The sequence below is a fragment of the Triticum urartu genome, unplaced genomic scaffold, assembly GCF_003073215.2.
Source record: "Triticum urartu cultivar G1812 unplaced genomic scaffold, Tu2.1 TuUngrouped_contig_665, whole genome shotgun sequence".
NCBI lineage: Eukaryota > Viridiplantae > Streptophyta > Magnoliopsida > Poales > Poaceae > Triticum > Triticum urartu.
Window position 1 is genome coordinate 15653 of NW_024117428.1, and position 64477 is coordinate 80129.

The window sequence follows — 64477 nt, forward strand, 5'->3', positions numbered from 1 at the left end:
CGGTCGGGAAGTACAGTCAGTGATCAAGAACAACGAGCAGCTGGGAAACAAATTGCCCAGCTCGGCGAACAAGCGAAGCAATCGTGCCCCCCGCTCAAGGTGCCTAGCGACATCGTATATCCGAGGATGGTGCCCGGTTATTGCAATGTTGACTATTACCTGCCCAACGATGTACATTATGATCCCATGGAGGTGTAGATACACAGATACGAGTACGGGAAGCCTCTCGTCAAAGATGAAAAATCTTTAACAACGATGATGCGAAGATTACATGATTGGTACTTGAAAATCTCTGGGGGGAGGAGTACTTTGTATGCGAGAGTTAAACCGGATCATGACCTCGTTGGAATTGAACTGTTGCCTAATCCATTTGAGGAGTTCTATCAGTTTTTCAATCAATTGGCCCTCGATAAAACAACGGTCACCTGCTACTGTCTGTAAGTACTACTACTTCTGTCATAAGTCTCTCTATATAGCTCATCTCTTTCATTGCATGTATTTATAATTATCCTCACCATATTATGCAGATTGAAGATCGCCGAATTGAAGAAAAGACAAATCGGTGATATTGGGTTCGTTAACACATATCTCATAGATGCAACTGAGGTTGAACATCGTCCCGAAGATACCGAGGCCAACTTGCTACGATCATTCAAAAAAAATGAAAACAAAGATATAATACTCTTTCCTTACAACTTCAAGTGAGTGTTACTGTCTTATGCACATTCGGTTTCCCTTATATATAAGTCCAGGTTATAGTAATGTAATTGATGAGTTATGCATGCGTGCGCAGGTACCACTATATTCTCCTAGAGATTAGGCTTGAGCGGGGAGTAGTAACTGTCTTGGACACTAAACAAAAAGATCCCCAGGAGTATGCGGACATGACTGAAATCCTCAAGAAGTAAGTTAAATCAATCATAATCCACCATATCAGCAACTTTGTTCATTTCCTGATATCAAGTAATTGTTTTCTTTGTCCGGCAGGGTTTGGAGAAAATTCACCAGAAAAGTTCGGAGACTGCCGAAGGAGCTGGAATTTAGACACCCGAAAGTAAGTACCATAGTAGCATGTTCCGCGCATCTCCTAGCTAGTGATTCAAGCGCTAGTTTCATCAATACCATTTAGCATTCTTGCTTATTAGTTTGATTGACCTCTATTTCTTGTAAACTGGTTGTGGCAGGAACAAGGGAATGATTTTTGTGGATACTACGTCTGCGAGTCCATCCGCCACACGACCTGTGAGCGGGGCGGGTACTCTGACGAACAATATGAAGTACGTAAATAACAACATTCACAATTTTATTTTATTACCATCATCTGTGTTGAGTTTCATTCATTCATATATATATATGTATTGACCCCCTTCTTCAAATTAGATGTTTCGGAAGCGGGATGAACTCCTAGCACCAGCTCTCATGCGAGCAATTCAAGAGGAATTGGCGGCATTCTTTCTTGACCACGTGATCGCTGAAGACGGAGAATACTATGTGGACCATGAGTCCGTATGATTATATTTGTAAGAGATAATTATTGTATATATGTAGCCGGTAGTGTCGGATAGATATACGAGAACTTGTTGTTCGACCAATCTCTCGGAGAAGGAGAGGTGGTCGATATCACTTCTCTCTGTATGCATATATGTTCATGACGATCTTTTGTTTCCTTCGTTTGCTTACTAGCTAGCTAGCGTGTCTAGTCCTCTCTATACGTATGTATAGTACGTAGCGTCGACCAAGCACGGACATAAGAGATGACACTTCTCTCTATTAATTATAGCTACCTAACACAATATATGAAACACCTAAATTAACCCCCCAAAACCCCCAAACCCCCCCCCCCCTCCAAAAAAAAACAAAAACCCTAGCCACAGAAATGCTGACGCGTGGATGCCTATTGGTCCCGGTTGGTGCCACCAACTGGGACCAAAGGGTCTCCTGCCTGGGCTCCGCGCACAGGCCACGTGGAGGCCCATCTGTCCCGGTTCTGGATTGAACCGGGACTAAAGGGACAGGGCATTAGTACCGACCCTTTAGTCCCGGTTCCAGAACCGGGACAAAAGGCCCTTACAAACCGGGACTACAGGCCCTTTTTCTACCAGTAGAGATTGTTGTTCACTGAAATGCTAATGCATATAGTATACATCTTTGTTTTCAAATAGTTAAACTTCAATGGTATTAACATATATGGCTTACTGAAATGCTATTCTAAACGTATATGTAACTCTACAAATCCAAAGTAACATAATTATTTTCATGTTTTCATAGTAAGAGTAAATATGATATACACTCCTATAAACGTAGACTAACCAATTTCTACAAGTAACCAAATGTTGCGAAATACATAGAAATATGAAATATTATGACGAATAAAAATAATACAATTTAGCATTAAAAATCGTATAGAAGATAAAGCAAAAATATGCGCTAGCCCGTGCGAATGCACGGGTTGACGACTAGTCATGCTTAATCTCTAAACATTTTCCGTAGCAACGTACTAGGCACATCTACCTTCTCCTAGGGGTACTGTGAGGAGCAAAAGATGGAAAGTTTGTCTCAGCGTCACCTGGCTTCAAGTCCAGCATACATATGGCGCACACCATGCTCGGCGTCACAAGAGCTCCAGGAGCGGCAGCCTTTTTGCACGCGCGGATTAGGGCATATGGCTCGCAATAGACCAAACACTGCCGGACTGATGACATGAGGACGTCAATGTCGAGGCACTGGACGAGCCCCCATGGCCGTCGATCTAGTGGCCGATCACGGCAGTGTAGTACATTGGCGGGTGAGCTAGGTCCCCTGGTTGGCGAGTTGCTGGGGCGAGGTCAAAATCGATGCTCACCGGACCATCGACGAGTATCCCGTGGATGAACTCACGACAAATCTCGTAGTTTCGGAAGACCGTAGTGTGCTCAACCTCGACGCATTATTGGTCAAAGGGCGCCTGGTCATCGTCGAACGAGGCGTGGATGATCCATATCGCTGGTGAGTGTGTCTGGATCCCTATCTGGCACCTCCTGTGCGACACAACCACATAGTCGTCGATGCACAGGAAGGTCGGGAGATCGCTCTGCTGGAGGAGGGGCACGATGCGGAGCAAAACTCTCCCATGGCCGACAATGTGCGTCCTGTGACGACTGCCACGGCTAAGGTGCCAACACCATGGTCTTGGAGCCCGCTCTATCTCCCCAGGAAAACGAAATGACCTCTACTGTTATCTCACGCGCACCATGGTGGACTGTAGAGCTGAAAACCACGGCCGTAAACAGAAGGGATGGTGTTGAGGGCCTCCTACTAGGAACGGGAAGTTTTGCATGATGAGTTTGCATGATGGTGTTGACTGCAAAAACCTCGTACAGAACTGTGTACTTTTATTAACTGCATGAGGGATTCATATACTGACATGCCCATGTTTTCGTTGTGAGATGATGGAGTACTTCAGCTTAGATCAGAGCAAGATTCAGTAAGATGAATATTACATAGATTACTAAGGTGATAAGTTCATAGACCTCCTTGCGGAAGATTTTTACAGAAGTGTTTCCCACATTTTTACAAAGAAACTCAAGTAATTTTGAAAGTGTTGGGTCAATTTTCATAAACGTTTGTGTCATTAGAAAAAAAAATAATTATAAGAAATCCATGTAAGAAAAAACCTGTTTGATAAATTTATAGAAATATGGATGTAATTAAAAAAAGTGTTGAATGTATTTTAAAATATGTTTGAGTTTTCAGAAAGTGTAACCATGTAATAAGTAGTTAATATATTTTAGTAAGATGGTCACGAGATTAAAACGTGTTCAATGGTTTTTAAAATATCCTTCTAATTAAAAAATTTCATGCATTACAAAATCCTGTAATTTGAAAAGCTTGCGACACATTCTTAAAAAAATCATCTAATATCAAATTTACTTGTTATGAAAAAAATTAAAAGTTGAAGGAACTCTAGAAATGCAAAAAACAATGTTAAGACGAATAGAGCAGTAACTTAGGAATTTAAAATGTTTACATTTGAAGTTTATTCTTTCAACTGTGGTGGTTTATGATTCCCAAATATTTATTAGCTCGGAATTTATTCTTTCTTTCATTTTTGCGGGGAAGAAATTTATTCATCTGTTATGTAATCTATCAACATCTTTAGATCCGAGATGTATGAGTCAAGCACCTTCAGCTATCTAATCTCAGAATCTAAAGCAGAAGTAATCCATCTCACCTCACGCCGACAAATTTGGCACTTCGACTCTTGATAGAACCATGCTTTGATGCACGAGATGTGGAAGGCGTTGGTGTGGAGGCACGGCAGCCGGATGATCTCCTTGTCACCAGGCTCCAACTCCAAACGGCGAATCGCGCACACCAGGCCGGCTACTGCCAGAGCTCCTACAACAATGTCCACCTCTTTGCACGCGCGAATTACGGTCTGTGGATGGCCGAAAACCAGACATACCAGTAACGACGGGAGGTGGATGTCGATGTTGAAGGGCGGGACGACACCGTCAAGGCTTTCGATCTTGGGAATGATCTCGTCAGCGAAGTACATTTGCGGGTGATGATGGTCCCTCCCAGTTCTCGGGGATAGGCCCGTCGGCGAGCATCCCGTGCATGAGGTCGCGGCAGGCTTCGCAGTTTCGGAAGATCGCATGGTCATCGTTGAACGAGGCGTGGATGCTCCACCCCGCTGGCGAGTTGGCGTGGGTCCTGATCCTGCGCCTCCTGTGCGAGACAACCACGTTGCCTCAGGTGAAGAACGACGCGCAGGAGAACACTCCCGCAGCCGTAGACGCGGTGTGTGGGCACGGTGGCAGCATCATGCTCCTGGCGCCCGCTCCCTCGAGGGGATAGACGTTGTGGTCCACCATGTTGCGGACCGGGACGGGAATCGCCTCCTTGCCGTTGGACAGGTCCAACGTGATGTAGCTGGGCGGACGGATCTCGGCATCAAACTGGTTGATGAGGTCTCTGGCGGAGCGCCAGATGTTGCTGCCGACCGCTTCCTGGCCTGACAGAAGGACAAGCTTGAACCGGCATACGTCGGGGCCGGACTTGCCAGGGCCGTAGGTGGCAGAGATGACATTGTAGAGGCCTTCCTAGATGTACAACTTCATGAACCTTTGCAACGACTACAGAAAACTAAACCGTATAAAATTCTCAACTAAACGCTCACGTCTATGGTTATGATGTCGATCCCAGACTCAACTCATGCAAATATGGTTCCAGGCTGTAACTTGCTGACTGCAAAGTGCAAACATGGCAAACCAGGCACAAGAAATACAAGCAAACAGTTCAGTTGAAGGTGTCTTAGCGCTGCGTCCATCGAATGATACAATCGATAACAATGACAGAAAGGTTCATGGCAACTGAAAATGAAGGCGAAAAGTTCCTGGCAATTGGAAAAGATGGTAACATACAGGAATCGTTGCCGATCGATCATTGATCGCGCCGTAGTCGATGCTCAGCTCGCTCATCGGCAGGATGGTCTCCATGGCCAAGACCATCAGGTGGGGGCACGACTCGTCTTCGTGGCCACGGACCACGAGCTGGACGAAGGCGTTCGACCCGAACCTGTTGTGGCTGATGTAGGCCGCGCTGTTCTTCCTCTTGGACACGTCAGGCATGTACCTCGGCACCGGGCACTGCGTGAGCTGGAGCGGTTCCTCACCGTTTGTCCGGAAGCGTGGCCGCAGGGGCGTACCCAGACTCAATCCACCTCGGTGGAAACTTCCTTGGCTCGATGAAGCGCGCCCGCTCCTCCGTCGGTGCAACGGTATTGGCATTGGCGTTGGCGCAATGCGGGGGTGTCCGCGGGGAGCACGTCCCCGGTGAACTCGCAAAGGAATGTGCCCGGCTGGATCAGGCCCATCCTCCTCACGCCCCACTTCGTCTCGTTGGACCGGAACACCTCCGGGCGGTGCCTCATTCCGTGCTGGGTCACCTGGTTTGGGAGGAATGCGCTTGGCTGGATCAGGTCCGTCGTCCTCACGCCCCACTTCGTCTCGTTGGAGCGGAACACCTCCAGCCGGTGCCTCGTTCCGTGCTGGGTCACCTGGTTTGGGCAGTTTGCCGTGCACCCGCACGACGCGCTGCACTCTTACACTGTTGGGGATGCCGAGGAGGGAGAAGGAAGACACACATAAACACAAGAGGTAGAAGAAACACACTCAGCTTTGGCACGCACACACCTTATGCCATTTTCGGTAGTTCCCAACACCACACAAAAGAACTCAATTAGAAAGGCTTAAATAGGCACCCAACACAGCTAGCTAACACACAGCCACGCACCCAGTTCCTAGCATGCACACACACACAAACATAGCTAGTCGTGGTCAAGCCACTAACGGCTTGATCCACACCCGTAGCTAGCTACCCACACAACTCGGCCAATGCATGCATGCATGATGCATCCATCCTTATCTTAACTAACTACTCCGGCTACATGCAAGGTTCACGCAACAGCCACACGACTTGGCCATTTTAATTAGGGTACCATGCATGATGCATGTAGCCTCACACGACACATCTGACCACACTAATACATGTGCACATAGGCAACATCTCTCCACGTGCAGTGATCACTTGGTCACCGAAGACACACCTACATGACGACGGCTACTCATCTCCTGGCTTGCCAAATGCTAGCGTGCACTCGCTCTATCTCTATGCTACTGATCCGGCCGCTAAGCTATGTTGCCGAGCATGCGCTTTTCTTTGTACTTGGCTGACTAATGCAACTTTACGTGGTTATTACACCATGCAACAAACTAAACATCACCTAATCTTAAATACTTCACACTAATAACAATATTGTTATGCTTTATTCCTCTCCAGAAGCCCATGGTCGTCGATGTCGTCGGTGCAACACGTAGACGGCCGCCAATGTTATCTTGTCACGCCGATTGCCGCCATTGCCATTGGCTTCGATGAGAGACGCACCTCCTATGCCTTCACCACACCCTTGTCGCCGGCGACACACCTTGTCGATGACTCCGATGTGGACGATGAACTCCTTGTCACCGGTGGTCCAACTTACCGAGCATCATGCCCTCCTTCTATCGTGACGCAACTTGACGTCGACGGAGAACTGGACCTCCACACACGAGGGCCTCGCAGCAGCCGTGCCGCATCGAACACTGCCCATGCCGTATTGGCGAGGTTCAGCCCCTCCGACGAGCCTGTGAGCGTGACGGAGTGCACGATCCTTCTCCGGCCATGGCTCTGAATACCAATTGTTGGGACAAACCCATCGGCAATGAACGCCGAGCAGCCTCCGGCGACACGAACGCCGGACGGAAGAAGACAAACTCGACACGATCTTAAGCACACGAGTGTTTGCCGCGACGTATGCGCACACACGCGGAATCTATACAATAAGGAGATGAACTCAGCACATGAGAGAAGCTAGCAGAATCACACACGCGAACTCACGCGCCGACACTCTCTCCACACCACGACACATACATGGACTACATCTTCAATTGTCTTGTCACCAACGAGGCAAACCGCACCTACTTCAGTTCCCTGGTTGGAGAGCCCTTGCAAATGCTTATGCGATGGAAGCTGGGGAGAGAACCACGTTCTACCTCGAGTATGATCGGGACGAGATCGCGGTCTACTATAGGCCCGTTGGCAGCTTAGCTTCACTTAATCCACACTATGACCCTGAGTTCGCATACCGAAGAGTCTAATTAGTAGGCATCCATGGCAGATCATGTTATTACCACGTCTAGTTGAAGTTGTGTGGTACTTGCCTCTTTTCAGTACTTAGTTGAACTATGTGAATTGGTACATTGTTGATCTTAAATGCTATTATTTGCCACTGTTTTGTAATGTCAGAACTTGATTTAATTACTATTGTTAACCTGGATTATGTTGTTATTTTGGTGGGGATAGCGCATGTGTACTATTATTTCAAATCTGAAAATCAAATTGATGAATATTAGTAGCGGCGAGTTTGACGTGGCGCGCCATAGGTATCTGAAACACTATTAACGTGATCCCCCATGCTAGCATGGCTATTTTTTCACGCCATAGCTAGACTTTTCTGCACTAGTGGCTCCAAGTCCAGCATACATATGGCACACACCACTCTGGGCGTCACAAGAGCTTAAGGAGCAGCAACTTCTTTGAACGCTCGAATTAGGGCATGTGGCTCGCAGTAGACCAAACGTACCGGATGTCGAGGCATTGGACGACACCCCCATAGTTGACGCTTTGGCAGCCGATAACAATGGTGAAGTCCATTAGCAGGTGAGCCAGGTCCCCTAGATGGCCAGTTTCGACGGCAGGGTGGTAATCGGTGCTCATCAGCCCGTCAGCGAGCATCCTGTGGATGAACACATAGCAATCTTCGTAGTTTCAGAGGACCACAGTGTCCACGACATCGACACTATGGTCGAAGGGTGTGTGGTCATCATCGAATTAGGCGAGGATGCTCCACACTACTGGTAATATGGGGCTGGATCCCGATCCCATGCCTCTCGTGCGACACCACCACGTAGTTATGGATGCATAGGGGGATGATGCGGAGGGAAACTCTCCCATGGCCGCCGACGAGAGTCTCTATGACCTCAGCCACAGCCATGGTGGCAACAACATGGTCCCGGCGCCTGCTCTCTCTCTCTCTCTCTCTCTCTCTCTCTCCAACAAAACGAAATGATCTCTGCAACTATCTCATATCTCATACGCAGCATTGTGGACAGTCGGCCACGATTTCTTCTTATAGCCATAGGAAGGAAGGCGTGCACGTAGGCTGTAAAATGAAGTGATGTTGTTCAGGGCCTCGTACTAGGAACGGGAAGTGGGCCAACTACCTCTGACCGTAAGAAGAGTGCTGCATGATGAGTTTGAAAACTTCTGCATTTGCTCCCCAATAAACATCGGTAAAGACCGCAAACACTTGAGAGACAACTGTACTTTGATTTACTTCATGAGGGCTTCATATACTGACATGCCCATTTTATCGTCGTGAGATGATGGAGTACTTCAGCTTATAAGACCAGAGCAAGGTTCAGTAAGATGAATATTAGCTAGATTACAAAGGAGACAAGTTCATAAGCCCCGTTGCTGAAGATGAGCAATTCATAGATAGAAAATGTTCATGTAATTAAAAAGTTTTTTCACATTTTTACAAAGAAATTCAGGTAGTTTAAAAAGTGTTTGGTGAATTTTCAAAAAAATTTGTGTCATTGGAAAAAATTCAATATTAGAAATCCATGTAATCAAAAAATTCTCGATACATTTATAGAAATTTGATGTCATTAAAAAAGTATTGAATGGTTTTCAAAACATGTTCAAGGTATTAGAAAAATGTAACCATGTGTAATAAATTAGTCCATATATTTTTAGTAAGATGGTCATATGATTAAAAAGTGTTCAATGATTTTTTAGATATTCTTGAAATTAAAAAAAATTCATGCATTACAATATCATGTTATGAAAAAAAGTGTGCGGCACATTCTTAAAAAGATCATATAATTTCAGATTTACTTGTTAAGAAAAGAATTAAAAGTTGAATTAATACTAGAAATGCAGAAAACAATGTTTTGACAAACAGTGCAGCATGTTAGGGATAAAAAACTGTTTACATTAGAAGTTTATTCTTTCAACTGTAATGGTTTAGGCATCCCATATATTTATTTTCTCAATATCCTTGGCTCATGGGTAAAGATATATATGCCCGGAGAAGGCAAGATTTGAATGACAAGAATTGATGCAAAATATCATGCTTCATCTTCAAACATTTTCCATAGCAACGTAGTAGGCACATCAACGTTCTCCCTCGGGTTCTGTGAGGAGAAAAATATGCGAAATTTGTGTCAGTGCCACTAGGCTCCAAGTCCAGCATACATATGGTGCACACCTTGCCCGGCGTTGCAATAGCTCCGGGAGCGGCAACCTCTTTGCATGCGCGAATTAGGGATGTGGCTCATTGTAGACCAAACATTCCCGTAGTGACGACAGGAGGATGCCAATGTCGAGGCACTGGACGACGCCCCCATGGTTGTCGAACTGGCGGTCGGTCACGATGGTGAAGTCCATTGGCGGGTGAGCCAGGTCCCTAGTTGGCCAGTTGCTGGGGCATGGTCGTACTCAATGCTCACCGCCCTGTCGGCGACTATCCCGCATATGAACTCATGACAATCCTCGTTGTTTCGGAAGACCGCAGTGTCCACGACTTCGAAGCTATGTTCGATGGGTGCCTGGTCGTCGTCCAACGAGCATGGATGATCCACATCGCTCGTGAGTGGGCTTGGATCCCTATCATGCGCCTCCCGTGTGACACAACCATGTAGTCGTGGACGCACAGGGAGGTCGGGAGATCGCTCGGCTTGAGGAGGGGGTAAGATGCGGAGGAAAAGTCTCCCATAGCTAATGACATGCGTCTCTTTGATCTCCTCCACGGCCACGGTAGCAACACCATGGTCCCGCGCCTGCTCTCTCTCTCTCTCTCCAATGAAACAAAATTAGCTCTGCAGCTATCTCACACACAACATGGTGTAAACCAAACATACCAGCAGTGACGGCACGTGGATGTCGATGTCGAAGCGCAGGGTGACGCCCTAAAGGCTATCAATCTTGTGCCCGATCTCATCGGCGAAGTCCATTTGCGGGTGATCATGGTCCCCCTAGTTCCGGGGCTGAGGTCGTAGTCACCGCTAACCGGCCCGTCTGCGAGCATGACGTGGATGAGGTCACGACAGGCCTCGTAGTTCAGGAAGACGGTAGGGTCTGCAACCTCGACACAGTGGTCGAACGGCGCCCAGCCATCGAACGAGATGTCGATGCTCCACCCTGCCAGCGAGTTCGCATGGGTCCGGACGGCGCTGTAGTCCATGTACCATCAAAATATCAGTCTACACCTTAAGGGGCATTGTAGAATAATTTTTTTCCAAATTTCATTCATAGACATGGTTGTCACATCTATTTGAGCAGGTAGAACAAATTTCGGGTGCTTTGGAGGTGGTTGAAAAATCACCTTTTTACAAAAACTGGCTTAAGTGAGACTAAATGATCTCTCGTGTTTAAGCGTGATTTTTTCGACATCCTCTAAATCACCTATAATTTTGCACACTTGATATGTGGCACAAATATAGCTATGTTTTCAAGGTTTTATAATTTTTTAATTTTTATTGAATCTGTACTGCACTGTAGACTGACTGATCAAAATATCGGTCTACACCTAAAGGGGCATTCTAGGATACTTTTTTTTCCAAATTTCTTTCATAGACATGTTTGGCACATCTATTTGAGAATGTAGAATAAATTTGGGTGATTTCAGGTGGTGGAGAAAATCGCATTTTCTACACAAACTGGCTTAAGTGAGACCAAATGGTCCCTCGTATTTAAGCGTGATTTTTTCTACCTCCTCTAAATCACCTATAATTTTGCACACTTGATATGTCGCACAAACATAACTAGGTTTTCCAGGTTTTATAATTTTTTTAATTTATTCTTCCATGTAGACTGACCGATCAAAACATCAGTCTACACCTTAAGGGGGCATTGTAGGATAGATTTTTTTTCAAATTTCTTTCATAGTCATGTGTGGCACATCTATTTGAGCATGCAGAATAAATTTGGAGTGATTTGGAGGTGGTAGAAAAAAATCGCATTTTCTACAAAATCTGGCTTAAGTGAGACCAAATGCTCTCTCGTGTTTAACCGTAATTTTTTCGACCTCCTCTAAATCAGCTCTTATTTTGCATACTTGATATGTTGCACAAATGCAGATAGGCTTTTAAGGTTTTATAATTTATTTATTTTTTTAATTTATACTGCCATGTAGACTCACTGATCAAAACATCAGTCTACACTTTAAGGGTAATTGTAGGAAACATTTTTTCCAAATTTTCTTTCATAGACATGTTTGGCACATTTATTTGAGCATGCAGAATAAATTTTGGGTGATTTGGAGATGGTGAAAAAAACACATTTTTTACGAAAACTGGCTTGTGTGTATTTTTTTCAATTGGAGAGCATGGATGACTGATGTATTTTTTCGGATTTATCGGTGATATTTTTTCGGGAGTGAAATATAATTCCTCCAGTACATGTATTTCCAAATTTTCTGGTGCATAATAAACAAGCTACACGCTGGCCACGAAGAAACCATGGTTCTTGAGGTTGCACTTTAAAAACTCACATATAAAATGCAAAAAAAATATGCCAAACTCATACTATTACAAGAGAGTGGACCACCAAATAGCTGAGTCATACATTATGAGGAAGTCGCGACTAACTGACAGAATGAAGTTTATTTTAGAGACAAGATCACACAGTACTAGACATAGACAACAATGCAAACGCCAACATGATGTTGATCGTCGACGTACTTGCTGTCCGACCGTGCGCACAATGTTGTAGCTCTCAAAGTTCTGCTTTGTGATCCTACACAGAAGGATATAATTAATGACATGGAATATATTTGGACACATGCAAACATTAAATTACGACATATTAGGTACCTCTATCAATTTGGCGCACGTACGTCGATTGTGAACATTTGCCTCATGACAATAGCTACATCTACCATGTGATCTTGTCTTCTTTATCTTTGCCTATTGCCTTTTCTTCGGAGCACCTCGGCCTGGCACATGCACGTGATCCAGAACCTTATCGAAACCTTCACCATCAAGGTTAGCCGATTGTGGCATCAAGGGGCCAAACCTAATGATGTTACCATGAGCATTAGTTGATCCCTTACTATCAGCTTGTTCACTTGTTGATCCCTTGCAAACATCTTGTCCTTCCAAAACCCTTTTTAGATGCTGAAAAGCCTCATCAGAGTGGCATGCCTTGAAACATGTTGCGTGACTAAAATTCCTTAACTTACGATTCCTTTGTAGGATCGGAGAGTATTCATACATCTTGCTCTTCCTGGTCGGTGTGAATGCACATTTTGCACTCATTGTCCACCTAGTGGGAACACAACACCCGGACAGTGTTTCTTCTTGTAAAATTTATAATATGTAAAATATGTGGGAACATGGTCTGCCTGCGCATTCCAATTTGCGGCAAGAACAACTAATACTGCAAAGCAGACCTTCCTTCGACTCCGTGCGCACTTCGATCTTTTTATCCATTCTTTCCTTCTTAGACACAACATATGTGGTAACTTCTGCTGCATCAAGTACCTCTCTGATCTCACATTTTCTTACAACATTTATGCTCCATAGGACCAACTTAAACACAACAGGAGTGAAAACTTTTGCGGCATGTTTCTCAAGACTTGAATCATTTTCCTCTATGAACGAAACGGACTGCAAGGCCTCGATGTCTTGGAGAGCCTCGTTCAAGCGTCGCGACGCAAGGCAACGCTTATAGTGCTCTAGCATTTGAAACGTCATCTTAGCCTCAAGATGCGTATGTAGCACCGAGTTTAAACTGTCACTCCGCTGATTGCTGCTCAATCCTGAGAAACAACGACCCTCTACATATGGAGCACACCACAGTTTTCTCATCTTATACATCTGATGCAGCTAGGAGTCCTCGCTTGTTACTTTATTCCGTTGTAAGAATTGTAACCATTTTCTCTCATGCTCTTCAATGGAAGATGTATCATATATGAAAGATCTGAATTCCTCCTTTACCGCGTCATCATGCAGATGACGTACAATGTTCTGCTAAATGTTCCATATATAGAGCATATGGTTTGAGTTAGGCCACTCCACCCTGATTGCTCTCTGCATTGCAAGGTCCCCATCCGTGATCACAGATATAGGATGCTTCTGTCCCATAGCATCAGAAAAGGTCCGTAACATCCACTCCTATGCATGGCTTGTTTTAGGTAAAATGATACCACATGCAAAAATAACAGTGTTGTGGTGGTGATTCAACCCGAAAAACGTCACAAATGGCAGATTGTACTTATCGGTTCTATATGTGCTATCAAAAACATTAACGTCTCTGAAAGCCTCATAGTCAAGTCAGATGACCAGCTTCATCAACCAAGTGCCTGAAGAAAAACAATCTGAATCTCGATCTTGTTTGGCCACCATGTGATTGATCACTATTTGAGCATCCCTGGAAGCAATTGATTCCTGCTTGTTAGCATGGAAAAAATTGTAAATGTCCCTCATAATGCATCCAACCTCATCATATCCACCGTATTGCATGCACATAATATCCATAATATGGTGATTTCTGATCCCAGATTTTTCCATGTCTGCAATGTTCGCTTTCTCCTCATCACTAATTCTTCTGTGTGAACGCAAAAGACACGACAGATCGCGTGGGGCTAGAGGATGGTTGTGTTCATCGATGAAATCCTTCACAAACCACTGACATGTTTCCTCCTGTCTTGCAATCACCAATTGAGCTTTACACCCTACATGAGTTATACTCCATGGCCTCCTCTTTCTATCTTGCATCTTCCTCTTCATGTGCTTCTCTTCCCGAACCCCTTCACGACTACACACAAATTTCCTAAAAATCATATGGCAGTTGGATCCATCCAACTCGACATAGCTTCTCTTGACACAAAAACCTTTCTCAAGACCATATTTGTTATAGAATGTATAACCTTCATCCTCACTATTAAACATCTTGTTGGCAATATGATAGTACTCCATCATTGACTCATGACTTACATCCGCCATGTCTTCCTGCATCAGCATTCAGATGAATAAAAATATGAAAGGACAAAAAAAATGCAAAACCCAGTACAAAATCTTGCATGGAATTTTAAACTTTGCTCCTTGTACATATTATGGTAAGCGATCATAAACGTCCATAAAACTGGGTCCCCCATAAACTAGTGAAGTGACCATGGATGATGAAAAATTCTAAATTGAATTGCATGCACTAGGGAAACCTAAATCGATGATGAATAAACAAATCTAAGTAGGAAGTGCAGGTTGTGAATCAAAGTAAGTTGAGATTCGGGTGATTCATACATTAGGATGCAAGTCCGGAAGCGATGGGATCGGCCGGGGGCCAGTTCTATAGCGCCGACGTCGACGACACTGCCGCCGTGGATGTCATGGCTTATTCTTCTTCCTGCCACCGAGCACATCTTTTATAGTGAAAGGGACCGGGAGGAGGAAGAGGACTATGCCGACGACGGTGAATTGGTTCCTCTCGCCGGGCTCGTCGGACAGAAGGAAGGGGACGAGAAGGAGGACTTGACCTACTGGATCTAGACGTGGTTCTGATCGTGGACGTGATCGGTTGAAAGCACAATATTTTACCCTGGACCATTATGCCCTTCTCTGATTAAACTAATTAGGTTTATTCATTTTTAGTCCCCCCACCAGATCGGACGGCTAATAAAAATCAGAGGATTAAGTACTCGAAAGTACTCCCAGTACTGCACCAATCATCGTAAAGGAGCTCTTTTCTAGCATGAGCGGTAGGCTGAATACCACCAGTTTAAGTTCCTACCGCTTATGTGACTGAACATAACTTACACTTCAGTATACATCATTTCTCGTTTATGTCTTTATGATATATCACTTGTAGTAGAACATCTTCAGTGCAGCTAAATCCTCACACAACTTTTTTTTTGAGGGAATAAATCCTCACCCAACTTAATATTGTTGGCATGCTCTTTTATGTTTTAGCGGCATTATGCTATAAATACTTGGTTGATGGTCAATCGGTCATTCAAGTATTGTGCTATGAACACATATAATTGTACTTGCTATTCTGTGTGTTTATTTTATGACTTCTTGGTAAGATTCTATATACATGCCTTCGGGGTACTATATCTCTCCTACAAGCAAAAAAATAATATCAGTGGTCATGTTCCCAAAGTATATGAACTTTATTGTGGTGAATTTCCTGGAAATATCACCAGTTTCTTAGGCATATCAATGCTCATACATAGTTTTACAGTCATCTAGCATGTTGATACTTGCATCATAATGGTATACACTAAGCTACAATTATTGTCAAAATTATTACATTGTTATATTTGGATCACACAATTATATTTATAAACTTGAAAGATGATCGCGTACTTTTAGATAGATATTTTACATTCCACATATAATACATAATGTGAAACTTATTTATTACTGTTGCTTCTGTAGTCTATTTGCCACCTCTGCTTGAAACAGGAGTTATTAAATAATGTTTGTAAGCGGAGGATGGAGGGAGAGCTAGTCGCCAAAGACCATAGGTGGTGCGGGCCTGGACAGGTCCGTGTGTTTTCTTTTCATCAGACGGGCAGGGTAGCCCGTCAGTGTAGATTGCTTAATAGCAGGTCAGTGATATGCTGTTTTGTTGTAGTGTTTGGAATGTCATGCATACAGATACTCCATTCCAAACGAACTATGTAAATACTTGCACCCATATTTGTTTAGTATCTTCTTCTCCTTTTGTTTTTGAGAATAGTTCTTCAGAAGAAGAAATCAGAGTTCCAAATGTAACCCGTCTGAAAGAAAAACACTAGCCTGAACAACCACTTGGAGTTAAACTTTGACTTAGTGTTGAAAATTGTATACTTGGAGACTGAACCACTAACCTTCTACCAAGCTGATAATTAGAAAAAAAAACAATTGATATGCTATCTGAATGCATTGATGATCTCAATGGCAAAATGCAGACTTCAAGTGTCCAGCAGTTGCCTGAGGATAGAATCTATAATAGAAGCAAACTGAATGATTGGCCCGCCCATCAACTGCAGCTACAATTAAGAAACGCCTAAACACATTGTTCTCCGTCAACAAACCGACGGTGCTGCAGTTCTAGATGAAGAAGAAATCATACAAGGTATGGTTAGAACTGATGTTTCAGTAGTTCATCCACTAGCCTATGTTACTTCCAACATCTGTTCTCTGCTTACTGTTGCAGCAGTACAAGGACATTTTGAGCTCCTGATAGCCTACTTCTCTGGTTTGGTGATCAGGTGGACACACACATTGTCTAAATAGGATAAAATCTTTGTAAATGTAGTACAAAAAAGATATAGAATCTACAATACCCTTGTAGAAACAACAACGGCCAACTGCGTGACAAATATTTATAAGCAGGGAACATCTTTAGTTTAGTTCTTTAACAACATTCATGCTAAAGATTGTGTTTCTTTCGTAATGCCCATAAATGCAATGAACAAACTACGTAAAAATGCAACTAGTTCAAGGGACTCAAGCATAGACGTATCAGAGCATTACAAAAATAGATGAAACATTCCTTACATACCCTGTTGTATGCCCAGGACACATTGTACAGCAGCTCGACAAACCGTCGGTAAGCAAATCTAACACCATTTCTTGTACAGGACATGACATTGCAAAGATGATTCCATTGCAGGAGCAAAATCTAGAAGTTGAAAAGGCAAACATTTACTACTGCTAGAAATTAAGCACCACATTGCATTTGCTAGGAAGTAGTAATACAAGAGAAGAACAAGTGGACATATCCAAATAATATAGCATCCATCAAGCACGATATATAATAGATGCCGCATTAGGTTGATTCCAAATAGTACCAATTAAGACATCAAACTGCAGTTCCACTAAAGGTGATCTAACATAGAATCTACTTGTTTCTTACTCTTAACCAGGCAAGGCATAATAACCATAATAACTAAATGAAATACTAGAAGGGAAACAAGAAGAATTACTTAGCAAATGCATAGCCTTCTTGTCGGATGAAATCACTGTCCTTAGGAATTAAATGAAGCTCTGCCGACGCCTTATGGAATCTGTTGCAAGGCCAGTTGAGAATTCGGGTTGTTGATGGTGTAGCTGGCGAGAAGGTGGATCATGGTGTAAGGACGGTCAGTGACCAGGACAAACTTTTTGCCCTGCTTCACGAAATCTGCAGCTTCAGAGATCCTCTCTATTTTGTTATCCTTGATGTTGCACTTGCAGATATGAGCGGATGAACCCAAATGTTGAGTGTAGTACACACAGTCCGGGTTAGTTCCTGGGAACTCATCAACATCGACGGAGAAGAACCTGTGGTCACCGATGAAGATTGCATATCTATCTGTGGTCTTCAGACACCAGAGGTTACCTGTCTCGGTGTCAAATTGGAAAGAAAAGAGAGCCAAGACTCCCTGTGGATTCAAGATCTTCATGATGATTATATGCTCATGCAAATCCACTAGGAAACACCGCATTTCGTACCCATGTCCAGGAAGATCAAGGGAGAAAACCTCGGTCATAGGAGAAAGATTAACTGGAAGAAATTTGCCTAAGCAAATAATCATCTCACGAGCTACGGATGCTTCAGAAAAGCATGCGTAAACACCACCCACGACCGCCTTCTGGAAGAAATCGTAAGCTGCTGGCTGCTTATGGTTGTATCTGACGAAACTTTCAATGTGAGGAGCTTCCGAGTAAGCCTTGCGAGATGAGTCGGAGAACACGGTGAGCCGAAGCAAAGATCTGTGGGGGAAAAGGACATCAGCGATTCCCACAGCGGGGGGCACGGGCGCCGCGAAACGGATCACGACGCCAGTAAGAGGGTTGAGGACGCGAGCGGCGTGAGGAGCGGTCTTTTCCGCCAGAACAAAGTAGTCATCGAGAATGGTAGCCACGACATGGTAATCGCCGAGCTGCGGAAGATTCTTGCTGAGGAAGCGACAGTGTCGGTGTTCAACACGAGAAGATTCCCTTGGCTCTGGAGGACCTCATCGAGGATGATCCACCGGCTCGGGCGAAAGTGGGGGTCAGAGGCGTCGCTCCTTGGATCGTCGGTGGCGGCGCGCCAGCCGGTGCAGACAGCGCGGTACTCCATGTACCAGTCGAGGTCGTTGTCGTCGAGGAAGGAGTCGGTGATGCGGCAGCCGAGGTCGCCCGGAAGCGTGGATCAGGGTGGACTCGGTCCGGTCCGGTCCAGGCTTTGACCGAGCCAGCCATTGGAGCGGCCGTGGCCGGTCCGGTCCAGACCGGACCGAGGTGGCTACCGAGCCTATTTTCCAGGACCGGACCGAGAGGAGCAAAGCTCGGTCAGCCCGAATGGACCGAGATACAGACAACCCTAGTTGATAGATGAGCTATTCGAGCATGCAAAACAAAATTTCATTTGAAGGTTTAGAGTTTGGCACATACAAATTTACTTGGAACGGCAGGTAGATACCGCATATATAGGAAGGTATAGTGGACTCATATGGAATAACTTTGGGGTTTAAGGGATTTGATGCACAAGCAGTATTCCCGCTTAGTACAAGTGAAGGATAGAAAAAGACTGGGGAGCGACCAACTAGAGAGCGACAACGGTCATGAATATGAATTATAATTAATAAACATTGAGTGAAAGCATGAGTAGGATATAATCCACCATGAACATAAATATCGTGAAGGCTATGTTGATTTGTTTCAACTACATGTGTGAACATGTGCCAAGTCAAGTCACATGAATCATTCAAAGGAGGATACCACCCTATCATACCACATCACAACCATTTTGATAGCATGTTGGCACGCAAGGTAAACCATTATAAGCTCCTAGCTAATTAAGCATGGCATAGGCAACTATACTCTCCAATTGTCATTGCAAACATGTTTATTCATAATATGCTGAATCATGAACGATGAACTAATCATATTTATAGAAACAAGAGAGGTCGAGTTCATACCAACTTTGCTTATCTCAATCATTCCATCATATATCGTCATTATTGCCTTTCACTTGCACGACCGAACGATGTGAATAATAATAATAGTGCACGTGCATTGGACTAAGCTGGAATCTGCGGGCATTCAATAAACAGGAGAAGACAAGGCAATATGGGCTCTTGGTTAAATCAACAATAATGCATATAAGAGCCACTTCAACATTTTCATTATGATCTTCTCCTCTCGACCCCCAAGGAAAAGAAAAGAAATAAATTTATTTACACGGGAAAGCTCCCAACAAGTAAAAAGAAGAATGAGAAATCTTTTTGGGTTTGCTTTTAATTATTACTACTACAAGCAAGGAAAGTAAACAAGCTAAGAGCTACAACTAATTTTTTTCTTAAGGATTAATAAACACACAAGAAGAAAGCGAGAAAAAGAACATAATCTAGCATGGATAGTACAATGAAAAAGTATGAGCACCGACAACTAGCATGAGTGTGTGAATATGAATGTAATGTTGGTGAGAAATACGTACTCCCCCAAGCTTAGGCTTTTGTCCTAAGTTGGTGTACTGCCATGGCTGGCCTGGCGGATATCCAAAGTTGTAGTTGGGGTCGTACTGAGATGCAGCGGCTATTGCATCGTGGGCTGCAGCTTGGAAGCGAGCTGTCTCAGTCCTCCTTTCGTACTTGTTCGCCTCCTCCCTGGTTATAACATGTCTCCCTTTTGCCTGAAAGTCAAAGAAAGTATGAGCAGGGAGAGCGACGTGATAGGTGTGTCATCCGTCAAAGATTAGTTGGTACTGGAGGAACTGATCATTCCTCTGAACAAACTGATGACGAACCATAGCCTCTTAATCTAAATAAAAAGGAGGCAACTCAATATCATACTCACGTATGGGTATATCAAGAAAATTAGCTAGACAGGTTGCATAAATTCCACCAAAGAAATCTCCATTAATTCTATTATTATGAAACCTACGTGCAACGATGGCTCCCAAATTATAATGTTTATCTCCTAATATAGCACTCCTGAGAACACTGAAGTCAGGGACACACACGTGACATGCTTCATCCTTACCATTTATGCACCTACCTATGAAGAGAGCAAAATAATGTATAGCAGGGAAATGAATGCTCCCTATGGTAGCTTGTCTTATATCTCTATACTCCCCCACAGTTATACTAGCAAGAAAATCTCTAAACTCAGATTTGCGAGGCTCACTAGGGCTACCCCATTGTGGAAGTTTGCAATCAGTATTAAAATCTTCTAAGTCCATATTATAAGAATTTTCATAAAGATCAAACATGATAGTTTGGGAATTGCGTGATGATGAAAATTCAAACCTTCTCACAAAGTAATCAGTGAGATAGTGGTACTAACGGCAGTTATCTGCCTTGAAGCTCTCAAGATCAGCGTTACACACATATGCGTCAATTCCTCCGTGATTCCTGCTCGAACCATAAAGTCCTCTGACGGCCATTCACAAGCCCGCACTTGAGCTTCCCTCGGTGGTTCATCGTCCGCATCGCGTATTGCGACCTTGGCTCCTTGCTTCCTTGAAGGACCACCTTGGTACATCTTCCTAAACATATTTCTTCCTCTGAAAAATTTCTGAAAATTTTAGTAACTCAAAATAAAAATGGACCAAACTCAACTAAATTGATAGCAACTACTCTCACAAGTGCCTAGAGACTATATCATGCATTAGAACTACTTGGGACCTTATAAATTTGACATGCAAGCTCAAGAACAGGGTCACCTAAGCATCAAAAGTTTGCAATGAATAAATCACTAGAACAAAAACTAATTGGACCATTGGAGGAGTCACATACCGAAGAACAATCCCCCAAAGTAGTTTTGTGAGTGGAGCTTTGAGCAAGGAGATCGAAAATCGCAGCAAAATGAGCTAGAACTCGTGCTTCAGCTGGTTGGTGATTTTTTTGGAGGAAGGAGTGTGTGGTTGCTGGAATAAATGGAGGGGATCCACCATGGCCCCACGAGGCAGGGGGGCTGCTACCTCTTGAGCACTGCGTTGGATTTCCCCGAAGAGGAGAGGATGATGTAGCAAAGTAGCATAAGTATTTCCATCTGTTTTTGAGAACCAAGGTATCAATCCAGTACGAGGCTACACGCAAGTCCCTTGTACCTACACAAAACAATAGCTCAAGGCAACCAACGCGATTAGGGGTTGTCAATCCCTTCACGATCACTTACGGGAGTGAGATCTGATAGAAATGATAGATAATATTTTTGGTATTTTTGGTATAGAGATGCAAAGTGAAATGTAAAAAGCAAAGTAAAGAGCAAGGCAATAATAAAGTGATGGAGATTGATATGATGAGAATAGACCCGGGGGCCATAGGTTTCACTAGTGGCTTCTCTCAAGAGCATACGTATTCTACGGTGGGTGAACAAATTATTGTTGAGCAATTGACAAAATTGAGCATAGTTATGAGAATATCTAGGTATGATCATGTATATAGGCATCACGTCTGAGACAAGTAGACTGACTCCTGCCTGCATCTACTACTATTACTCCACTCATCGACCGCTATCCAGCATGCATCTAGAGTATTAAGTTAAAAACAGAGTAACACCTTAAGCAAGATGACATGATGTAGAGGGATAGTTTCATGCAATATGATAAAAACCCCATTTTTTTATCCTCGATGGCAACAACACAATACGTGCCTTGCTGCCCCTTCTGTCACTGGGAAAGGACACCGCAAGATTGAACCCAAAGCTAAGAACTTCTCCCATGGCAAGGAAAACCAATCTAGTAGGCCAAACCAAACTGATAATCGAAGAGACTTGGAAAGATAACCAATCATACATAAAAGAATTCAGAGAAGATTCAAATATTATTCATAGATAGACTTGATCATAAACCCACAATTCATCGGTCTCAACAAACACACATCAAAAAGAAGATTACATCGAATAGATCTCCACGAGAGAGGGGGAGAACATTGTATTGAGATCCAAAAAGAGAGAAGAAGCCATCTAGCTAATAACTATGGACCCGAAGGTCTGAGGTAAACTACTCACACTTCATTGGAGAGGGTAGGATGATGTAGAAGCCCTCCGTGATGATGGCCCACTCCGGCGGAGCTCCGAACAGGCCCCAAGATGGGATCTCGTGGGTATTGAAGGTTGTGGCGGTGGAATTAGGTTTTTGGCTCCTGTTCTGTTTGTTTGGGGGTACGTAGGTATATATAGGAGGAAGGAGTACGTCGGTGGAGCTCCGAGGGGCCCACAAGGCAGGGGGCGCGCCCTAGGGGGGCGCCCCACCCTCATGACTGCCTATTTTGTTCCTTGGAGTAGGGTCCAAGTCTCCTGGATCACGTTTCTTGAGAAAATCACGTTCCCGAAGGTTTCATTCCGTTTGGACTCCGTTTGATATTCTGCTTCTCCGAAACATTGAAATAGGCAAAAAAACAACAATTCTGGGCTGGGCCTCCGGTTAATAGGTTAGTCCCAAAAATAATATAAAAGTGGAAAATAAAGCCCAATATAGTCCAAAATAGTAGATAATATAGCATGGAGAAATAGAATACCCCTTTTCTTCGGAGTTGGCTTAGGAGTTGGTTCAGGAAATGTCCAATTATTTTCGTTAGTCAACATATTATTCAATAGAATTTAAGCTTGATCAGCAGTTCTTTCCTTGAAAACACAACCAGCAGAACTATCTAGGTGGTCTCTGGAAGCATTGGTTAGTCCATTATAAAAGATATCAAGTATTTCATTTTTCTTGAGAGGACGAGCAGGAAAAGCATTAAGTAATTGGAGAAGCCTCCCCCAAGCTTCTGGGAGAGTCTCTTCTTCAATTTGCACAATATTATATATTTCACTTAAAGCAGCTTGTTTCTTATGAGCGGGGAAATATTTAGCAGAGAAGTAATAAATCATATCCTGGGGACTACGCACACAACCAGGATCAAGAGAATTAAACCATATCTTAGCATCACCCTTTAATGAGAACGGTAATAATTTAATGATATAATAGTAGCGAGTTTTCTCATCATTAGTGAACAGGGTGGCTATATCATTAAATTTAGTAAGATGTGCCACAACAGTTTCAGATTCATAGCCATAAAAAGGATCAGATTCAAACAAAGTGATTATATCAGGATCAACAGAGAAATCATAATTCTTATCAGTAACAAAAATAGATGAAGTAGCTTAAGCAGGATCATATTTCATTCTAGCATTCAGAGTTTTTTCTTTAAGCTTAGCTAATAATTTTTTAAGATCACCTCTATCATTGCAAGTAAGAAAGTCTCTAGCAGTTTCTTCATCCATAACATAACCCTCAGGCACAACAGGCAATTCATATCCAAGGGGAGAATCTTCATCATCACTTTCATCAATATTATCAGTTTCAATAATTTCATTCTCTCTAGCCCTAGCAAGTTGTTCAGCAAGAAATTCACCAAGTGGCACAATAGTATCAAGCATAGAAGTAGTTTCATCATAAGTATCATGCATAGCAGAAGTGGCCTCATCAATAACACGCGACATATCAAAATTAATAGCAGAAGCAGGTTTAGGTAGCAAGCTTACTCAAAACAGAAGGTGAATGAAGTGCAGAGCTAGATGGCAGTTCCTTACCTCCCCTCGTAGTTGAGGGATAAATTTTGGTTTTCTCGTCTTTCAAGTTCCTCATAGTGACCAGCAGATATAAATCCCAAGTAACTCAAAGAATAGAGCTATGCTCCCCGGCAATGGCGCCAGAAAATAGTCTTGATAACCCACAAGTATAGGGGATCACAACAGTTTTTGAGGGTAGAGTATTCAACCCAAATTTATTGATTCGACACAAGGGCAGCCAAAGAATATTCTCAAGTATTAGCAGTTGAGTTGTCAATTCAACCACACCTGGATAACTTAATATCTGCAGCAAAGTATTTAGTAGCAAAGTAGTATGGAAGTAACGGTAACGGTGGCAAAAGTAACAGTAGCAGTTTTGTAGTGATTGTAACAGTGGCAACGGTAAAGTAACTAAGCGAAGAACAATATGTGAAAAGCTCATAGGCATTGGATCTGTGATGGAGAATTATGCCGGATGCGATTATTCATGCAATAGTTATAACATAGGGTGACACAGAACTAGCTCCAATTCATCAATATAATGTAGGCATGTATTCCGAATATAGTCATTGATAACCCACAAGTATAGGGGATCAATTGTAGCCTCTTTCGACAAGTAAGAGTGTCAAACCCAACGAGGAGCTAAAGGTAGAACAAATATTCCCTCAAGTTCTATCAACCACCGATACAACTCTACGCACGCTTGACGTTCGCTTTACCTAGAACAAGTATAAAACTAGAAGTACTTTGTAGGTGTTTCCGAATAGGTTTGCAAGATAATAAAGAGCACGTAAATAAAAACTAGGGGTTGTTTAGACAAAGACACAATAAAGTAAATATAGCGAGTGTGGAAAAGTGGTGGTAGGAGTTGCGAAATTGTCCCTAAGCAATTGACTACTTTACTAGACTGATAGCAAGTTTTATGTGGGAGATGCCACTACTATCATGTCATTCCTGACTTAGAATTCTATGCACTTATGATTGGAACTATTAGCAAGCATCCGCAACTACTAACATTCATTAAGGTAAAACCCGACCATAGCATTAAGATATATTGGTCTCCCTTCAATCCCGTATGCATCAATTTCTATGCTAGGTAGAACCTTCTGTCACTCTTGCCCTCCAATACATAGTCCTATGAACATACAACTAACCCTATGGTGTGATCCACATGCGCGCTCATATGATGGGCACCAAAGGACAACAACATAACCTCAAGCAAATTAAATCAATCATAGCAATTCATCAACCACCGATAGGACAACGAAAATCTACCCGGACATCATAGGATGGAAACACATCATTGGATAATAATATGAAGCATAAAGCACCATCTTCAAGTAGAGGGTACAGCGGGTTGTGGGAGAGTGGACCACTGTAGATAGAGGGGGGAAGTTGATGGGGATGTTGGTGAAGATGGCGGAGGTGTTGGTGAAGATCGCGGTGATGATGATGGTGGCCACGGCAGCGTTCCGGCGCCACCAGAAGAGAGGGGGAGAGGGGCCCCCTTCTTCTTCTTCCTTGACCCCCTCCCTGGATTGGAGAAGGGTTTCCCCTCTGGTCCTTGGCCCCCATGTCATGGGAGGGGCGAGAGCCCCTCCAAGATTGGATCTGTCTCTCTCTGTTTCTGCGTTCTGGATTCTGCACTTTCACCGTTTCTTTTATAGCCGGAGATCCGTAACTCCGATTGGGCTGAATTTTGGATACGATCTCTATCCGGAAATTAGCTTTCTTGCGGCGAAAGAAGGGCTCCAACCGCCTTACAGGGTGGCCACAAGGGTCCAGGGCACGCCTGACCCCCTATGGCACGCCCCCCTGCCTTGTGGCCCCCTCGGGCTTCGTATCACGTTTATTCTTCTTCCCAAAAATCATAAATATTAAAAAAAATCTCCGTCAGTTTTTATCCCGTTTGGACTCCGTTTGATATGGGTTTTCTGTGAAACAAAAAACATGCAACAGACAGGAACTGGCAATGGGCACTGGATCAATATGTTAGTCCCAAAAATAGTATAAAAACTTGCCAAAAATATATGAAAGTTGTAGAATATTGGCATGGAACAATCAAAAATTATAGATACGACGGAGACATATCAGCATCCCCAAGCTTAATTCCTGCTCGCCCTCGAGTAGGTAAATGATAAAAAAGATAATTTTTGATGTGGTATGCTACCTAGCATAATCTTGATCATGTAATCTAATCATGGCATGAATTTAAGACACGAGTGATTCAAAGCAATAGTCTATCATTTGACATAAAACAATAATACTTCAAGCCTACTAATAAAGCAATCATGTATTTTCAAAATAACATGGCCAAAGAAAGTTATCCCTACAAAATCATATAGTCTGGCTATGCTCCATCTTCACCACACAAAATATTCAAATCATGCACAACCCCGATGACAAGCCGAGCAATCGGTTCATACTTTTTAACGCGCTTAAGCCTTTTCAACCCTCACGCAATACATGAGCGCAAGCCATGGATATAGCACTATCGGTGGAATAGAATATGATTATGGGGGTTATGTGGAGAAGACAAAAAAAGAGAAAGTCTCACATCGACACGGCTAATCAACGGGCTATGGAGATGCCCATCAATTGATGTCAATGTGAGGAGTAGGGATTGCCATGCAACGGATGCACTAGAGCTATAAGTATATGAAAGCTCAAACTGAAACTAAGTGGGTGTGCATCCAACTTGCTTGCTCATGAAGACCTAGGGCATTTGAGGAAGCCCATCGTTGGAATATACAAGCCAAGTTCTATAATGAAAATTCCCACTAGTATATATGAAAGTGATAACTCAAGAGACTCTCTATATGAAGAACATGGTGCTACTTTGAAGCACAAGTGTGGTAAAAGGATAGTAATATTGCCCATTTTTCTATTTTTTTCTTTTTTTGCGGGCTTCTTTGGCCCCCTTTTTTTATTTAGGCTTCTTTGGCCTTTTTTGGGGGCAATGCTCTAATAATGATGATCATCACACTTTTATTTACTTACAACTCAATATTACAACTCGATACTAGAACAAAGATATGACTCTATATGAATGCCTCCGGCGGTGTACTGGGATGTGCAATGGTCTAGCGTAGCAATGACATCAAAAACGGACAAGCCATGAAAACATCATGCTAGCTATCTTACGATCATGCAAAGCAATATGACAATAAATGCTCAAGTCATGTATATGATGATGATGGAAGTTGCATGGCAATATATCTCGGAATGGCTATGGAAATGCCATAACAGGTAGGTATGGTGGCTATTTTTAGGAAGATATAATGAGGCTTATGTGTGATAGAGCGTATCGTATCACGGGGTTTGGATGCACCGGAGAAGTTTGCACCAACTCTCGAGGTGAGAAAGGGCAATGCACGGTACCGAAGAGGCTAGCAATGATGGAAGGGTGAGAGTGCGTATAATCCATGGACTCACATTAGTCATAAAGAACTCATATACTTATTGCAAAAGTTTATTAGCCCTCGAAGCAAAGTACTAGTACGCATGCCCCTATGGGGATAGATTGGTAGGAAAATACCATTGCTCGTCCCCGACCGCCACTCATTACGAAGACAATCAATAATTACCTCATGCTCCAACTTCGTTACATAACGATTCACCATACGTGCATGCTACGAGAATCACAAACCTCAACACAAGTATTTCTACTAATCCACAACTACCCACTAGCATGACTCTAATATCACCATCTTTATATCGCAAAACTATTGCAAGGAATCAAACTTATCATATTCAGTGATCTACAACTTTTATGTAGGATTTTATGACTAACCATATGAATGACCAGCTCCTGTCATCTCTCTAAATAGATATAAATGAAGTAAGAGAGTTTAATTCTTTCTACAAAAGATATGCCCACGCTCTAACAAGTATAAATGAAGCAAAAGAGCATTCTACAAATGGCGGTTTCTATGTGAGTATAATTGTAGCCTCTTTCGATAAGTAAGAGTGCCGAACCAAACGAGGAGCTAAAGGTAGAACAAATATTCTCTCAAGTTCTATCGACCACCGATACAACTCTACGCACGCTTGACGTTTGCATTACCTAGAACAAGTATCAAACTAGAAGTACTTTGTAGGTGTTTCTGGATAGGTTTGGAAGATAATAAAGAGCACGTAATTAAAAACTAGGGGCTGTTTAGATAAAGACATAATAAAGTAATTATAGCGAGTGTGGAAAAGTGGTGGTAGGTGTTGCGAAATTGTCCCTAAGCAATTGACTACTTTACTAGACCAATAGCAAGTTTTATGTGGGAGAGGCCACTGCTAGCGTGTCATCCCTGACTTGGAATTCTATGCACTTATGATTGGAACTATTAGCAAGCGTCCGCAACTACTAACGTTTATTAAGGTAAAACCCAACCATAGCATTAAGATATATTGGTCTCCTTCAGTCCCGTATGCATCAATTTCTATGCTAGGTAGACGCTTCTGTCACTCTTGTCCTCCAATACATAGTCCTATCAACATACAACTAACCCTATGGTGTGATTCACGCGCGCGCCCATATGATGGGCACCAAAGGACAGCAACATAACCACAATCAAATTAAATCAATCATAGCAATTCATCAACCACCGTTAGGACAACAAAAATCTACTCAGACATCATAGGATGGCAACACATCATTGGATAATAATATGAAGCATAAAGCACCATGTTCAAGTAGAGGGTACAGCGGGTTGCGGGAGAGTGGACCGCTGTAGATAGAGGGGAAGGTGATGGGGATGTTGGTGAAGATGGCGGAGGTGTTGGTGAAGATCGCGGTGATGATGATGGTGGCCACGACAGCGTTGCGGCGCCACCGGAAGAGAGGGGGAGAGGGGCCCCCTTCTTCTTCTTCTTCTTCCTTGACCTTCTCCCCAGATGGGAGAAGGGTTTCCCCTCTGGTCCTTGGCCTCCATGGCATGGGAGGGGCGAGAGCCCCTCCGAGATTGTATTTGTTTCTCTGTCTCTCTCTGTTTCTGCGTTCTAGATTCTTCCCTTTCACCGTTTCTTTTATAACCGGAGATCCGTTACTCCGATTGGGCTGAATTTTGGACACGATCTCTATCCGGAAACTAGCTTTCTTGCGGCAAAAGAAGGGCTCCAATCGCCTTACGGGGTGACCACGAGGGTCCAGGGCGTGCCTGACCCCCTGGGGCACGCCCCCCTGCCTCGTGGCCCCCTCGGGCATCGTATCGCGTTGATTTTTCTTCCCAAAAATCATAAATATTCCAAAAAAATCTCCGTCAGTTTTTATCCCGTTTGGACTCCGTTTGATATGGGTTTTCTGCAAAACAAAAAACATGCAACAGACAGGAACTGGCACTGGGCACTGGATCAATATGTTATGCCCAAAAATAGTATAAAAAGTTGCCAAAAGTATATGAAAGTTGTAGAATATTGGCATGGAACAATAAAAAATTATAGATACGATGGAGACGTGTCAGTCACACGTGTGCTTATGGAAAAGAACTTGCATGACATCTTTTGTCCTACCCTCCCGTGGCAGTGGGGTCCTAGTGGAAACTAAGGGATATTAAGGCCTCCTTTTAATAGAGTACCGGACCAAAGCATTAACACATAGTGAATACATGAACTCCTCAAACTACGGTCATCACCGGGAGTGGTCCCGATTATTGTCACTTCGGGGTTGCCGGATCATAACACATAGTAGGTGACTATAGACTTGCAAGATAGGATCAAGAACTCACATATATTCATGAAAACATAATAGGTTCAGATCTGAAATCATGGCACTCGGGCCCTAGTGACAAGCATTAAGCATAGTAAAGTCATAGCAACATCAATCGTAGAACATAGTGGATACTAGGGATCAAACCCTAACAAAACTAACTCGATTACATGATAAATCTCATCCAACCCATCACCGTCCAACAAGCCTACGATGGAATTACTCACGCACGGCGGTGAGCATCATGAAATTGGTGATGGAGGATGGTTGATGATGATGATGGCGACGGATTCCCCTCTCTGGAGCCCCGAACGGACTCCAGATCAGCCCTCCCGAGAGAGGTTAGGGCTTGGAGGCGGCTCCGTATCGTAAAACGCGATGAATCATTCTCTCTGATTTTTTGTTCCCGGACGTGAATATATAGAGTTGGAGTTGAGGTCGGTGTAGCACCAGGGGGGCCACGAGGCAGGGGGTGCACCTAGGGGGGTAGGCGCGCCTCCCACCCTCGTGGACAGGGTGTGGGCCCCCTGGCCTTGATTCTTTTGCCAGTATTTTTTATTATTTCCGAAAATAATCTCCGTTGATTTTCAGGTCATTCCGAGAACTTTTATTTCTACACAAAAATAACACCATGGCAATTCCGTTGAAAACAGCGTCGGTCTGGGTTAGTTCCATTCAAATCATGCAAGTTAGAGTCCAAAACAAGGGCAAAAGTGTTTGGAAAAGTAGATATGACGGAGACGTATCATGGTGCTCCCGGATGTTGTCAGGGTATATGAGTATATATAGGCGAAAGAAGTAGGTCGGTGGAGCCACGAGGAGCCCACGAGGGTGTGGGGTGCACCTACCCCCTGGGCGCCCCCTGCCTCATGGCTTACTCGTTGCTTCCTTGACATCAACTCCAAGTCTCCTGGATTGCGTTTGTTCCAAAAATAACTCTCCCGAAGGTTTCATTCCGTTTGATATTCCTTTTATGCGAAACACTGAAATAGGCAAAAAAAACAACAATTTGCACTAGGCCTTTGGTTAATTGGTTAGTCCCAAAAATAATATAAAAGTGCATAGTAAAGCCCATTAAACATCAAAAACAGATAATATAATAGCATCAAACAATCAAAAGTTATAGATGCGTTGGAGACGTATCAAGCATCCCCAAGCTTAATTCCCGCTTGTCCTCAAGTAGGTAAATGATAAAAACAGAATTTTTGATGTGGAATGCTACCTAGCATAATTCTCAATGTAATTTTCTTTATTGTGGCATGAATGTTCAGATTCGAAAGATTCAAGATAAAATTTTAATACTGACATAAAAATAATAATACTTCAAGCATAATAACAAAGCAATCATGTCTTCTCAAAATAACATGGCCAAAGAAAGTTATTCCTACAAAATTATATAGTCTGGCTATGCTCTATCTTCATGACACAAAATATTTAAATCATGCACAACCCCAATGACAAGCCAAGCAATTGTTTCATACTTTTGATGTTCTCAAACTTTTTCAATCTTCATGCAATACATGAGCGTGAGCCATGGACATAGCACTATATGTGGAATAGAAGGGTGGTTGTGGAGAAGACAAAAAAAGGGAGAAGATAGTCTCACATCAACTAGGCGTATCAACGGGCTATGGAGATGCCCATCGATAGATATCAATGTAAGTGAGTAGGGATTGCCATGCAACGGATGCACTAGAGCTTGAAGTGTATGAAAGCTCAACAAAAGAAGCTACCTGGGTGTGCATCCAACTTGCTTGCTCACGAAGACCTAGGGCAATTTGAGGAAGCCCATCATTGGATTTTGCAAGCCAAGTTCTATAATGTAAAATTCCCACTAGTATATGAAAGTGACAACATAGGAGACCCTCTATCATGAAGATCATGGTGCTACTTTGAAGCACAAGTGTGGTAAAAGGATAGTAACATTGTCCATTCTCTCTTTTTCTCAGATTTTTTTCATTCGGGCCTTTTCTCCTTTTTATGGCCTCTTTTTTTTCTGGAGTCTCATCCCGACTTATGGGGGAATCAAAGTCTCCATCATCCTTTCCTCACTTGGGACAATGCTCTAATAATTAATGATGATCATCACACTTTTATTTACTTATAACTAAAAAATTACAACTCAATACTTATAACAAAATATGACTCAATGTGAATGCCTCCGGCGGTGTAGCGGGATATGAAATGACTCAAGAGTGACATGTATGAAAGAATTATAAAGGTGGCTTTGCCACAAATACGATGTCAACTACATGATCATGCAAAGCAATATGACAATGATGAAACGTGTCATAAGAACGGAACGGTGGTAAGTTGCATGTTAATATATCTCAGAATGGCTATGGAAATGCCATAATAGGTAGGTATGGTGGCTGTTTTGAGGAAGGTATATGGTGGGTGTATGATACCGGCGAAGGTTGCGCGGTATTAGAGAGGCTAGCAATGGTGGAAGGGTGAGAGTGCGTATAATCCATGGACTCAACACTAGCCATAAAGATCTCACATACTTATTGCAAAGATCTATTAGTTATCAAAACGAAGTACTACGCACATGCTCCTAGGGGGATAGATTGGTAGGAAAAGACCATCGCTCGTCCCCGACCGCCACTCATAAGGAAAGACAATCAATAAATAAATCATGCTCCGACTTCATCACATAACGGTTGACCATACGTGCATGCTACGGGAATCACAAACTTTAGAGCAAGTATTTCTCAAATTCACAACTACTCAACTAGCATGACTCTAATATCACCATCTTCATATCTCAAAACAATTATAAAGAATCAAACTTCTCATAGTATTCAATGCAGTTTATATGATAGTTTTTTTATACCCATCTTGGATGCTCATCATATTAGGACTAATTTTATAGCCAAAGCAAACTACCATGTTGTTCTATAAGACTCTCAAAGTAATATAAGTGAAGCATGATAGATCAATAATTTCTATAAAATAAAACCAACATCGTGCTCAAAAAGATATAAGTGAAGCACTAGAGCAAGATTATCTAGCTCAAAAGACATAAGTGAAGCACATAGAGTGTTCTAATAAATTCTGATTCATGTGTGTCTCTCCAAAAGGTGTGTACAGCAAGGATGATTGTGGTAAACTAAAAAGAAAAGACTCAAATCATACAAGACGCTCCAAGCAAAACACATATCATGTGGTGAATAAAAATATAGCCTCAAGTAAAGTTACCGATGAACGAAAAAGAAAGAGGAGATGCCTTCCGGGGCATCCCCAAGCTTAGGATTTTGGTTGTCCTTGAATTTTACCTTGGTGTGCCTTGGGCATCCCCAAGATTAGGCTCTTGCCACTCCTTATTCCACAATCCACCAAATCTTTACCCAAAACTTGAAAACATCACAACACAAAACTCAACAGAAAATCTCATGAGCTCCATTAGCGAACTAAAACAAACCACCACAATAAGGTACTGTAATGAACTCATTCTTTATTTATATTGGTGTTAAACCTACTGTATTCCAACTTCTCTATGGTTCCTACCCCCCGGTACTAGCCATAGATTAATCAAAATAATCAAACAACACACAAAAACAGAATCTGTCAAAAACAGAACAGTCTGTAGCAATCTGATTTGTTCGAATACTTCTGGAACTCCAAAACTTCTGAACAACTAGGATAACCTGGAAAATTTGTATATTGATCTAATTCAAAAATAATTGGTATTTTATCTCGTTCTGGTGAATTTTAACAATTATTTTTGTGAGTGCAAAGTTTCTGTCTTTTTCAGCAAGATCGAACAACTACCACCCAAGAATATCCTATTGGTTCTACTTGGCACAAACACAGATTAAAACATAAAAACACATCCAAACAGAGGCTAGATAAATTATTTATTACTAAACAGGAACAAAAAACAAGGAACAAAAATAAAATTGGGTTGCCTCCCAACAAGTGCTATCGTTTAACGCCCCTAGCTAGGCATTAATAATTTTGATGATGCTCACATGAAAGACAAGAATTGAAGCACAAAGAGAGCATCATATAGCATATGAAAAACACATCTCAGTCTAACATACTTCCTATGCATAGGCATCTTATTGGCTAATAAATTATCAAGACAAGCAAAAACTAGCATATGCAAGAAAGAAGTGAGAAACAATCTCAACATAACGAGAGGTAATTTAGTAACATGAAAATTTCTACAACCATATTTTCCTCTCTCATAATAATTACATGTGGGGGTAATATTCAAATTCAACAATATAACTCTCACATAACATATTTTCAACACGATCCACATGCATGTGAAGTTGAAACTCTTCCAAAATAGTGGGATTAACATAAAATAAAGTCATGACCTCTCCGAACCCACTTTTGTCAAAAACTTCATAAGATTGAACATTATCCAAATATGTGGGATCTAAAGTTGACAGTCTTCTAAACCCACTTTCAATAATATTGCAAACACTATTATCAATCTCATATTCATCATGAGGCTTAAATAAATTTTCAAGATCATAAGAAGCACTATAACCCCAATCATGATCATTGCAACAAGTAGAGGACATAGCAAAACTAGCATCCCCAAGCTTAGGGTTTTGCATATTATTAGCACAATTTACATTAATAGAATTTATAATAAAATCATTGCAATCATGCTTTTTATTCGAAGGTCTATCGTGAATCGCTTCATAAAGTACTTCATCACAATTTTCAGATTCACGAATTTCAAGCAAAACCTCATAAAGATAATCTAGTGCACTCAACTCACTAGCAATAGGTTCATCATAATTGGATCTCTTAAAGAGATTAGCAAGTGGATGAGGATCCACAAACTTTTAGCAAGAGAAGATGCAAGAAAAAAGAAGGTACATGGTTATGCAAGATCGAACGGAAGGAGGGCGAATAAAACGGCAAAGGTGAAGTGGGGGAGAGGAAAATGAGAGGCAAATGGAAAATAATGTAATGCGAGGGATAATAGTTTGTGATGGGTACTTGGTATGTCTGGACTTGTGTGTAGATCTCCTCGGCAACGGCACCAGTAATCCTTCTTGCTACCTCTTGAGCATGCGTTGGTTTTCCCTTGAAGAGGAAAGGGTGATGCAGCAAAGTAGCATAAGGATTTCCCTCAATTTTGGAGAACCAAGGTAACAATCTAGTAGGAGGTTACACGCAAGTCACCTCGTACCTACACAAACAAATAAGAACCTTGCAACCAACGCGATAATAGGGTTGTCAATCCCTTCACGGCCACATGCAAATGTGAGATCTAATAGAGATAATAAAATAAATATTTTTGGTATTTTTATGATATAGATTGGAAAGTAAAGATTGCAAAATAAAAGATGGAAGAAACAATAAATTGATAGGAAAATAATATGATGGAAGATAGACCCGGGGGCCATAGGTTTCACTAGTGGCTTCTCTCAAGATAGCATGATCTACGGTGGGTGAACAAATTACTGTCAAGCAATTGATAGAAAAAGTGCATAGTTATGAGAATATCTAGGCATGATCATGTATATAGGCATCACGTCTGTGACAAGTAGACCGAAAAAATTCTACATCTACTACTATTACTCCACACATCGACCTCTATCCAGCATGCATCTAGAATATTATGTTCATAAGAACAGAGTAACGCATTAGGCAAGATGACATGATGTAGAGGGATAAACTCAAGCAATATGATATAAACTGAAGGAAATATGCCCTAGAGGCAATAATAAAGTTATTATTTATTTCCTTATATCATGATAAATGTTTATTATTCATGCTAGAATTGTATTAACCGAAAACATAATACATGTGTGAATACATAGACAAACAGAGTGTCACTAGTATGACTCTATTTGACTAGCTCGTTGATCAAAGATGGTTAAGTTTCCTAACCACAGACATGAGTTGTCATTTGATTAACAGGATCACATCATTAGGAGAATGATGTGATTGACATGACCCATTCCGTTAGCTTAGCACACGCTTGTTTAGTATGGTGCTATTGCTTTCTTCATGACTTATACATGTTCCTATGACTATGAGATTATGCAACTCCCATTTACCGGAGGAACACTTTGTGTGCTACCAAACGTCACAACGTAACTGGGTGATTATAAAGGTGCTCTACAGGTGTCTCCGAAGGTACTTGTTGGGTTGGCGTATTTTGAGATTAGGATTTGTCACTCCGATTGTCGGAGAGGTATCTCTGGGCCCTCTCGGTAATGCACATCACTTAAGCCTTGCAAGCATTACAACTAATGAGTTAGTTGCAAGATGATGTATTACGGAACGAGTAAAGAGACTTGCCGGTAACAAGATTGAACTAGATATTGAGATACCGATGATCGAATCTCGGGCAAGTTACATACCGATGACAAAGGGAACAACGTATGTTGTTATGCGGTCTGACCGATAAAGATCTTCGTAGAATACGTGGGAGCCAATATGAGCATCCAGGTTCCGCTATTGGTTATTGACCGGAGACGTGTCTCGGTCATGTCTACATAGTTCTCGAACCCGTAGGGTCCGCACGCTTAACATTTTGATGACAGTTATATTATGAGTTTATATGTTTTGATGTACTGAAGGTTGTTCGGAGTCCCGGATATGATCATGGACATGACGAGGAGTCTCGAAATAGTCGAGACATGAAGATTGATATATTGGAAGCCTATGTTTGGATATCGGAAGTGTTCCGGGTGAAATCAGGATTTTACCGGTGTACCGGGAGGTTACCGGAACCCCCGGGGACTTAATGGGCCTTGGTGGAAGAGAGGAGAGGCGGCCAGGGAAAGGGCCGCGCGCCCCTCCCCCCTAGTCTGAATAGGACAAGGAGAGGGGGGCGGCGCCCCCCCCCCTTCCTTCTTCTCCTCCACCTCTTTCCCCTCTCTCTCCTAGTCCAACAAGGAAAAAGGGGGGGAGTCCTACTCCCGGTAGGAGTAGGACTCCTCCTGGCGCGCCCCCTCTCTAGGCCGGCCGCACCCCCCCTTGCTCCTTTATATACGGGGGCAGGGAGCACCCCAAACACACAACAATTGATCGTTTGATCTTTTAGCCGTGTGCGGTGCCCACCTCCACCATAATCCACATTGATAATACTATAGCGGTGCTTAGGCGAAGCCCTCCGTCGGTAGAACATCAACATCGTCACCACGCCGTCGTGCTGACGAAACTTTCCCTCAACACTCGGTTGGATTGGAGTTTGAGGGACGTCATCGAGCTGAACATGTGCTGAACTCGGAGGTGTTGTGCGTTCGGTACTTGATCGGTTGGATCGTGAAGACGTACGACTACATCAACCGCGTTGTGCTAACGCTTCCGCTTTCGGTCTACGAGGGTACGTGGACAACACTCTCCCCTCTCATTGCTATGCATCACCATGATCTTACGTGTGCGTAGGATTTTTTTTGCAGTTACTACGTTCCCCAGCATAAACCCCATCTTTTTATCCTCGATGGCAACAATACAATACGTGCCTTACTGCCCCTATTGTCACTGGGAAAGGACACCGCAAGATTGAACCCAAAGCTAAGCACTTCTCCCATTGCAAGAAAGATCAATCTAGTAGGCCAAACCAAACTGATAATTCGAAGGGACTTGCAAAGATAGTTAAATCATACACATAAGAATTCAGAGAAGAACCAAATATTGTTCATAGATAATCTTGATCATAAACCCACAATTCATCGGATCTCGACAAACACACCGCAAAAAGAATTACATCGAATAGATCTCCAAGAAGATCGAGGAGAACTTTGTATTTAAGTCCAAAGAGAGACAAGAATCCATCTAGCTAATAACTATGGACCCGAAGGTCCGTGGTAAACTACTGACACATCATCAGAGAGGCTATGGTGTTGATGTAGAAGCCCTCCGTGATCGGTTCCCCCTCCGGCGGAGCGCCGGAAAAAGCCCCAAGATGGGATCTCACGGGTACAGAAGGTTGCGGCGGTGGAAATAGGGTTTCATGGTGCTCCCGGATGTTTTCAGGGTATATGAGTATATATAGGCGAAAGAAGTAGGTCGGTGGAGCCACGAGGGGCCCATGAGGGTGGGGGGCGCGCCTACCCCCTGGGCACGCCTCCCTACCTCGTGGCTTCCTCGTTGCTTCCTTGACGTCCACTCCAAGTCTCATGGATTGCGTTTGTCCCAAAAATAACTCTCCCGAAGGTTTCATTCCGCTTGGATTCCATTTGATATTCCTTTTCTGTGGAACACTGAAATAGGCACAAAAAAACAATTTGCAATGGGCCTTCGGTTAATAGGTTAGTCCCAAAAATAATATAGAAGTGCATAGTAAAGCCCATTAAACATCCGAAACAGATAATATAATAGATACGTTGGAGACTTATCATCCCTCAATCGCTGTATGAGGAGAGACTGACTGGAAACAACACGCTAGGAGGGGACTCAATAATATGTAGGGACGGGCATTCTTGGTCTCAAGCACACTACACAGTTCTATAGAACTCTACCTTGGTGACCGCGTATGTCGATGAACACAAGAACATTCTGCGCTCCAAACAACCGGTGCAGTGTGACGACTGGATTACATGTGAACACACAATTCTTTTGCCAGTTGGTTGGAAACACGTCTCAGAGGTGACAACACTGGTTCTGATGAGCTGTACTATTTGGCCAGGGGACCATCTTCGACTGTACTGACTTACAAAGGTTACGAGATAAATGGGAATACACGATCGCCCAAGATCAAAAGAGCACCAACCAAAATAGCGGTGTCCACTTTGATGCAGCAACCAAGAGCGGGAATGACACAAATTATGGTTAGATAGTGGACATATGGGAACTTGACTACGGACATGATTTTAAGGTCCCTTTGTTTCAGTGCACGTAATTAAAAACTAGGGGCTGTTTAGATAAAGACATAATAAAGTAATTATAGCGAGTGTGGAAAAGTGGTGGTAGGTGTTGCAAAATTGTCCCTAAGAAATTGACTACTTTACTAGACCAATAGCAAGTTTTATGTGGGAGAGGCCAATGCTAGCGTGTCATCCCTGACTTGGAATTCGCCCTATAGTGAGTCGTATTACAATTCACTGGCCGTCGTTTTACAACGTCGTGACTGGGAAAACCCTGGCGTTACCCAACTTAATCGCCTTGCAGCACATCCCGTATGCATCAATTTCTATGCTAGGTTGAAGCTTCTGTCACTCTTGCCCTCCAATACATAGTCCTATCAACATACAACTAACCCTATGGTGTGATCCACGCTGACTTGGAATTCTATGCACTTATGATTGGAACTATTAGCAAGCATCTGCAACTACTAACGTTCATTAAGGTAAAACCCAACCATGGCATTAAGATATATTGGTCCCCTTGAATCCCGTATGCATCAATTTCTATGCTAGGTTGAAGCTTCTGTCACTCTTGTCCTCCAATACATAGTCCTATCAACATACAACTAGCCCTATGGTGTGATCCACGCGCGCTCTCATATGATGGGCACCAAAGGACAACAACATAGCCACAAGCAAATTAAACCAATCATACCAATTCATCAATTACCGATAGGACAACGAAAATCTACTCAGACATCATAGGATGGCAACACATCATTGGATAATAATATGAAGCATAAAGCACCATGTTCAAGTAGAGGGTACAACGGGTTGCAGGAGAGTGAACCGCTGTAGATAGATGGGGGAAGGTGATGAAGATGTCGGTGAAGATGACATAGGTGTTGGTGTAGATTGCGGTGATGACGATGGCCCCGGCGGTGTTCCGGCGCCACCGGAAGAGAGGGGGAGAGAGCCCCCCTTCTTATTCTTCCTTGACCTTCTCCCTAGATGGGAGAAGGGTTTCCCCTCTGGTCCATGGCCTCCACGGCGGCGGATGGGCGAGAGCCCCTCCGAGATTGGATCTGTCTCTCTGTCTCTCTCTGTTTCTGCGTTCCAGATTATGGCCTTTCACCGTTTCTTATATTCCTAGAGATCCGTAACTCCGATTGGGCTGAAATTTTAACACGATTTGTATCCGGATATTGGCTTTCTTGTGGCGAAAGAAGGGCACCAACCTCCTTACGGAGTCTCCACGAGGGCCCAGGGCAAGCCCTACCCCCTGGGGCGCACCCTCACCCTCGTGGGGCCCTCGTGCATTGTATCGCGTTGATTCTTTTTCCCAAAAATTACATGTGTTCCAAAAAAATCTCCAGAAGTTTTTATCGCGTTTGGACTTCGTTTGATATGGATTTTCTGCGAAACAAAAAACATGCAACAAACGAACTGGCACTGGGCACTGGATCAATATGTTAGTCCCAAAATAGTATAAAAAGTTGCCAAAAGTATGTAAAAGTTGTAGAATATTGGCATGGAACAATAAAAAATTATAGATACGACAGAGGCGTATCAAGGTGGGGTACTGGTAGACCCAAAGTACGGAATGAAAACTGTGGATCTGAACAATCTTGCGTACACAGACGAAACATTTGTCCGAGCCAATGATGTGGCGCAGGTTTTCTATGTGAAGGACATGTCTACTAAACCGAGAAAAAGAAAAGATAAGGAAGCGAATACATCATACGATGAACCAAAGCCACATAGTTCTTTCAGGAAAAAGAGACATCGTGGGATTGGAGGGCAAGAAAGACATGTCCGAAGATTATGAGAAGTTTTATGAAATTCCTCCCTTCAAAGTCAAGGCTGACCCAAGCACCCTGTTAAACGATGAATATTATCCATGGTTACGACGCAATAAGCGAAGGACACAAGAGAAGAAAAAGTGAAGACATTATCTCCACAACTATTATGATGATGCCTTTGATCTAGAATATCACTTCAGTTACATGTGAAGAAATGAAATGCCTTTTGGAACAGATGAGTTTTCATCCGAAACCCTGATACTTCGAAAGAGATTGTCCATTTTATACACGAAGTGATCCAGTATTTGCCGTAACCCTCTCAATTTTTTAGCACATGCTATGTGGGTGAAATGATGATACCATGCCAACTTTCCACCTTTTCAGAGTTCATTTCTAGTGCTTTTAAATTTCAGGGTCATATAGCTAAAAAAAATCAGTAAATGCATGAAAAATAGCAAATGAAGTTAGAAAGGGTTGAATATTGATGATGTGGCTTTGAATGGTGCATTCTGAACACACGAAAAGTTTGGAGTTCAAATAAGTTCAAAAAAAAGGAAATCCCATTGTAATAGATGAGTTTTCGTCTGAAACCTGATACTTCGAAAGAGATTGTCCATTTTGTACACGAAGTGCATCCAGTTTTTGCCGTAACCCTCTCAACTTTTTAGCACACACTATGTGGGTTAAATGATGATACCATGCCAACTTTCAACCTTTTCAGAGTTCATTTGTAGTGCTTTTCAATTTCAGGGTCATATAGCTCAATAAAATCAGTAAATGCATGAACATAACAAATGAAGTCAGAAAGGGTTGAAAATTAATGATGTGGCTTTGAATGGTGTATTTTGAACACACAAAAAGTCTGGAGTTCAAGTACGTTCAAAAAATGAAATCCCTTTGTAACAGATGAGTTTTTGTCTGAAACCCTGATACTTCAAAAAAGATTGTCCATTGTGTACGCTAAGTGCATCCAGTTTTTGCCGTAACCCTCTCAACTTTTTAGCACATGCTATGTGGGTGAAATGATGATACCATGCCAACTTTCAACCTTTTCACAGTTCATTTGAAGTGCTTTTCAATTTCAGAGTCATTTAGCTCAACAAATGAACTAATAGAAAAAAGAATGAACTAGAAAAATTTTATGAAACTCTAATAGCAAAAAGAATGAACACAAAATAATCAATTAAAATATTCTGTTATGATCAACTAAAACAAAACTATAATACTCTTCAATAGCAAAAAGAATCAACTAAAAGCTTTTATAAACCTGTAATAACAAAAGAAATCAACTAAAAAGAATTTATAAACCTCTAGTATTTTTGAAACTAAGTTTTTTATAAAATTTATGCAACTTAAATCATCAAAGTATTTTTTGTTCAAAACATTAATAGCAAAAAGAATTTTCATAAATAATTTTTTTGTTAGAAACTTTAATAGCAAACTAGAATAACAAAATCTATTTTTGATTAAAAGAGACATTTAAAATAACCTAAAAATTACCTAACGCAAAATGAATCACTCAAAAACTCTAAAAATTTAAGTAAGGCATAAAACAAAAAAAATTACAGAAAAAAATAAAAAAATGACGCCTACAAGGCCACCACGGCCTGCATACGACTCGAAACCCAACTAGCATGTTGGGCCAGGATCGAGGCCCGCAGCAGGCCCAGCAGGCCCATGGGCATAGCAGTGTTAGATTTGGCCTGTAGGCTTGCAGTTCAGAGGAGTTCGAGAGGGATGAGGCAGCGGAGCTGATAAACCGGTGTGGGGCTCTCTCAAGTAGCGAGGTGGGACTAAACGCCCACCACGCCGCAGTGCAAGGCAATTGGTCCTGGTTTGTGGCACGAATCGGGACCAATGCCCCCCTTTGGTCCCGGTTCGTGGCACCAACCGGGACCAATGCCCCCCTTTGGTCCCAGTTCGTGCCACCAACTCGGACCAAAGGGTTGTGCTTCCCGCCCTTTCTCTTGGCCAAAAGAGACCTTTGGTCCTAGTTGCTGGCACGAACCGGGACCAAAGGGGGCTATTGGTATACCCCCTCGCCGATAACTTCGACATGAGAGGGGATCGATATACCCCCTCCCCGGTAACGTTTTTTTCTTAGTTACTAAGGTAAAATGTTTCTATCATGCATAGAACGATTTTAGACCACAGGAGCACCCCCGCTCTCGCTCGACCAACTCTCGAGGACACACCCAAACCCTAGAAAAAAAATGTTGTCGGTCTCCTGCCCCGTCTCGCCCCTACCCAACAAACTCTCTCAAGATATATAAGAGATTTATAAGGAATGCCCCCATTATGGACATGCATAATTAAGTTGATCCATATTTTTTCTGATCTCATCTACCATTCTATATGTGCATGTTCTCTTGTGTCAAAGTATTGAAGAAATCCATGGTTTCATAATTAGCCAGAAGTAACATGCGCATGATGGTCTGAAGCTCTCCAAAATTATTTTGGAACAGAGTCCTGATAGGATAATTCGCTTTTTGGTACGAAGTTCAGCAAAGGCCTTCCAAATAGCAATATTCGAAAGGCTCTTGCTGAACTTTGTACCAAAAAGCAAATTATCCTATCAGGACTCCGTTCCAAAATAACTTTGGAGAGCTTCATACCATCACGCGGCTATTACTTCCGGCTAATGATGAAGCCATGGTTTTTTTGAATCCTTTGATACTAGCCAACGTGACATATAGAAGGGTAGATGAGATCAGGAAAAATAGGGACCATTTTCTGCATATCCAGAATGGCGCCATTTTGTTAAATCCCTTGTCGGTCCAGACATCGGCCATTCATGAGAGAGGCGGTCCGGCCCAAACCCTAGAAGCGTTGCCGCGAGGCCACCCCAAACCCCAGAAGCATCGAGGCCACCCCAAACCCTAGAAGTGTTGCCGCAAGGCCACCCCAAACCCTAGAAGCGTCGAGGCCACCCAAACCCTAGAAGCGTTGCCGAGGCCACTCCAAACCCTAGAAGCGTTGTCGAGGCCACCCCAAACCGTAGAAGCGTCGAGGCCACTACTTAATATTCCTTGTTGTGATTAGCTAGCTAGGTCTATGTTTGCCACTAATATATCCATCTATCATGTTTATATATTAATTGCCATGTTGTAATATTTGCAGAAACTATGGAGCACAGAGACTTGGAAACAGAATAGTTGTTGGGGGACATAATCCTCGGCAGAGGTGATATCTTGTCGTATCTCAACGACACCGATGGTCTGGAAGGAGAGGGTGAAGTAGGCTCCGGTGATCGAATAATGGAGGAGGAACGACATGATCATGATGGCTCCGGTGACCGAATGTCGGTGGAAGAAGGAGACCGTGATGACGACTCCGGTGACCGAACAGAGGAGGGAGTTGTAGTCCGGCGAGGTATATATATTAATTAAGCCTGTGCTGACTAGCTAATTGATGCATTAATTGTTTTGGTATGTACACATATTAACTCTTCTTCTTTTCTAGCCCTCCGAACGAGCCAAATTTCAGTAACGAGACAAGGCCCGAAGAAAAGGTTGCGCCAGGATGAAAGGTTCACGATCACATCAATCGCAGATGATGGCCAACCGATTGAACCCATGCGGACCAAGGAAGCATTTTCTGCTCTGTGCGGGGCTATTGTTAGGGACATGATCCCGATCAGCTTCCAGCAATGGAATAAGCCTAAGAACGAATACCCTCACTATATTATGCAGATTGAAGATCGTCGAATGGAGAAAAGCACAAATCTATGACATTGGGTTCATTAACCCAAATGTCATACATGAATATACGGTTAAGCACAACGTCTCAGAAACCGAGGACAACTTGCCAAAATCGTTGATAAAAAATCAAAGCAAAGATAAAATACTCTTTCCTTACAACTTCAAGTGAGTGTTACTGTCTTGTGCACATTCGGTACTCGAGGTTATAGTAATTTAACTGATGAGTTATGCATGCATGCACAGTTTCCACTTTATTCTCCTAGAGATTAAGCTTGAGTGGGGAGAAGTAACCGTCTTAGACTCCAGACAAAAACATCCCGAGGAGTATGCGAACATGACTTGAATGCTTGAGAAGTAAGTTCAATCGATCCTTATCCCACCATATCAGCAACTTTGTTCATTTCCTGATATCAAGTATTATTTTCTTTGTCTGGCAGGGTTTGGAAAGAGTTCACCACAATTTCTCCGGGATTGCCGACCAAGCTGCGATTTGAACACCCGAAAGTAAGTACTACTACCTAGTTCCACGCATCTCACATTGATTCTAGCTAGTTTCCTCAATACCATTTAGCATGCTTGCTTATCAGTTTGATTGATCTATATTTCTCGTAAAGTGATTGTGGCAGGAAGCCAGGAATGATTTCTGTGGTTACTATGTTTGCGACTTCATCTACAACGCGGCGGCCTCTAATAAGCCGAGCTACTTTGAAAAAAAAATGAAGTGCGTAAGAAAAAATATTCACAATTTTATTTTATTACCATCATTTGTGTTGAGTTTTATTCATACACATGTATTGACCCTCTTCTTCAATTTAGATCTCGCTGATGCGGGATGAACTCCTACCACATGATCGCATAAAAGCAACTCAAGAGGAAATCGCGGGATTCTTTCTTGACCACGTCATCAATAAAGGCGGAGAATACCATCTGCCACATGGCTTCACATGTTAGGGATTGCAAGAGATCTTATATTGTACGTATGTAGCTAGTAGCGTCGGATAGATATACGAAAACTTGTTGATCGATCAATCTCTCGGAGAAGGAGGAGGTCGATCACTTCTCTCCGTATATGTTCATGATGATCTTGTTACTTAATGGTTTCCTTCATTTGCTTACTAGCTAGCGTGCCGCGAGTTCTCTCTATACGTATAGTACGTAGAGCGTCGACCAAGCACGGAGATAAGAGAGGCCACTTCTCTCTATTAGCTAGCTAACACAATATAGGAAACCCCTAAATTAACCCTCCAAAACCCCCAAACCCCCCCCCCTTTTAAAAAACAAAACCCCCAGCCCCTGAGCTGCTGACGCGTGGATGCTTTTTGGTCCCGGTTGGTGTTACCAACCGGGACCAAAGGCCCTCCTGCCTGGTCTCGCCGCAGCAGTCACATGGAGCCCCACCTGTCCCGGTTCGTAAGCAAACCGGGACTAAAGGTCATGGGCTTTAGTCCCGACCCTTTAGTCCCGGTTCCAGAACCGGGACAAATGGACCTCTGGAACCGGGACAAATGGGCCTTTTTCTACTAATGATGGATTTCTCCGGGTCATCTATGGGTGTTTTGGTTCGATCTTTGGTAGGATAGATCAACTTCTTGCAAATCGAGAAGCTTTCAAAATACTTCCTCAAGTCCGAAATGATCCCTGATTGTATTACATGTTTGCTTCTTGGAAATGGACAAGGTATCGTAGGATATTCACTATTAACTCAAATTTCACTTGGGTTTTCAGAGGGCTTGATCAGATCTTTTAAGATCGGTAATATTATCCTACTCAAAACCAAGTGTCATCATATAGTTCCTTATATATTAGCTTATTGAATATATTAGTGCCTCCATTTCACCTTCTTTGTCGTTTTATACATTTTGAGTTAGTGTTTCCTATCTATAAACACAGGTGATTGTTTGTTCATTACTCGCTCCCGCTGTTGAACTAGTGCTTGCATAGACTAACCTTGTAGTGCATAGAGCCTATTTACTGTTATTTTAATGCATGTGTTGCCTATAATCAGTATGTATATTGTATATATACATAGATCTCTCATGCCCCTATTGTACAAGCGGCGCCACATCCTAGGGAAGCGGAAAGACCACCTAGCATTAAACACTAAGTTGTGTTATGATTAAATAAGTAAAATTGTTTATAATAATGTAATCATAGCTCATAATTCTTCTCCTTTTTTGGCAGCTTCAAAGATTCACTAGTTGTGATCCTGTATACAAAAGTAATATTACTTCTGAAAAGATTGGTTTAGGGGTTGTTTTCGTAATTCCATGTTGAACTAGGTCTAGGTCAACTTAAAGGGTTGGTTACAAGTAATTCCATGATCTTATTTAATTCCATTGGTCTTATTCTTCAGGTCAATTGCGAATTATTAGTTTACTGTGGTGCATATGTTTGTTAGTGCCTTTTAGAAAGGTTGCTACATTATTAACCTGTGGGATATGCTTATGAAGTGTTTGTGCCGTTTCATAGGATGCATTTCTTTAGTGCATAGGAGGACCTAATAAAACTTTGGAAGTTGTAACCCCAAAAGTTGCTAATTTGCAACTTCATTAGGAAGGAATTTCTTCTACCATGGAAACTATTGTTTATTTGGAAAGCAAGTAACTTCCTTGATGATGTTTCTTTTTGTTTATATGCTGTGCATAATATACCTTGTTAATAGTAATAATTTAGTTCATTGGTTAAGAATCATTGTTGTAGCATTCTGTCCGAGTAGAAAAAAATGTTTATCTTTAAAGTACGTGATTTCCCAATATACCTGCGGAGAACATGACCGCACGTTCTTAGTTGTGCTATTACTAGTTTGGCACATGCTGTATATTATTTTCGTATTATGTTCACCCCTATATGCGACTTATCAAGATGATTTCCTACACCGAGTACAAAAAACTTGAAGGGAAATGAACTTTTGAGCACATGTGTTTTAACATGTTATGTATTTATGTGTCGTTATCTCCAAGCCATTTCTATTTTCAAAGTGTAGAGTTCCAAAACAAGTACTTCCAGAAGAGCAAAGGCGGAGAAGCAAATACCTCATTTCAAGATCACCTCCCTCTCCCAAAAATTTCAGATCATACTACATATAACGTGAGGAACAAAACAAGTAAAGAGATGCTTGACATGAAATATTTGATATCCTTGCAGGGTGTTATAGGTGTGTGTATCGTCTATACATGTTCTACTGGATACTCTTAAAAAGAAATGAAACAATAACCTGAAATTGTTGATAAAAAAATCATCACTGAAATTTTGTAACAATCCTCCACTCATACATATCGAGGCCAACTCAATTGTTAATTTTCAGATATGTTATACATGAAACCCTCATCTTAGGACTGCGAGATCTATGAACTGCTGCTCATTAATCTTCAGCTACAGAATCTCTGAATTTATTCATCGGCTATGTAATCTATCAACATTTTTGCATCTGAGATGTATGAGTCAAGCACCTTCAGTTATCGAATCTTAGAATCTAAAGACGAAGTAATGCATAACCTCACGCAGGCGAATTGGGCACTTTGACTCTTGATAGAACCACGGTTTGATGCACAGGATGTGGAAGGCGTGGGTGTGGAAGCGCAACAGCATGACGATCTCCTCGTCACCAGGCTCCAACTCCAGCCAACCAAGCATACCAAGCAGGGTACCGCCTCTTTGCAGGCGCGGATTAAGTCCTCTGGATGGCTGAAAACTTGACATATCAGTAACAATGGCAGGTGGATGTCAATGTCGAAGCAGCGCAAGACGACGCCCTCATGGCTATCGATCTTGCGGCCGATGACATCGGTGAAGTCCCTTTGCGGGTGAAGATGGTACCCTAGTTACCGGGTGTCCCCGCCAGCCATGGACGTCCGTCTCCAGGACCTCGGCGGTGTGCCGCCACCGTGGGAACTGTTGGCGCCGAGCTCTCTGTCTCTCGCATGAACAAAGATAAAAGAAAGAGAAGACACAGGAAACAGTAGTGTTTTTCCGGCGCACATACGCCTGCCACAATGACAGTCTTTTCCTCGAGCAACAAGTCGAGACACACACACCTGAGCAGTACCGTAGAGGGCTTTGTATACCAGGCTAGCACACACACCAGCACACTCACGCACACATGCAAGATCAACTGGCCGCCAACTAACTAGCATGCAACACCCACGTCTCCATGCATGCACCGCACTAGCTAACCTTACGAAACGGCCACACGGACTCGGCCATCTCCTTCCATGCATGCAGCTAACAACCCTTAACCGACGCAAGATCAAGACTATGGCTAACAGGAACACCATGGCCCCGGAGCCTGCCCCTCTCTCTCTCTCTCTCTCTCTCTCTCTCTCTCTATCTCTCTCTCTCTCTCTCTCTCTCTCTCTCTCTCTCTCTCTCTCTCTCTCATGAAACGAAATGAGCTCTGCACCATGGCGGATCGTCGGACGCGATTTCTTATAGCCAAAGGAAGGAGGGCGCATGACCAGCTGTAAACTGATGGGATGCTACTGCGGGTCGCCTAGTGGAAACGGAAAGTGGACCCACTGTCTGTGACCGGGTGTAAACGACTAGCTTCAAGATTTCCTTTTTGCTCACTATAATTAATGTCGGTGAAGAATGGATACAGTTTAGAGACAACCAGGTGCTTTAATTTGCTGCCCTAGGGCATCATAAACTGATGTGCAGGGCAAAATGGAAAATATAACCAAAAAGTAAAACAAATTCAAATAGTAAACTCTTGGTGAAAGTATTTCACAGAACAAAACCTTTAGTTAGCGCCCAACGCGTAGGCGCTATGCGTTGTGTTGTAGCACCGTTCTCACAGGCGCTACATATATAGCTAACCATATGTAATTATGTAGTCAATATATTTTTTGTAATATGGTCATCTGATTATTAAAAAGTGTTCAATGATTTTTTAAATATTCATGTAATTAAAAAATTTCATGCATTAGAAAATCATGTAATTAAAAAAGTGTGAGACATTCTTAAAAATTCATATAATTACAAATTTATTTGTTATGAAGAAATTAAAAGATGAAGGAATACAAGAATTGCAAAAAAAAACGTTGCAACAAATAGAACAGCCTGTTAGTGATAAAAAATGTTCACATTAAAAGTTTATTCTATGAACTATAGTGGTTTAGGCATCCCAAATATTTATTACCTCAGTATATGTCTCCTTGGCTCATGGGTAAAGAAATCCTTGGTTCACGGGTAAAGAAATATATGCCTAGAGAAGGCAAGATTTGAAACACTAGAGTTGATGCAAAATATCATGCTTCATCTCCAAACGTTTTCCGTAGCAACGTAGTAGGCTCATCAACCTTCTCCCAGGGGTACGGTGAGGAGCAAAAGATGCGAAGTTATTCTGAGCGTCACCTAGCTCCAAGTCCAGCATACATATGATGCACACCATGGTCAGTATCGCAAGAGCTCCGGGAGCGGCAGCCTTTTTGCATGCGCGAATTAGGCACTAGTAGAAAAATAGTCAAATGTGAAGCACGTTAGTGCCGGTTTGATTTTGAGCCGGCACTAATGTGTACATTAGTGCCGGTTCCAACGGCTAGCCGGCCGCTCTCATTAATACCGATTCGTGGCGAACCTTTAGCACCGGTTCGTGCCATGAACCGGTACTAAAGTGAGTGGTGGCAGGATGTTGTCAGTCTGGGGCCCCTCCAGTACCTTTAGTACTGGTTCGTATCACGAACCGGTACTAAAGGTCATCCTACATAAACCCTTCGTCCACCCGAGCTCGCTCTGATATTCCCCTTTCCCCTCTCCTCTCTGTTCTTCCCCTCTTCCTCTCGAGCTCATCACACATTTTGCCCAAGATTTGTCAAGATTTGAAGGCCCCCATCCATTCAAATGATCACAAAGGTTAGCAACTTTGTCCTTTCATCTCTCATTGCTAGATTAGCTCTTGCAATGCTTTATATAGTGATTGATTTGTGAGTTTAGTAATTTGGGAGGAATTATAGGTGCTAGTATTTGATTTATATGCAATTTGAGGTAAAAAATAACACTTAGTTTGCATATGTAGGTGTGGTTTACTTAGTGCCTTCTAAATCTCCGTCGTACCACCGTTGATCGCCCGCACCGTCCCGTCGCCGGCACCACCTTGTGGTGAGCCTCTTGTTCATGAATGTCTTATATAAAAAATTGATGTTTGTGTTATTTGGATATATAGTTACTCGTATAATTATCTTACCCGTACGTTGTTTGTTATAAATAGTGCCATGGTTTTGATATCCGTCCCCGTCGGCCCTCGTTCTTGTTATGATTCAGATGTGGTATATTCTCTTTTAAAACTAGTTGTTGCATTTCGTGTTTATGACAAATTATGCCCATCAAGTTGACATAGATATTTTTATCTAGGAGGTATGTGAACCAGAAATTCCAACCGACCCTATTGTCGAGAGGTTAAATTTAGTTGAAAGAGAAAACGAGTATTTGAAATAAAAATTGAAAAGAATTGAAGGGGAGAAGATGGAATTAGAGTTGCATGTTGCCGATGTCGTCGATGATCACAAGATCAAGATGGAGAAAATGCGCTTGAAGATTAGAAAGATTACAAAATATGCCATTGATAGTGAGGCTTGGTATCATTATGCTATTGATCAATTGTTACCTTAGTTGCGATCTTGATCGCATTTGTTGTTGCATTTAAATGCTTTAGCTAGAGAGTTATTTGTTTGTTGCATTTAAGTGTTGTATGAACTTGTATTAATTTGGTCTTTCCGGTGTTGCACATTGAAGATGAGCCGACAATGGATGTACGATGACCGATGCTCTCGCGAGTTCATTAATGGCGTGCATACTTTTCTGCTTGCGGCTGAGGCAAACAAGCGGGCGGATGGTTTTATGCCTTGTCCATGTGCTGGCTGTAAGAATGATCGAAATTACTCTACGTCAAGAACCATTCACGTCCACCTGTTTGAGTCCAGTTTCATGCCCCACTATAATGTTTGGACCAAGCACGGAGAAAGAGGGGTTATGATGGAATAGAATGAAGAAGAAGAGGACGACGACAGCTATCCTGGCCATGGGTTCCCTGAATACGATGATACAACAATGGGGGAAGAAGCTGAGCCGGCAATGCGGGAAGAAGCTGAAGAAGAGGCATCAGATGAGCCCGCTGATGATCTAGGTCGGGCCATTGCCGATGCAAAGAGAAACTGCGCAAGTGATTTGGAGAAGAAGAAGTTGCAGCGCATGTTAGAGGATCACAAGAAATTGTTGTACCCGAATTGCGAAGCTGACAAGAAAAAGTTGGGCACCACACTTGAATTGCTGCAATGGAAGGCAGAGAATGTTGGGGAACATAGTAATTTCAAAAAATTTCCTACGCACACGCAAGATCATGGTGATGCATAGCAACGAGAGGGGAGAGTGTTGTCTACGTACCCTCGTAGACCAGCAACGGAAGCGTTGACACAACGTAGAGGAAGTAGTCGTACGTCTTCCCGATCCGACCGATCCAAGTACCGAACGTACTATTGGGGAACGTAGTAATTTCAAAAAAAATTCCTACGCACACGCAAGATCATGGTTTATGCACAGCAACGAGAGGGGAGAGTGTTGTCTACGTACCCTCGTAGACCGGAAGCGGAAGCATTATAACAACGCGGTTGATGTAGTCGTACGTATTGACGGCCCGACCGATCAAGCACCGAAACTACGGCACCTCTGAGTTTTTGCACACGTTCAGCTCGATGACGATCCCCGGACTCCGATCAAGCAAAGTGTCGGGGATGAGTTCTGTCAGCACGACGGCGTGGTGATGATCTTGATGTTCTACCGTCGCAGGGCTTCGCCTAAGCACCGCTACAATATTATCGAGGATTATGGTGGAGGGGGGCACCGCACACGGCTAAGAGATCAATGATCAATTGTTGTGTCTCTAGGGTGCCCCCTGCCCCCGTATATAAAGGAGTGGAGGAGGGGCCGGCCAAGGAGGGTGGCGCGCCCAAGGGGGGGGAGTCCAACTCCCACCGGGAGTAGGACTCCCCTTTTTCCTATTAGGAGTAGGAGAGGGAAGGAAGAGGAAGGAGGGAGGAAGGAAAGGGGGGGCCGGCCCCCTCTCCCAATTCGGATTGGGCTTGGGGGGGGCCCTCCCTTGCTCCTTTCCCCTCCTTTTCCACTAAGGCCCAATAAGGCCCATATACCTCCCGGGGGGTTCCGATAACCTCCCGGTGATCCGGTATTGTCCCAATCTTACTCGGAACCTTTCCGGTGTCCAAAAAGAGTCGTCCAATATATCGACCTTTATGTCTCCACCATTTCGAGACTCCTCGTCAAGTCCATGATCACATCCGGGACTCCGAACAACCTTCGGTACATGAAAATATATAAACTCATAATGAAACTGTCATCGTAACGTTAAGCGTGCGGACCCTACGGGTTCGAGAACAATGTAGACATGACCGAGGCACGTGTCCGGTCAATAACCAATAGCGGAACCTGGATGCTCATATTGGCTCCTACATATTCTACGAAGATGTTTATCGGTCAGACCGCATAACAACATACGTTGTTCCCTTTGTCATCGGTTTGTTACTTGCCCGAGATTCGATCGTTGGTATCGCAATACCTAGTTCAATCTCATTACCGGCAAGTCTCTTTACTCGTTCCGTAATACATCATCTTGCAACTAACTTATTAGTTGCATTCCTTGCAAGGCTTAAGTGATGTGTATTACCGAGAGGGCCCAGAGATATCTCTCCGACAATCGGAGCGACAAATCCTAATCTCGAAATACGCCAACCCAACATGTACGTTTGGAGACACCTGTAGAGCACCTTTATAATCACCCAGTTATGTTGTGATGTTTGGTAGCACATAAAGTGTTCCTCCGGTAAACGGGAGTTGCATAATCTCATAGTCATAGGAACATGTATAAGTCATGAAGAAAGCAATAGCAACATACTAAACGATCGGGTGCTAAGCTAATGGAATGGGTCATGTCAATCACATCATTCTCCTAATGATGTGATCCCGTTAATCAAATGACAACTCATGTCTATGGTTAGGAAACATAACCATCTTCAATTAACGAGCTAGTCAAGTAGAGGCATACTAGTGACACTTTGTTTGTCTATGTATTCACACAAGTATTACGTTTCCGGTTAATACAATTCTAGCATGAATAATAAACATTTATCATGATATAAGGAAATAAATAATAACTTCATTATTGCCTCTAGGGCATATTTCCTTCACGTACGGCACCTCCGAGTTCTGCACACGTTCAACTCGGTGACGTCCCTCGAGCTCGGACCCAGCAAAACGTTGTGGGAGTGTTTCATCAGCACGACGGCGTGATGACGGTGATGATGTTCTACCGAAGCGGGGCTTCGCCTAACCACCGCTACGATATGACCGAGGTGGAATATGGTGGAAGGGGGCACCGCACACGGCTAAGGAACGATCACGAAGATCAACTTGTGTGTCATGGGGTGCCCCCTTGCCCCTGTATGTAAAGGAGGGAGAGGGGGAGGTGCGGCCAGCCCTAGGGGTACGCCTGGAGGAGTACTACTCCCACCGGGAGTAGGACTCCCCCCTCTTGCCTTGTTGGAAAAGGAAGGGGGAAGGGAGAAAGAGGAAAGGGGGGCGCCGCGCCCCCTTCCTTGTCCTATTCGGACTAGGGGGAGGGGGTGCGCGTCCTGCCCTGGCCGGCCCTCCTCTTCTCCCTTATGGCCCATGTGGGCCCAATAACCCCCGGGGGGGGGGGGTTCCGGTAACCCCCCGGTACTCCGGTAAAATCCCGATTTCACCCGGAACGTTTCCGATATCCAAATACAGGCTTCCAATATATCAATCTTTATGTCTCGACCATTTCGAGACTCCTCATCATGTCTGTGATCACATCCGGGACTCCGAACAACCTTCGGTACATCAAAACACAAAACCCTAATTATGATCGTCACAAACTTTAAGCGTGCGTACCCTACGGGTTCGAGAACTATGTAGACATGACCGAGACTCGTCTCCGGTTAATAACCAATAGCGGAACCTGGATGCTCATATTGGCTCCTACATATTCTATGAAGATCTTTATCGATCAGACCGCATAACAACATACGTTGTTCCCTTTGTCATCGGTATGTTACTTGCCCGAGATTCGATCGTCGGTATCTTAATACCTAGTTCAATCTCATTACCGGCAAGTCTCTTTACTCATTCCGTAATACATCATCCCGCAACTAACTTATTAGTTGCAATGCTTGCAAGGCTTGAGTGATGTGCAATACCAAGAGGGCCCAGAGATACCTCTCTGACAATCGGAGTGACAAATCCTAATCTCGCAATACGCCAACCCAACAAGTACCTTCGGAGACACCTGTAGAGCACCTTTATAATCACCCAGTTACGTTGTGACGTTTGGTAGCACACAAAGTGTTCCTCCGGTAAACAGGAGTTGCATAATCTCATAGTCATAGGAACATGTATAAGTTATGAAGAAATCAATAGCAACAAACTAAACGATCACGTGCTAAGCTAACGGAATGGGTCAAGTCAATCACATAATTCTCCTAATGATGTGATCCCGTTAAACGAATGACAACTCATGTCTATGGTTAGGAAACATAACCATCTTCGATCAACGAGCTAGTCTAGTAGAGGCATACTAGTGACACTCTGTTTGTCTATGTATTCACACATGTATTATGTTTCTGGTTAATACAATTCTAGCATGAATAATAAACATTTATCATGATATAAGGAAATAAATAATAACTTTATTATTGCCTCTAGGGCATATTTCCTTCAGAGAATGGTGTATCTGACAAGGGATTTGGGAAGTTGCTGTTAATGATAAAGAATATGCTTCCAAAGGACAACGAATTTCCTGAGAGTACGCACGAAGCAAAGAAGGCTGTGTGCCCTCTAGGGTTAGACGTGCAGAAGATACATGCATGCCCTAATGGCTACATCCTCTACCCCCGTGAGTACGAGGATTTGAACGCTTGCCCGGTATGCTGTGCATTGTGCTATAAGATCAGCCGTGATGTCCCTAGTGATGTCGAGGGCGAGCGCCCCAGGAAGAAGATTCCTGCCAAGGTGATGTGGTATGCTCCTATAATACCACGGTTGAAACGTTTGTTCCAAAACAAAGAGCATGCCAAGGCGAGGCGATGGCACAGTGAAGACCGTAAGAAAGACGGAAAGTTAAGAGTACCCGCTCACGGGTCACAATGGAGAAAAATCGAGAGAAAGTAAAGGAAGGATTTTGCAGGTGACGCAAGGAATGTATGGTTTGGTCTAAGCGCAGATGGCATTAATTCTTTTGGGGAGCAGAGCAGCAACCATAGCACCTGGCATGTGACTCTATGTTTGTATAGCCTTCTTCCTTGGTTGTGCATGAAGCGGAAGTTCATTATGAAGCCAGTGCTCATCCAAGGCCCTAAGCAACCCGGCAACGACATTGATGTGTACCTAAGGCCATTAGTTGAAGAACTCTTACAGCTGTGGAATGAAACAGGTCTACGTGCATGGGATGAGCACGGACAGGAAGAATTTTACCTAAAGGCGTTGCTGTTCGTGACCATCAGTGATTGGCCTGCTCTTAGTAACCTTTCAGGGCAGACAAACAAGGGATACCGCACATGCACACATTGTTTGGATGATACCGACAGTATATATTTGGATAATTGTAGAAAAACTCCATACCTGGGACATCGTCGATTTCTTCCGAGCAGGCATCCCGTAAGAAAGAAAGGCAAGCATTTCAAAGGTGAGGCGGATCACCGGACGAAGCCTCGCCACCGTACTGGTGCTAACGTACATGATATGGTCAAGGTTTTGATGGTAGTCTTTGAAAAGGGTCCTGGCGGACAACCTGTTCCAAATAACGCTGACGGACGCGCACCCATGTGGAAGAAGAAATCTATATTTTGGGACCTGCCCTATTGGAAAGACCTAGAGGTCCGCTCCGCAATCGACGTGATGCACGTGACAAAGAATCTTTGCGTGACCCTGCTTGGCTTCTTGGGCGTGTATGGGAAGACAAAAGATACACCTGAGGCACGGGAGGACCAGCTATGCACGGAAAAGATGGCATACATCAAGGTCATGCCAGCTACGCTCTTACCAAAGAAGAGAAGGAAATATTCTTTAAATGCCTTCTCAGTATTAAGGTACCGTCTGGCTTCTCGTCGAATATAAAGGGAACAATAAATATGGCAGAGAAAAATTTCCAGAACCTAAAGTCTCATGACTGCCACTTGATTATGACGCAACTGCTTCTGGTTGCATTGAGGGGGCTTCTACCGGAAAACGTTCGATTAGCCAATGTGAAGCTATGTGGATTCCTCAATGCAATCTCTCAGAAGGTAATCGATCCAGAAATCATACCAAGGTTAGAGAATGATTTGGTGCAATGTCTTGTCAGTTTTGAGTTGGTGTTCCCACCATCCTTCTTCAACATCATGACGCACGTCCTAGTTCACCTATGCGAAGAGATTAACGTTTTGGGTCCTATATTTCTACACAATATGTTCCCCTTTGAGAGGTTCATGGGAGTCTTAAAGAAACATGTTCATAACCATGCTAGGCCAGAAGGAAGCATCTCCAAGGGCCATGAAAATGAGGAGGTCATTGAGTTTTGTATTGACTTTATTCCTGACCTTAAGCCGATTGGTGTTCCTGAGTCGCGGCATAAGGGCAGACTGGATGGAAAAGCCACGCTAGGAGGGGATCAAATAATATGTATGGATGGACATTCTCTCACTGAAGCACACTACATAGTTCTACAGAATTCTGCCTTGGTGGCTCCGTATATGGATGAACACAAGAATTTTCTACGCTCCAAACACCCGGAGCGGTCTGATGACTGGATTACACGTGAACAAATGAGGACTTTCGCCGCCTGGTTGCAGACATGTACCATGCATGACGCCTCTATTGAAGATGACCTGTACTCACTGTCCTAGTTACCATCTTCGAATATAATGACCTTCAAGGCCTAGAAGCAAGGCACGCGGACTTGGCACTCAAATTCCAGCAGCAGCAGCAGCAGATCGACTCACTTAGCCAGGAAAGGGGGTCTCAGCAGCGGCAGCAGCTAGCGGATGATCCAACATTGGATAGCACCGTCCCATCCATGCCGAAAAGCAGCGTTGGTTCCGCCCCGGGCGACGCACTGCGGGATAGATACCCTGTGGATGACATCATAGAGAACACTAACTGTGAGCTACACTTCAAAATGAAGAAAATATCCATGAAGGTGCCGGACGCCGTTGCTTTTACTAATACCCCCGAAGCAACCTTCCATTGCAACCCGATTCCAGCGGGCTATGCTCGTGTCTTGGTTGATGAGGTAGTGGACCAATATTGAGGGCTAGAGCTTGACATTCCTGGAGGTGACGACGAGCACACACTGGGAGAGGCCATACATCGTATCATCCTATGGAGAAAGGATTGCATCATCTTTCAAAGGCCACCGACACCGCGTCAGCCGACTCCTCCTCGAAGTCCGCCACCGAGTCAGCAGACTCCCGCTCCTCCAAGTCCACGAACGCGTGAGCCGCCTCCTCCTCGAAGTCCGCCACCGTGTCAGCAGACTCCCACTCCTCCAAGTCCACGAACGCGTGAGCCGACTCTTCCTCAAAGTCCGTCACTGTGTCAGCAGACTCCCGCTCCTCCAAGTCCACCAGTGCGTGAGCAGACTCCTGCTCCAACTCAGCCACGTCAGCCGTCTCGGCCGCCTCAGCAATCACAGAAGAGAGCCGCCGCGGCTATGGTGCGTAGCGGTAAGAGTCGAGGTAGTACAGGAGGTACAGATGAAGGCAAGCGATATAAATATGGTCCAAGCCTCACTCCTCTTCCCCAGAGGGCTTATGACATGACCGAGGAGCAAAACGCAGCCATAGTCCAGGCCCAACTGGATGCCCATTTTGGACCGAACCCGCCACCGCCGCCAAAGGAGAAAGTGCCTGAGAAAGTTGTTGACCACTTTATTCATATGGCAAGAAAACTAGCTCCCAAGCTTGTTGACTCAGACTATGAGCACCAAATCAGGAAGGCACATCGAGCACGACTACAGAAAGAAGCGAGCTCGACCTCGAGCCAACAAGTAGCTGTCAAAAAATGCGGAAAACCGTTCCCCAGCGGACAATCTGGTAATAACCGAGGAGCATATAAGCTAGGATAAAATGCTTGGTATCAGTGTGGACAACTCCTCGAGATCGAGCCCATGTCTCCACTTAGAGAGGAGGAAATAAAACGGAAATATGTCCGGGGCCAACATTTGGTCAAGCCAGACGAGGTTAATAACCTCCCAACGAGAACGTATGAATTGCATCAATGGTACATGAACATTACCAATATTTCCAATCGAGAGTCCCTCATGGTGAATGTCAAGGAGGAGCATTACTTCCATGAGAAAGCTCTATCCATTGAGTATTCAGAACTATTTCAGTTATACAATCAAGACGCACTCGACAAATTTCTCGTCAGTTGCTATTGTCTGTAAGTGATTTCTTTCTGTAATTTAAGTCTCAAGCTAGCTGTAGTGATCATTTTGATCAATCATTACCTGTAATTATCCTTACTATATTATTTTCTGTGGTATTATGCAGGATAAAGATGTATGAAATGAAAAAATCTGGACGCTATGGCATCGGGTTCATTGACCCAAATACCGTTAATGAACACACATGGAAAACTCCAAGTTCTCGAGCAAGTTTAGATGAAAGCATGCTAGAGTTCTTCAAGCGCCTCAATACCAATGAAGATATACTACTTTCTTACAACTTCCTGTGAGTCACACTGTCTTGTACTACAAATTCTGTTTTTGCTTATTAGGTAGCTAGATGATAATAATTAAGTGTATAGGGTTTAGGGTATAGTTGATTAGTGTTGTGCACGTGCCCGCTTAATTAAGACATGCAAACGTGCGCATGCAGTTACCACTGGATCTTATTAGTCATTAAAGTTAATAAAGGAACAATTGAAGTACTGGACTCACTACTTAAGGATGAAAGTGATTTCGCCATCGTGAAGGGGATACTCGAAGGTAATTTCAATCATTATTAACTATATCTCGGCCTATTTAATTAGTTCGCCATTTCCTGATATCAACTATTTAATAACCTCTTTATTCATTTTCTTTGCTGGTGCGCACGGCTTGGGCAAAGTTCATCAAGGTGACTCCAGGCAACTGGAAAAAAAAGCTGTATTGGTGGCGACCCAAGGTAAGTAATTAAGTAGTACTAGCTAGCTAGCTACCATCTCTTTAATTCCTGTTTCAATACCATTAATTAATTAGGATGCTTGATTAATCATTATCTGATTAAATTCCATTCTCGTAAAGGCCCTGAAGCTGGTGCCGGGGACTGATCTGTGTGTATACTACGTTTGCGAGAACATTCGCATGATGGCGTCCGAAAGGAGCAAATCTGATAGACACCAATGGATACATTTGCCAGAACACTATTCACAATTTTTACATCATGCATTATCGATATCTAGTCACACAACTAATACACATGCATATTGATCTCCTTCTTAACAGTTCAAAGATGTGCAGGAGCAGCTCCTACCAACGGAGCGCACACTATCACTTCGAGAGGAAATAGCGGGATTTTTGCTTGACCAGGTCATAGATCCCAAAGAAGAATATTATTACCCGCTACCGCCCCCATGAACCACTTGTCATCGTGCTTCGAAGGCAACAAGGCAACATGTAGGAGAAATTATATATATATATACATGTGTATATGTGAATAATTAATGGTGGTTGTGAGACATTCGACGATATATATATAGGATCGGTTCTACAAGAAAATCTATTTATATATATGCATAACATGTACAATATGTAGTATCGTAAAATACCAGCAAACAAAAAAGAATTAAATGGAAAACACAAAATTAAAGGAAAAATAAAAAATAAAACAAAACCCCCCAAACATTTAGTACTGGTTGGTGTTACCAACCGGTACTAATGGTCTACCCGCACCCGGGCCTGGCTCGTGCCACGTGGTGACATTTTAGCGCCGGTTCGTGCCGAACCGGTACTAAAGGGGGGGAGGCTTTAGTCCCCACTCTTTAGTGCTGGTTGTAGAACCAGCATTAAAGACCCTTACGAACCGGCGCTAAAGCGCGATTCTGCACTAGTAAGGGCATATGGCTCACAGTAGACCAAACATTCCTGGAGTGACGACAGGAGGATGTCAATGTCAAGGCACTGGTCGATTTGGTGGTCGACCACAATGGTATTGTACATTGGCAGGTGAGCCAGATCCCCTAGTTGGCCAATTGCTTGGGCGAGGTCGTACTTGGTGCTCACCGGCCCATCGACGAGTATCCCGTGGATGAACCCATGACAATTATTGTAGTTTTGGAAGATCGCAGTGTCCACGACCTCGACATTGTGGTCGAAGGGTGCCTGGTCATCGTCGAACGAGGCGAGGATGATCCACATTGCTGTTGAGTGGGCCTGGATCACTATCATGCGCCTCGCATGCGACACAACCTCGTAGTCGTGGATGCACATGGCGGTCGGGAGATCGCTCCCCTTGAGGAGGGGGACGATGCGGAGGAAAACTCTCCCATAGCCGACGACATGCATCGCTGTGACGACTGCCATGGCTAAGGTGGCAACACCATGGTCCCGGCGCCCGCTCCGTCTCCCCAAGGAAACGAAATGAGCTCTATTGTCATCTCATACGCACCATGGTGGACTGTAGAGCTGAAAACAATGGGCGTAAACTGAAGGGATGTTGTTGAGGGCCTCCTACTAGGAACGGGAAATTTTGCATGGTGAGTTTGAAAACTTTTCCATTTTGCTCCCTAATTAATGTCGGTAAAGACCGCAAACAGCTCGAAGAGAACTGTGTACTTTTATTTACTGCATGAGGGATTCATATACTGACGTGCCCATATTATCACTGTGAGATGATGGAGTACTACAGCTTATAAGATCAGAGCAAGATTCAGTATGATGAATATTACATAGATTACTAAGGTGATAAGTTCATAGACCTCTTTGCGGCAGAGGAGCAATTCATAGATTAGAAAATGTTCATGTAATTACAAAAGTGTTTCTCACATTTTTACAAAGAAATCCATGTAATTTAAAAAGTGCTCGGTCAATTTTCATAAACGTTTGTGTCATTAGAAAAAACCATTATTAGAAATCCACGTACTAAAAGAACTGTTTGATACATTTATTGAAATTTGGATGTAGTTAAAAAAAGTGTTCAATGCATTTTAAAATATGTTTGAGTTTTTAAAAAATGTAACCATGTAATAAGTAGTTAATATATTTTAGTAAGATGGTCATGTGATTAAAAAGTGTTCAATTGTTTTTAAAATATTCTTCAAATTAAAAAAATTCATGCATTACAAGATAATGTAATTAAAAGAATAAACTTTAGATGAACAACGTGCATGAGAACTCTCCCGCAGCCGCAGGCGCGGTGTGCGGGCACGGTGGCAGCACCATGCTCCTGGCGCCCGCTCTCTCGAGGGGATAGACCTCGTGGTCCACCGTGTTGCGGACGGGGACGGGATTTGCCTCCTTGCCGTTGGACACGTCCAGCGTGATGTAGCTGGGCGGACGGATCTCGGTGTCGAGCTGGTTGATGAGGTCTGTAGCGGAGCGCCAGATGTTGCTGCCGACCGCTTCCTGGCCGGGCAGACGCACGCGCTTGAACTGACAGACGTCGGGGCCGGACTTGCCGGGGCCGTAGGTGGACGTCGGGGCCAGACTTGCCGGGGCCGTAGGTGGCGGAGACGACATTGTAGTGGCCGTCCTAAACGTACAGCTTCATGAACCTTTGCAACGAATACAGAAAACTAAACCAAATGAAATTCTCAACTAAACACTCACATCCATGGTTATGATGTCGATCCCAGACTCAACACATGCAAATATGGTTTCCGGCTATAACTTACCGACTGGAAAGTGCAAACACGGCAAACGAAGCACAAGAAATACAAGCAAACAGTTCAGTTTAAGGTGTCTTAGCGCTGCGTCCACCTAATGATACAATCCATAACAATGACAGAAAGGTTCATGATCATGACAACCGAAAGTGAAGGCGAAAGGTTCATGACAATTGGAAAAGAGGGTAAACATACAGGAAACTTTGCCGATCGATCACTGATCGACGCCGTAATTGATGCTCAGCTCGCTCATCGGCGGGATGGTCTCCATAGAGAAGACCATCAGGTGGGGGCATGACTCGTCTTCATCGCCACGGACCACAAGCTAGACTAAGGCGTTCGGCGGGCACCTGCTGTGCCTGATATAGGCCACGATGTTCTTCCTCTTGGACACGTCGAGCACGTACGTCGGTGCCGGGCACTGCGCGAACCGGGGCGGTTCCTCGCCGTCGTCTTGAAGCGCAGCCGCGGGGGCGTACCCCGACTCAATCCACCTCGGGAAACTTCCTTGGCTCGATGAAGCAGGCCCGCTCCTCCGGTGTTGGCATTGGCATTCGCATTGGCAATGCGGGGGTGATCCGCGGGGAGCACTTCCCCGGTGAACTCGTAGAGGAATGCACCAAGCTGGATCAGGTCCACTTTGTCTCGTTGGAGCAGAACACCTCCAGCCGGTGCTTCATCCCGCGCTAGGTCATCCGGTTGGGTCAGTTCGCCGGGCACCCGCACGACGCGCCACGCATACACTGTTGGAGATCCATATTCGGTTCGCATGGTTTCCCAGTACTCAAGTGGATCCGAGTGGGATTAGTCGTTTCTAACAGTTGAGTTCATTTGCCCTGGGGTGTGGTCGGACTTCCTATCAACCTGGCTGTTGGGTTGCCCTGGCTGATCCTATTTCCGGCCGTTTGTTTGATTAGCGTAGCAACATTGTAGGTAAGGATGTGGTACCCACTATCGTTCCCATTTAAACTCATGGAATTGAATTTTCCCCTTTGCGGATTACTCATGGATTTAGCCGCCCGCGCCTAGGCACGGGCGGTAATGCGCAGATGGTACGCCGACGCAGGTTCAATGGTCTCATGGGTCGTCAGACGAAGGAATATGAAGGGGCCAGCGGTGTCAGCTAATGCGATGGCCCACTACGACTGACGATGGCGGCCTAGTGCCCTAGTGGTCGCTGGGGACGCTCGGCGGTTTGGTGGCACAAGAGAGAATTAGATGGGATGAGCGGGCCGAGTGACATGAGATGTGAAGGCGATGGAGTGCAATTATGGGTCATGCGGTATTGGGAAAGTAGGAGGAAGTTGCAGCATTTTTTTATGAACTATTGGACCAAGTAACTGTTTTTCTAGGGTTTGATTGGTAGGGCGGTATGCTTGCTGGGATTTTCTTCCCGTCGGCCCGCTCCAGGATAAGCTATATATGTAGTATAATTTACTGTGAATTGTTTGGCACGCTACATCTACCGTTGTTTTATTCTTGAATCTTGAAAATAGATGACAAAATTAGTTTGAAAAACGGTGAAGAAAGAGATGCCTTTGTGTGTCTCTAAAATGTAAGTAGGTATACATGGACATTTGGATATGCCTTTTACATATACCCTACAGAAAATTGGACATATAATGGTAATCCGAAAACATTTTTTCCCGATATACACAGTCGCCTCCCCGCTCTATAACCCCATTTCCCCTTATACACAATCTTTGGGAATTTTTTTCGAAGAAGTAGTAACGCCCATCCAGATCCTGGCACACACAGCCGCGGCTCTATTGCCCTTTACGGCTTGCGAAGATGAAACTCCAGAATTCCGGCGACGGTCAAGCGGAGGATCTCGAAGCACCGACCCCCGATCCAAGGAGGAGGCCGGTGTGTCGGCACGGAGCCGCACCGCCTGCTGGCGACTGGCTAGCGCGACGAGGGAGGTCCGTCCCGTCCTACGCCGCCGTTCCCCACCTTTGCTTCTTAGTTCTGCTCCACGTCTGCTCTTTTCCGATCTATCTTATGTTCATATAATGGAATCAGGACCTTATTGAGCCAGCCACTTCTTTTATTTGTAGACGAGCCCTCTGCTCCGACCCGGCCATCGAAAGGAGCGTGCCGCAGACCCTCTCCGGATTCTTCCACACCCACCACTCAGGCAGCAGTCTCCTTTTCAGCAATCTGTCTGGGGGAGGCGCCCCTCTGGTCGACGCTTCACTCCCTTTCCTTCGCGGGAGCTACACTAGGGTCAAGCTCGAACAATGCATCAGAAGCCTTCTCCTCTGCAAATGCTGGTAATCGGAAGAAGACGAGGAATGCGATTACGTCGTGTGCAATCCTATGATGGGGCAGTGAACTGTGTTGCCTCCTATAGTATGATAGGATGAAGAGGATGATGAACCTGCGCGCTTCAAACTCGCACAGCCTTCCTGGCTTCTTTTTGACGTGGTCGTTCTGTTTCGCTTTGTGGTGTTTACACCCCTGGTAGAGATGCACGACAACGTGGCGATGTACTCATCGGAAACCGGGCGATGGACTCGGAACAGCTGTGAGTGGGGGGGGGGGG

The 64477-nt window shown here is 43.6% G+C and overlaps 1 pseudogene; it reads right to left on the minus strand.

Annotated features, from left to right (window-relative positions):
- Positions 1–17632: 17632 nt before the first annotated feature.
- LOC125530911 lies at positions 17633–60631 on the minus strand (annotated as a pseudogene).
- Positions 60632–64477: the final 3846 nt, after the last annotated feature.